This window comes from Lytechinus pictus, chromosome 9 (assembly GCF_037042905.1).
Source record: "Lytechinus pictus isolate F3 Inbred chromosome 9, Lp3.0, whole genome shotgun sequence".
Taxonomy (NCBI): Eukaryota; Metazoa; Echinodermata; class Echinoidea; order Temnopleuroida; family Toxopneustidae; genus Lytechinus; species Lytechinus pictus.
Genome location: NC_087253.1, coordinates 6,608,617 through 6,680,705, shown reverse-complemented (window position 1 = coordinate 6,680,705; position 72,089 = coordinate 6,608,617). Strand labels below are relative to the sequence as shown.

The following is a 72,089-nucleotide window of genomic DNA, read 5'->3' as shown; positions in this document are numbered from 1 at the left end:
CTCTTGATGGCGCTGAAAGAACGTTCTGCCTCAGCGCTGGTCACTGGAAAAATTGTCATAATATATGAAGTATTGTGCATACATAAGGGCAGGCAGTGCAGGGGTTCTCAAACTTTTTTCTTTGAAGGGCCAAATGAGACTCCAAGTAAACCTGAAAGGGCCAGGGTGTCTGTCAGCAACAAGTTGCTTGAACCTTGGCGCAAAAGCTGTAATTGACAGACGAAGGCATGGTGCAAATGTTCACTGGTCAAGCAGGGGCCGCGGAAGCTTTTCTCCCAAACCATGTACAAAAACGTAAAAATGACGATATGATTGTGATTTTTGCATGGCCGGCCCCTGTCAAGGTACTTCGGTATGAGTTAGTTCACAATATTCATTGTGGAAAATGCACTTTCACACCAGGTGGGTGTTTCATAAAGCTGTTCGTAAGTTAAGAGCAACTTTAAGAACGACTGGTGAACCTTTCTTTTGGTAAATGGTATTTTCATTGTCAATGCTTTAGTGCGTAAGAAAGGACCACCAGTCATTCCTAAAGTTGCTCTTAACTTACGAACAGCTTTATGAAACGGCCTCCTGTATGTAGATCCAAACATGGTGAGAACAGCGCTGGTCATCTAATAAGAAAATAGATCGAACAGACAGAAAAGACTCCACTAGACTTTGTTTAAAAGTCAAATTAATTTGACTGCCATACCTTTTATTACGGTTGTAGGTCTACATGGATACACAATGTAATCATGTTGTGCTATTTTTCTCGCGGGCCGGATAGAGAAGCTCCGCGGACCAGATCCGGCCCGCGTGCCGTAGTTTGAGAACCCCTGCATTAGGGAATCTCGCTTTATCGCATGCTCGCAGGGCATCGATAGCTGACATGGGTCATAGTCTTCTCTTCTTGGGACCAGTACATCTAAAATGAAAATTAAAAGTTAAATTATTTAGAATATAGAGTCATATATCGTTGATTAACTACAAAGCAAAGTTGTTCAGATGCAATGATTTTGCATTACACTTCATCAACAAAAAAAGAAAGATGGCAATTTGGTGGGCGAAATTTAGCAGTAATACTTTTTTATAAAAAAAAAAAAAATCGAATTTTCCTCTCATTCTCTGTAATTGTTGCATGGAAAGAAATATTTTCCATCACATGGGATTTACCAGAGTCCCGATGATATCATATTCATTCCTTGATTGAAAACGAAATATATATTTGGCTGCTGTTTCAGGGTATTTCACCGATGACACAAGGTTTGAAACGAGCTTTGCGGAAGTTGCTAATATTGCTCAATGACATGATTTTTGATAAACAGAACAGTGATTACATATATATATATGTATATTTCTGTCACGTCGCCGGTATTCTGGGTGAAACAGAGAAGATCGTCCAAGAGACAAGTCACGACTACGTTACTGTTTCTCAGATACTGGGCTAACAGTTTATGCCACTTCATGTTATACATACCTACCAAAGCTCGAGCTCTTGAGGAAGACTTGCGGGATATGGGATGTCGTCGTGGAAGAATTCAAATGCCTCTACAAAAGGGAGAGTTTTGGCAGCTACGGACGGCAATATCTGAAATCCATTGAGGGCCTTCTGCTTCAGCACACTGAATCTAAAATGAACAAATTAATTGCTGATGAATTGGACAGGCTGATGCATACCATCACAAGCCAGAAATGATACAATACATCATTATTGTTTTGGTAGTACATTGATTTAACTTAATTTACAGTGGATCCTATTATATTTTAATCTTCCGTTTCTCTATGTGGGATCCATATTCCTTTTGCTTAACCCTTGAAATAGTTGGTGGAATTTTTTAATCTTTTAAAATATATCAAATGAAATAGACGTGTTAATTTTTTTTAATCACGCATTTACACTATTTTCATAGGCCTACCTCGATGCAAACTCTGCGAGGAGATGGTCTAGGATTGGTACTGTGATCATGGTGATTGTAACTCGATAGTATGCACTGATGGTGTCTTCTCCCTCACTAATGTCAGGATTCGCGCGGAGAATCTGCTGGTTGCAGGTCCTTGGGCGAGATGGAGAAACATTCACCTGCTCTGCTACTTGGTAAGCACCATTGTACATGTCAAGATGCTTCTCGTCCAGTTCCTCTGATCTTATCAGCAACAGAAAATCATTGTAATTTAAGTACAAAATCATTTACCGGTCAGTCTTTTTTTCTTCCTCGGCCCCTGTTTTATCCATGGAATTACCAGACTATAGCTGACTGCAAACTGCATGATTTTGCAGTGTACAAAGAAAACGTCGAAACCAATATCGTTTGGAAAATGACCCCAAAAACCGTTACAGAAATAGATTACTTGAATCTGTGAAATCATTAAGTCCAAAATGTTTTTATGCAAGTTTTTTATTATGTATGTAATGGTAATGGTAATTATACATCAATAGAAATGTTTCGACCTTGTGGGCAAATAAAAGTGTGTGTTTTTTTTTTTTTTTTTTGGGGGGGGGGGGTTGATACTCGGTTGGCAAGCAAAATCCACAGAGTGACACATGAAATGTTGACGTGCGCACAAAATGTGCCAGTCTATCTTTTTGGTAAATGTCAAATATCATATAGTCTATGTCAACTATTGTATGAGAAGGCCCCAAAGCAGGGTAGGAAATACACTGGAACTCAGCTCTATATAAGGCCGATATTTTAGTTCCCCATATGAACTACATACATAGATCTAGACCCCAAAATAACAAAATAGGTTAATTATCCTCATAGCCTAAGGTTCAATGTATAACATACTGACATCACTAAGGTCGTAATACATTCATGACTATGGTGGTCAACTGGTCATGAGCTTTGAGCCATAATTCAAAGGAAACAAAATATTCTATTTGCCATAACTGAACATTCTTTGCCGTGAAATGTTTCTTTTCCAACGAAACATCGAATAGGTAGGGAATCAAGTATGTTTCATGTAACTTTTTGTCGACCGTGCGTCATTCATATTTTACGAAGAGGGTCTCATAATTATGAAAAAAAAAGAAATGGATGTTTCAGTCATGAACTTTGATTTCCGAATACATAGCAGTAAAAGCCAGAAAAATCGTGAAATTGCTCGTGCAAACGAAAATTTGGTAACACCATTTCCATTGTTCTCACTCAGTCATGCATGTTTTATGACCATTGATAGGGTATTTAAATGACAGAAAGAAATCATATATTTCGATATATACATCACATGAAGAAAGATTATGATTATGGCAGCCAAAAGTTTAACCGAATTACGATTTCGTTTTTTCTGGGGATTCACTATATTCTAACTTCTCAATGAGACATCAATTCATCAATCCATGAATGTTCATGTTTCACCATGTGTTCCTACCCCTCAAATTTGGGCGGAGTACTTGTCTATGGACTCGCCAGTGTGCTTTAGCGTCACCGCTTTTTCGATTTTCGCAACCTGAAGTTTTTTTGCTGCATGGCCACGGTACTTGAGAACTTTGAAGTTGGGCGTGGTCACCTGGGCGCCATGAGTTGCAGACTGGCGAGTTTGAATTCGCGACTTGCCCGCTTTCCAGACCATAATGCGCATGCTCGAAACTTCGAGAACTTAAAGAATTTCTCGGAAGTCTGTTGGGACGGAATGTATGAATGCGGAAATAATAACACGAATAATCTTAAGGCCTGAACAATTTCTTGTAATGTGATCGAGGCGGTCTGAATTTACGGTTATTATCAATTTCCACTTTCCAAATAACTATGGAGTGCAAGTTATCCCGACCTACGACTAGCTACACGGCGGGCCATTGCTTGCTTGTTATTTGTGGTGACCGGGACGATGTTAACATGTGCTTTGTAACCTATGCAATTCTGGTATGGCTTAAAAAGAATGCAACTTGTATTACTTATACTAGTGCATTCTTTTTAAGCCATGCACATACACAATTTCAGCGCCCCTAGTTCTAACACCAATTTGGCGCCCCCTCGTTAACATCAATTTTGCGCCCCAAGTTCGAAAAGAAATTCGGCGCCCCGAGTTCGAACATCAATTTGACGCCCCTAGTTCGAACAATCAATCGGCGCCCCCCCCCCGATGTCGAACATAAATTTTGCGCCCCTACGTCGAACATCAATTTGGCGCAACCCCCGCCCCCCCCTACGTCAAACATCTACTTGGCCTCCCTAGGTCGAACCTCAATTTGGCGCCCCCAGTTGAAACATGAAATTGGTGCCCCTAGTTCTAATATCAATTCGACGCCCCTAGTTCAAACATCAATGTGGTACCCCTAGTTCGAACATAAATTCGGCCCCCCCCTACTTCGAGTATCGATTCGGCGCCCCTACATGTAGGTCGATCATCAATTCTGCCCCCCCCCCCCCTCCCGTTCGAACATCAATTCGGCCCCAAGTTCGAACATCATTTTGGCATCCCTTCGAACTTAATTTGCCTTCCCTACTTCGAATATCGTTTCGCCTTCCCCCTAGCTTGAGTATCAATTCGGCGCCCGCCCCTAGTTCGAGTATCAATTCGGCGCCCCTACATGTAGGTCGATCATCAATTCTGCCCCCCCCCCCCGTTCGAACATCAATTTGGCCCCCAGTTCGATTTTATATAGTGAAATGAAAGATTCTTTTTCATTTTCCAAGTCTTTCCCCTCATTTAATTTTTGTTATTCAATCGTCTTCCTCCTCTTCATTTTTCTCCTCTTTTTTCCTTTTCTTTCTTTCTATCTTTTTTTTGCTCCGCCAATAAAGGGGGGAGGGTGGGGTATGCCGGGGCCGAGTCGTACACGCATGAAAGTTTAGCAATGATTGTAAACATGGGTGTCGATCACGGGGGGGATGGGGGGGATATATCCCCCCCAATATTTCAAGTGGGGGGGATGGCCTGTATTATCATCCCCCCAATAATTTAGGGTAGAAAATTTATAATAATGATGATGAAAAAATGAAAAGTTTGATCATGATGATTATAGTGATGATTATAGTATGCCATCAATCCTTTTGTTTCCCTCGCAATTTGTGTATATTGTTATTAAATAAAAACATTCTTTTCCAGGACTTTTAAACAGATGGGTGGAGGTTCAAGATGAAAATGAATGAAATGTTTATGTATATGATATTTTTTAACACATGACATAAAAGGACCCCGACGAAAAACAACTTTTGTTAATAGGGTGTTCCATCCCACCAGTGGTAATATGATCATATTTTAACAATTTTTTAATAATTGAAATCAATTAATGGTTTCAAAAAGAATAATCATTCATTTCTCTCTAAAGCGTATCTTCGGATATGAACATCGGATGTTTTTTTCATGTTATTCTTGTTGTTGTTATGGATTTGAATAACTAAACTTGATTGATTTTTTCTTATTTTGGCAAAAAGAAATCTCTTTTGAGTTTGGAAAGGGATAACAGTTTTGCATTCTATATGAGCACACTCATGCGGTACGTAAATTTCATTTTAACACATATATTAGCTGATATTACACACTGATGGTTCAAGAAAATGTTGGAGAAATATCATAACATGACAGTTGAGTTTTTATTGTTTTTGTTTCATGCACTTATAAAGCATTTAAAACATGTTAAATTCCAGGGTTAAAATCGTCCAAGGAATGACGGTAAGCCCGATGGCACATGAGAAGCCACACAGTTTGTAATTTGTGCTAGTCTTAATTTGTCCGAATCTGCATTTTATCATCATGCATTAAGAAGAAAAAAGATATTGCCAGTCGGGTTAGATTTAAGAGAGAAGTTGTATACATCATGCTCAATAAACAGATCACTTTGTACATGGTCCAGACAATTTTTGTCATTTTATCTTTCGTATGAGTTTAGAATAGGCTTACTTGTAACACAAATTGAATTTTCAAAAACATTATATAAGTACAGTACACTGCAACAATGAAGGAATTTCCAATAACACAGTGGCGTAACTACGGGGGGGGGGGGGCATGGGGGGCACGTGCCCCCCAATCAGCTGGCCAGAAAAAAAAAACTGGGAAGAGGAGAAAAAGAGGGAGAAAGGAAGAGAAACGTAGTGGGAATGAAGAAATTATTGTTCATTATAATGTTATATTATAATAATTAATAATGTTATGTTATAATACATAAGAAACATTTTTTCATAACTTTATTTTGCTCAGGCCTAGATGTCTTTATTGTTCCCGGTACTCGCATTGTCTGTTTAACGTTTTTAAGTCAATATACACCACATATATTTCCTCGCACTTCGACTTATTATTGTTTGATGTAGTGACATATGGTTCTTTTTCATGACTACTTAATGTGATTGCCCCATTTTAAGGTGTTAATATAAAACATTTCCTGTCCTTGCTCACGTTCGCACTAGTAGATTGGTGAGATATGTCTGCTCTTCATGAATTCCTAAAATTCAGTCCTTAAAATGTCCCTTTTTCTGATCTGAATATCAAAAATTTTCAGCTCGCGCTTCGCGCTCGCATCATTTGTTCAGTGAAATACGTATCGTATGGTCTTAGTGAATTCTTACAAATAGGCCTTAGAATGCCTCTCTTCAGGTCTGAATATCCTAAATTTTCAGCTCGCGCTCGCAATATTGATGAGTGAGATGCGTATTATCATGATTACAATGACTACAAAAAGTGCTTCATGTGTTTAGATGTAGCAAAATCAGCAAGCGCTTTGCACTCGCATTAGATGACTATGGTGAGATATGTATACTCTTAATGGATTCCTAAAATATAGTCCTTAACATGTCCTTGTTTGGGGTCAATATTTACAAAAATTTCAGCTCGCGCTTTGCGCTCGCATTGTTTGTTTAGCGAGACAGGTATGTATCATGATTACAAAAATTTGCTTATAATGTCCCTTTTGGTCTGCATATCAAGAATTTTCAGCTCGCGCTTCGCGCTTGCATTATTTGAGCAGTGAGATACATATCCGTTTAATGGCACTGTCCTTAAAATGTCCCTATTAGGTCAGTATACCTGGCAACTGAGCGCGCTCACTAAGTGACTCACAAATTTTGCTGGTGCCCCCCAATGCCGTGACTCACGGTACGCCACTGCAAGAACACCATGCATATCAATCACTCCCAAATGTCCTAACTTGTGATTTTAGTGGGGGTAATGTTGAAAGATCCCCATCCACAAGAACATTTGTGTCAATCATCCCCCCCAACCAAGAATACCGATCGACACCCATGATTGTAAAGCAGTTTTCTATTTTAGATTCTATGGACTATAATGTACAATCAATCTTAAAAATCGAGTCTATGATTAATCGCTCCCTACCATTTTGGAAGGGGGGGGGGGGGGACATAATATCAAATGTCCCCCCTACCATTTGTGGTCTTTTATTATGGAAGAAATACATATTTCAAAATCGAAATTATACACATGTATCCTCGAATTTCGAAATTTGTATGAACAGTTTTTGTTCCGAACTTGGATAGGAAAAGAAAAGGCATGCCGACCTGACTATTCTCGAACTCGCATCTAGCCCTATATGCCAGCTAAAGAGTGATTACATTGATTACATCGATTGCCATTGTCAATTTCATAGCTAATAAAATTAAAAGAAAATCGCTTCTAGATACTTCTACGTACATATGGTAGACGAGAATGTTCCATACCCAGTAAAAACACACCTTTATTAAACCAATTCATTTTCCCTTTATTCCAAATTTACTTGGAATATAAGAATATTTTCATTGTTCGCGTACTCAGTAGAAAGATAGTTTTCATAAGTTGTGATAAATCCTTCACAGTGAATTTTAACTATGTTTGATCCCCCCAAATTTGTTTTTAAATACTCTATTAACGAGACTTTCATATTCCATTTTTACACAAAATTCCTGCCTTAGGAGGGGTCATCATAGGTAGATCAAGGGGGCGAAGCGGCGGCCCGCCCCCTATTGGCGGCGCAAAATAGGAAGGCGGGGAGAAAAATAAGACGAAAGATAGGACGAGGAAGAAAATTATGATGGAAGGGGAGGGGAATAATTGGGGAAAAACAAAACTTTCAGGACAGTATAAAAATGAAAAATTCGCTCGCGCTTAGCCTATCTGATATGCGCCGGGCTATAGTGGGCAAGTTACTGGTCACGCGAAGCAGTAGTAGTTTGCCCACTAGCCCGACGCGTATCGGATATTGGCTAGCTCGCGATTTGCATTAATACACAGCTATCTCCTTATTTCAAAACGTGCTTAATTTTTTTTTTACTTTTTTAGATCAAAATATATAAAATCAAATCATTTATTTAGGATGATATCCATCTTTTTCATAATTTGTATGTTTAAAATTTTAAAAAAAATTAGCCCGCGCTTTGCGCTAGCATTGCTTATCGAGATAAACTGCTTATCTTAATTTCGAAAGTGCTTAAAAGCTCAAGTTTTCTGAATATAAAAAAGTCATTTCGCGCTTCGCGCTCGCATCAGTAATATGATTGAGTCAGATACTATCCTGTTTAGGTGAAAAGAAGACGACCTTTTTGGTAGGAAAAAAGTCAAGATACGCTTCGCGCTCACATTAATTAAAATTTAGTTACATATCTACACTGTCCTTGATTTTAAAAATGCTTATAATACCAATTTTAATTAATTAATGTGTAAAGGATTTTAATTAAAATTTTTATTAATGTGAGCGCGAAGCGTTTCTTAAATTTTTTTCCTACCCATCAATATCTATCAGATAAATTGTTGCTTTTGCAAAAGAAAGCACTTCGTATTATTTATAGTTCATGTTTCCGTTTTCATACGGACCCACTTTTTCTAGAAAGTAAACTGTTGAAAGTCAAAGACCTGTATTTACTACAGTCAGGGCACTTCATGTACAGTTATAATAACAATGCACTTCCCCATATTTTTGATGCCATGTTCCCTAAAAATAAATTTTATCATAACTACCCCAAGAGACACTCTGACGAACTTCACATTTTACTTTACAGAACTTTACTGGCCAAAAATACATTCCTTTTCAACGGTCCTAAATTCTGTAACTCACTAGCTAATAATGTTAAAGACACTGTCTCCTTAAATTCATTCAAACGTAAACTCAAACTTATCCTGCTTAATTCCTATAATTCTTCGCAACGGAACTAATACTTCATTATCTTGATTATAATCCTTACATTTTTCACTTTTATTGTTTTATCTTTTTTTCATCTGATATTGTCCAGTTATATCATCTTTTGTTATTTCACCAGATCAAGCTGGATCGTGATCAGCCCTTTCCCATTCTTAGTTTTCCTCCTTTAAAAAAAATAGTTGTCTTGTACTGTCCTGTCTCTTGTTTTGTCTTGTCTTCTATGTCTTGTCATCCCCTCTCTCTTTTTTTTCTTCTGTCTTGCGCAACATATCCTTTACAACAAAGACCTCGTTGTGTGACAAGCTTTGCATTTGTTCAGTAATTATGTTTGCATCAATATGATTTCTTTTTTCTCTTTTTCTTTCCTGTAATACATACATGAACGCATATAAGAATAAGTCGACTATACTTTCTTCATTTCCAAGGGGATCGACACTTTTACAAGCTTTGCTTTTTAGTGGTAGTGGATCCCCCTCATTTCCATAAATGCTCTATATTATACTGTTTTTTATGTTTGTTTTACGAAGTAAGAATGCCCGTCTGTAAAATTGTACTTGATTTGTATTAATTTATATTACTTTGTATTATGTTTTGAATGGAAATGAAATAAAGAATTTAATTGAATTAAAAAAGTGTTACGAATGTCTAGTCTTTAGGTTGGAAAATCAAAAACTTTCAGCTCGCGCTCGCATTATTTATTGAGGCCTTTCATCTTTAGTCAGGAATACGGATACATTCAAGCATTTTGTAACCTTTTTGCAACCCAAATTGACATTTCAACACTTAGTGAGCACAACCTTTACCCTTTTTGTGCCAGCTGTATCTGATGACATAAATGAATCTGAACAAAAGTTTATATCAGACATCTGAGCATATTTTTCACTAAGATTTTAACATTTAAAGTAGGTTTACATTTCGTTTTATATTAAAACTTGGTTTTCAACACTTTTACCAAGCTTGAAAATGATTAACAAAATGAAAGTTGAGCTTAAGCCATTTCATGTAAATCACAGCTCAGTGTAAAGTAAATATCGTCACGATGGCCTCGGTGTGTGGGGGAGTGGGGTGGGGCGCAATGCACTCTTCGAAGTGTTTCGGGCAAGGAAACAAGTTAAAAAAGGTAAAAGATATCTTCAAATCAATTTTAGTAACTAAATTCAACGTGTTCTTTATGATTAAGGTTTACTTTCATTCGCATAACTATTTCAAAGTTCTGCGCAAATCATTTTTCACTAGTTTTTCAAAAGTAAGTGGTTTTCACTTAAGCGGAAATATTTTTCGACAGTTATATCGTCATTTGCTTAATTGGCTCGGTGTAAAAATGGCAGAGGTAATAATGGCAGAGGTAAAAATGGCAGAGGTAAAAATGGCAGAGGTAATAATGACAAAGGTAAAAATGGCAAAGGTAAAAATGGCAAAGGTAAAAATGGCAGATATAAAAATGGCAGAGGTAATAATGGCAGAGGTAATAATGGCAGAGGTAAAAATGGCAGAGGTAATAACGGCAGAGGTAAAAATGGCAGAGGTAATAATGGCAGAGGAAAAATGGCAGAGGTAATAATGGCAGAGTTAAAAATGGCAGAGGTAAAAATGGCAGAGGTCATAATGGAATAGTTTTTTAAAAAAATAAAAAAGCCCTCGCACGTAAGCCCTACATAGATTTACTAAGACAGGTTCTAAGAAAATAAAAATAATGGAAAGGGTGACATTTCCAAACTCATAGATAGATCGTCTGCACCAAATTGATATTCTTTTTGTTGGAATATCTTATTTATCTGGACTCTCATGGACGGCCTTCCCATGTCAAATCGCTGTATTAATATTCAAATTTGAAGCACACTCTTGATCGCAATTGTATTTAATTCATTAAAGGGTAAGTTCAACCTCAGTTAAAAGTCATTGTCGAATAGCAGAAAAAAAGATATTGGTGAGGCTTTTAGGAAATCAATCAAAGATAAAAAAATACACTTTTATATTTTAATGATGACGTCATTTGCGAGCAGTTTTCCCATATTTGGTGTATAGAAAATATTAATGAAAAGTATTTTTTTTCTAGAAAAAAAATCAAAATGTTTTTTTTGTATCTTCAGTATATATCAAGAGACAAATCATTTCACTTACGCTCCTGAAATATTTTTTTATACAATCATGAATCATTTTGTAGTGCATAAAATGTCATGGGTCAGCTTCCCATATATGACGTCAAACCCTTTGGGAACCTGACATCCACTTGGACTAGCTGCATTGAGGTATTGCTCTAAAGACTGAACAATAATTGTATCATTTACATTTAACGTATCACATTAATCAGGGGCAGATCCAGGATTTTCCAAAGGGGTGGTGCACATTTATCTGAAAAATAACACACAAATTTTTTTTCCACCTACTAACTCGTCCACAAAAATAATTAGCAAACAGAAAAGGGTCTCGCTTTAAAAAGGGGGCACACTTGAGTTAGAACCGCATTCATGTATTTGCTAAGATTTTAATTGTACCTCTCAAGGGGGGCACATGCCGGCTGTGCCCCATGGATCCGCCAGTGACATCAATATCTATTTATCATGATCCATCATGATGTGGAAATAAAAATTACTTTTATTACAGAATGTTCAGTTATTTGTTTTTATCCAGGTTAAATTTGAAAGTAGTTCGAAGTAGACCCGAACTTGTTCGTTTCAGAGGGTTAATGGCTGCACACATTGGTGTTTACATTTAAAAAATCGTTGGATTTGCAGTGAAGCGCTGTTCTGCTTACGAACTTTCATAATGCAGTCAATAATTGAAATCATTTTGTCAAGAAAATGCTTGAATTCAGTCATGTAAATGACAGAGTATAGATCTAAAATGACGAAAAAAACCATAATATTTAATAAGTTTTTATAGCCCATTTCATCGACAAGAGTCCGGTCAAGGATGATAATTACTATCATGTAGCCTATCTTTATCATCTTTACCTCTGCCATTTTTACCTCTGCCATTTTTATCTATGCCATTTTTACCTTTGCCATTTTTACCTCTGCCATTTTTACCTCTGCCATTTTTACCTTTGCCATTTTTACCTCTGCCATTTTTACCTTTGCCATTTTTACCTCTGACATTTTTACCTCTGCCATTTTTACCTTTGCCATTTTTACCTTTGCCATTTTTACCTCTGCCATTTTTACCTTTGCCATTTTTACCTCTGTCATTATTACCTCTGCCATTTTTACCTGGCACCGCTTAATTAGACCTCTACCAATGTTAAAATGTAAAAATATGTTCAGGATATTACAAATGTATAATTTTACAGGATTTTTTCTAAGTGTAATTTTTTTTGATACGCAGTGTATAATGAATTCATTTTGATTGAAATGTACAAATTTATTTTATAGTTTAATTCTTGGGTGGTCAAACAGCCTGATGAGACGAATAAGTCAAGTTCACATCAAACACAATGTGACAGGCAGGCTCAAAACCTGATCAGTCTGTTAATATTAGATGGATATCTAAATTCCATTTAGGAACATAAATGTTGCAAGATGGCTCACTCATTGCAATGTTATGAACGTATTGCGCAATCTAGTACATTATCAATCGCTCTGTATGTGCTTCAAAACAAGGGACCAAATAATTTTCACAAATTTTCAAATGGATAGGGTCTTTTTTGTTATTGCCACACTGGGGTTATTCCTCAATTTGGGGGCTCAGTAGTTTCATTTCAAGGGTGAATTTTTTTACTCCAACAAGGAATTATACTCTAAAAGCACGTCTCATTATTCTGCTCTATGCTGTCTGTGGCAGATCTAGGGGCAACATTAGAAAAGGCGGTCATCTAAAAGCTTTTAATTTTTCAAATTTTAGGGGCAATCTTGGCTGTCATGATTGCCCTCCCTCGAGTATTTTTCATGCTGCGTCATAGAGTGTCAAGGCATACCTTTTTTCTTTCACGGCTTCTCAATGGAGTCACATTAGCCGCAGTGACAATTTTTGTCACACTTTATAATTTCTGATATGAATACTCTGGTTCATTTTTGTTCATTTATCTCCTTTATATATAATATTCAACAATAAATGTACTGCCAACAAAGACAAATTACCCATTATAGACCAATAAATTAATCGGAATCTATCCCCTAATTTTCTTTTTATTTTCAAGCAAACTGGAATTCCCCACTAAATAGAGTTACAAAAAAAAATCATTACATGACAAGAAGGTCGTGATCACAACATACATCTTCGTCATAACAACGCAAAATATTGACAACAGCATAGAAGAGAGCTTTTGAATCAATTGTAAGGGATTCTCTTTTCAAGGGGAGCAGTCACGGCTAAATGTTTTTGAGGTCATGTGTGCAGATGCATGTGGTGTACGCGGTGTACGCCATCGGAAAAGCGGCGTCTATATATAAACCCCTCAAAAAAGTTTGCAAATCTGAGTTTGGCCGTTAATTTCTCCCAACTCCCAATTTTACACAATGCATATTTGACATCATTCAAAAGATAATTTAATTCTCTTTAAAATGGTAGCATACTTGTTATGATCATGTCATCACGAAAAGAGTAGGATTCAAAAGTGTTGGATGAAGTCAGAATTGAAAAGCTGCGAAACGAGCTAAAAAAAGTTTGGAAATATGATATTGGCCATTAATTTCTCCCAAGTCCCAATGTTACACAATGCATATTTTATATTATTCAAAATTTCATTTTATTTCCTTTAAAATGATACCATGCTTGTTAAGATCATGCCATCACGAAAAGAGCAGAATTGAAAAGTGTGGGATGAGGTCTGAACTGAAAAGCTGCAAAACGAGCAGAAATAGTCATGAAGGGTCAATACAGAACATGATTCTTTTGTCTGTGTCAATACAGATGAAAATCCATTCAAATCAAGCCCCTGCTTCTGTAGTGATGGTTCTGTGAGATAACGTGGTTTGAATTATGTGTTTGTTTGTTATGTGTTTGATTCCATGTTGATGTTGATGTTAAGGTGCATGAGAATAATAAAAAGAAACCGCTGAGAAACTCACTCATCATCACTGAAAAAAAGAACAGTGACATTCAATATTATGTTATTTTGCAACTTTTTAATGTTGACCTTGCCCCCACATTCCAAGGCACTGCACCTCCATGTGAACCATAATCATATCATATAGGGTATAATTTTAAAGAAAATTAAATGATCTGTTCATTGATATTGATTAAACATTGATATTTACTCAAACCGATATAAAAATAACCGATCAAAGTCAAAAGAAACCGCTGAGAAACTCACTCATCACCACGGAAATAAGAACAGTGATTTTCAATATTGTGTCATTTTGCAGCTTTTGAATTTTGACCTAGTCCCATATTTCAAGGCATTCCACATCCATGTAAACCATAATCATATCATGTAGGGTATCATTTTAAAGAAAATTAAATGATCCATTCATTAATATTGATTGCACATTGATATTTACTAAAACCGAGGAGGGATTATCAAATACAAAATCAAAAGAAATCGCTGAGAAACTCATTTATCACCACGGAAAAAGGAACAGTGACTTTCAATATTGTGTCATTTTGCAGCTTTTGAATTTGGACCTTGCCCCACATTGATATCAATTACGCATTGACTTTTACTAAATTCGAGGAGGGATTATCGATCAATGTCAGATTTCCAAACTTTTTTTGAGGAGTTTAGTGTCGCTCTGATATGCGAATTTATAAGAAAAGAAGTTGCTAAGAACTGCATTCAGTGACTCATAAGTAGAATACATTACTCACCAATCAAATAATGCGAGCGCAAAGTGAGAGCTAAAAAAATATGATATTACAACCTGAAAACTGGATATTCTAAACATTTTTGTAACCATGAACAGGATTAGTACCGTACTAAAGCAAAAATTGATCCGAGCACGATCCAAAATCTTGTTATTTTCGAACCGAAATGTAAATAAAAGATAGGTATTTCTTTTTGAAAAAGGGGATATTTCATTTGGAAGTAGGGCTTTTCTTTTGGAAGAAGGAGATTTTCGATTTTTGAAAAAAAAAATTCCTACAGGAATTTTTCGGGGAGGGGGGGGGGGGAGAGATCACAAAACACAAGTTCAAATTTTCAAATGCTAACCTGAAAATTAATCATTGTTAGGAATCTTGTCATAAAGTTATAATCAAAAGGATATCAAATAAGCAAGGTATATCTTGATTATTTCTTTGAACAGTAAAATAGAGTTCTCCATTAAACCATATTGACACAAAAACAAGTACATTGAAACTGTGATGAAATTAAATTCACTGTCGAACCATAAAATTAAACATAAGTAAACATTTGTTTACTTTGTTTTGCCAATCTGAGACACTAGACCCCCAAACAAATTTATATACAGTCTAGAAAAGATGTACTGCCTATCAACATATTCCCTGATTTTGCAGTATATTCGGCATAATCAGCCAAATGTGTCACTCACCCCCATCTTCTCACGCCCTCACATACCCCCCCTTCCCCCCTCTCTCTCTCTCTTCCCATTCCTCTTTCTCGCCTGTTTAAAAGATATCAGAACCCCCCCCCCAAAAAAAAAAAAAAAAAAAAAAAAGAGAGAGAGAGAGAGAAGTTCCACAACCAAGATTATAGTTAGCTTTTCTTGTAGTATTTTTTTTTTGCTCGCTCGCTTCAAATGCTTTCAAACTTTTTGGCAGAAATTTGGAATTATATGCCATGCTTGGCCCCTCAAAATTTTGGCTCATAATGCTATTGACATAGCCCATTATGTTAAAATTGAAGATTGTGTTCAAGTTTACCGATTCTTTTCAGAATATCATTCAGACTTAAACATTGTTGTTGGCCAAAGGAAAATCCAAATGGAAAAGAAATCAACCTCGCTATCATTCTTTAGAGTTAGCTATTTTTAAAGTATGAAAATTGTCAAAATTGCAGTCAGATCTGTCTGAATTATTCCTGTCATCAAATCAATATAATCTTTATCATACTCAATATTACTATCATTATTATTGATATCGTCATAATCATCATTCATCATGATTACAGCACATTACACCAATAAATAATGTTATTTTTCATCATTGCTGTTTTCGTTGTTTTATACGTGATAATAATTCTAGATAATGGTGATAATTACAATTGATGGCACTGCTGGTACACTTACATGTACTACTGCTGCTGCTGCTGCTGCTACTGCTACTAACCGGTAGTATTGATCCATTGGTGTGATTACCTGTAGATATACAGAACATTTGAAACATTTATAATTACTTAATATATAAAAACAAATGAAAGTACAAAATACAAAATGCCTTGAAAAAACCTTGAAATTCAAATCTCTAAATCCTCAAGGCCAAGGCTTTGAAAAAGAATGCCTTAAGGCCAAGGCCGAGCGTCAAGGCACTACAACACTGGGGGGATACCCTTGGGTGAGAATTTATCCTTCAGATAGTGACATTGAACTGTAAAACCCCATTTACATGCATGTATGCATGCATAGACCACCGCTACCACACATATATGGACAAAGGTCTGAACTTCCAGACTAGCTATACGAGGCCAGACAAGGTTTTTAAATAACAACAAAGAGATGCAGCCTATCCCACTCTACTGTCTGACATCGCTGGTAATACATCTCTCTCATCAGACTGGCAATACCTTTACTGTACTCCTATCCACAAATGCATATTACCAAGAAAAGTTTATTTCATTGTTTATAAACATGTTACAGAGCTCATCATCACATCTTGCAATAAATACTCTTGTCATTGTGAAAAAAGGGATTGCTTATGGAATTTTTATCTCAGGTATGTCATTTTTTCTTTTCAAATAATTTCCCTAAAGTTTTCAAGATCGCTTTGCTTCGTTTGAGCATACATGAGCATACATGTGGATCAATAACTTTCCCTATGCTGGATTACCAGTGCCTGTCACAATTAATGTTAATTTTGTTTCAGTCAAATAAATAAGATTGATGATAAAACAATTTTGTATTCACTCTCAGTTGCTGTCAAACAAGCCATCGTCAGGTCGTAATAGCTGAAGTTGCAGTTTCCTATGTAACACAAGTAGTCCAGGATAGGCCCCATAGAAACTTGACCAAACCCAGTTTTTTTTATATATACAATATTTTTTTATGGTTTCTTGTCAATTCGAGGGTGCTGATTACGAATCTGGATGATGCCACTCGTGTAACCTTGAGCGTTTTCCTCAAATTGGCAAAATCCAATATGGCCGCCAAAATATGCAAATTACCCATGAAAATCCTAAAATTGTCCGCACATTGGCTATGAAATGCATGAAATGGTGTGGCAGGAGTGAAATACTCTCTGGAAAAATAATTTTTGACAAAATATTTATTTTCCCGATATTCAAAATGGCCGCCATAGGTCATTGTATACTCTATTATGTACAATATGAATAGGGAAAACTAATTTTCACAAAAATAAGCACTAAACCGCAAAACATCGCGATGTATGAAAGAAGTAATATATTCAAATCATCATTACTAACGAGATATATCATTAATTATGTCATATATGGGGATATTGCTGTATTTTGATATCTAAAATAGCCGCCACTGGCCCAAAGAGTATGTACAATGGCAATGGCCGGGGCCAAAAAAAATGACAAGAGTGAGCACTAAAATGCATATTATTAAGATAAACGAGTGGAATGCTCACTAAAAACATCATTGCCATTAATATGCTATTTATGTGATAAATGCAGTATTTTGACATTCAAAATGGCCGCCAGCCATAGGCCCTATTTTTATCATGTACAATGCGAATGGACAAACTAATTTTCACAAGAGTGAGAATCATAAAATGCAAATAACTGTGATATACGAGTAAAAATATTTTCTTAAACATGATTTCCAACTGAATACATCACATATTGGTCGTGGAGGTAATAAATGCTGTACTTTGAAATCCAAAATGGCTGCCATAGGTCCTAAAAGTATTGTGTACATTGTAACATGGGACATATAACTTTGACAGAATTTGGCTTTGCTTGACTCTATATGTAAATATTGCATATCATTGTTAATTGTGAAAGGGTGAAATATTGTCTAAAACCATGGTTTCTACCGAGATATATCGTATCATGTGTAATTAATTTGATAAATGCTGCATTTTTAAATTGAAAATGGCCACCATAGGCCTTTATCGTAAAATATACAATTTGAGTGGAGATAAACAATGTTCACAAAATGGGCATATGGCAGCCATTTTGAATGTTGAAATACAGTTTTTATCACCTAAATTGCATAAGATGTGATATATTTTGTTATAAATCATGTTTTCAGACAATATTTTACTCATAAATCACCATTTGACCAAGCAAAGCCAAATTCTGTTGAAATAATTCAGTGTTCGCATTCACATTGTGCATAATACCATAAGGGCCTGTAGCGGCCATTTTGACTTTCCAATAACAGTATTTATCACCTTACTTGCAGAATAAATTATATATCTTGATAGAAATTATGCTTTCAGACAATATTTTACTCATTGATCACTATTACGTGCATTTATGGTGCTCACTCTTGTGAATATTGGTTTCCCACTTTGCATTGTACATAATACTATTAATGTCTATGGCGGAGATTTTGAAAGTCAAAATACAGTATTTAACACAAACTTGAAACCTGAATGATATATTTCGTTATAAAATATGTTTTTAGACAGTATCCCATCAATTTATCACATTTATATGCATTTTAGTGCTCTCTCTTGTGATTTCTTTGCTCCTCTTTCTCATTGTGCATAATACTTTTAGGGCCTTTGGCAGCCATTTTGATTATCAAAATAAAACATTCATCACATACATGGCATATTAATAATATATTTCGTTAACAATTAAGTTTTTAGTCAGTATTCCACTAGTTTAATCTTAATAATATGCATTTTACTGATCACTCTTGTGATTTTTTTTGGCCCCCATTGACATTGTACGCAATACTGTTTGGGCCAGTGGCGGCTATTTTAGATATCAAAATACAGAAATTTTCCCATATATGATATATCTCGTTAGTAATGATGATTTGCATATATTACTTCGTTCATACATCGCGATTTTTTGCACTTTAGTGCTAATTCTTTGTGAAAATTAGTTTTCCCTATTCATATTGTACACATTAGAGTATACAAGGGCCTTTGGCGGCCATTTTGAATATCAGGAAAATGAATATTTTATTTATTTATTTATTTATTTATTTATTTATTTATTTATTTATTTATTCATATTTCACCAGGGTAGCTCATTCAACAAAAGTTGATCTTCCATGAGGCCCTGGATAACAAACAATACAATTATATACAATTAAAAACAATCAATGGCGATAATACATAATTATACAATCATCAGTCCATATGATATTGTTAAAATACAGACGTATAAAGTGATAACAGTATTATATAAAGTAATATATCAAAAAAGAGATGATAGTTTATAGCATCAGTCCTGAAAGGGGAATGGTATTGCATCCCAGTTGATCGGCCTAGGCAAGATTGAGGAAATGTCTTTTAACAGAGAGTTTGAAATTATTGAGGGTCTTAACATTTTTAACACTTTGTGGGAGACTATTCCATAGAACGCAGCCATCATAATATAAAGCAGTTGTATAATAATCAGTACGGCATTTACCTATAACTAAATCATGATGAGCACTTTGTCGAGTATTTACATTATGAACTTTAGAAATTTCTTTAAAAACATTTTTAAAACAATCTGCTGATAAGTCATGAAGACATTTATGAATAAATATACACCTGAAGTATTCTACTCTTTTCTTAAAAGGCATCCATCTTAAACGAGTAAACATTTCATTAGAGCGGGTGTATAATTACATTTTAAAATAAGTCTTGCTGCCCTCTTTTGCAATTTAGTCAACTTATCAATTTGACCTAAATATCTATTCCCCCAAATTTCACAACAGTAATCCATTTGTGTTTGAATGAGGCATACATATAATAATTTCATTGAAGCTTCATCAACATATGGTTTGACTCTTCTGAGCATGGCAAGTCCTGCAAATACTTTTCTACATACATAGTCAACATGATTGCACCATAACAAATTATCATCAATAATAACACCAAGACATTTAAAACTATTACACTTTTCAATTACAATACTTTCATACTTAATAGAAATTGCACTATCTTTTAATACATTTAGTCTTTTTTTACTTCCAATGATCACATATTTGGTTTTATCAACATTTAAACATAGCTTATTTAACTTGATCCACTTAGTGATTGCATCAAAATCATTCTGAAGTTGTACTTGTATTTCATAAATAGACGTAGCACTTACATATAGGGTAGTATCGTCAGCGTACATTACTAACTTTCCATGATTCAAAACTTTTAACATATCATCAATGTAAATCAAAAAAAGTAAGGGACCTAATATAGATCCTTGTGGAACTCCAAGGGAAATACATCGATCAATTGATTTAGCATTTTTTATCGCAACATATTGCTTTCTGTTATTTAAATACGAATCAAACCATGCTAAAGACAAATCACTTAAACCAATATTCTTCAATTTATTCAACAAAATAGACGTATTCACAGTATCAAAAGCACGTCTTAAATCAATGAAAGTGCTCCTGTAATTTGACCTTTGTCTATAGCATTTAACCAATCATCAGTTAAAAAACCGAGGGCAGAAGCTGTGGAATGGCCCGGTCGAAAACCGAACTGTGCTATGCTAAGAATATTATTGGAAATCAAATAATCATATAACTGCTGATGGACAATTTTGTCAAAGATCTTGCTTATAGTCGGTAATATAGAAATTGGTCGAAAATTGCAAACATAATTAAAGTCACCCTTTTTTAAATAATGGAAAAACCTTAGCATACTTCCAGTCATCGGGAAAAACACCGGATGCAAAAGATAAATTAATCAGCCTCGTTATTGAAGAAACTATAAAAGATTTAGATTTTAATAAATATGTCGCATCAATATCATAAGATCCTGTTGCTTTATTAATATCCAACTTTGAAATCAATTTCTCAACGCATTCTTCTTTAACAGGCTCAAAGTTAAAAACACTTGTAAAAGTCGGATCCAAAAAAGGATTAATATAATTATTTTGATCATTTTCAACATGTGCATTCATCTCTTGTTGGGATTTAGCATTAATTCGAATGAAATAATCATTAAAAGCATCAGCAATATCATTATCTGAATAAAAAACCATTTCATTGTCATATATAATAGATGGAACGGACGATCGTTTAGTAGGCAATAAAGATTTAAGACATTTCCACATTTTCTGCATATCATTAACATTATTCTTTATTTCATTTTTAAAATATTCTTTTTTACTTTCAAAAAGAGAAATATTGACCTTGTTTCTGAGCCTTTTGTAAGTATTCCATAATTCCTTGCACAAAATATTTTTCGAAAAATCATTTTGTTATGTAATCTTATTTTTCATTTTCAAAAATTTACAATGAACATTGTCACGTTGCCTTATAATTTTTCTGATGTCAGCAGAAATCCATGGGAGTGACCGATTTTGAACTCTTACCGACTTCTTAGGAGCAATTTTGTCCAAAATATGAATAAAAATTGTTTTCCATGTTCTCCAAAATTCATTTACATCACAAATATCCTTTAATTTAGACCATTGCGCTGAATCAAGAAGATTAAATAATAGATCTTCGTCAAAATCTTTTGGACAGTAAGTTATCGTTTTAGGAACAGAGATACTGGTATTAGAATGTAATTTACGTATTAAATAAATCAAATAATGATCACTAACAGAAGTGAAAATGCAACCATGCTTGATTATTCTTGAAGAACGAGTTGTAAAAGCGAGATCAATGATTGTAGATGAATTACTTGTGACACGTGTAAAGGTGTCAATTAACTGAACGAAACTGTACGAGCTCATCAAATATTCTAATTTATGATACAGGTACAAATCCTTAAATTGACTGTAATCACAATTTAGATCTTCTAAAATGAGTACCTCGTCAATTGAAGTATTGTACGAGCAAATTGATTCCAAACTTTGTTCAAATCTTTCAAAAAAAGAAACATCGCTTGACGGGGGTCTATATATACTAATGACTAAGATACTTTTCTGAAAAGATAAAGTGATTTGAAGACATATCATTTCTAAATCTTGGTTTTCAAGGTCGTACCTTCTGGTACAAAAAATCTTATCAGATACATAAACGGCTACTCCTCCACCGTGACGTGTTCTATCCTTACGTTTAACCCTCAAACCATCAAGAGAAATCTCTTCATAAGATTTGTCAAAAGTTATTTTTTCAGAGACTAATTCACTCCTGCCACACAATTTCATGCATTTCATAGCCAATGTGCGGACAATTTTAGGATTTTCATGGGTAATTTGCATATTTTGGCGGCCATATTGGATTTTGCCAATTTGCGGAAAATGCTCAAGGTTACACGAGTGGCATCATTCAGATTCGGAATCAGCACCCTCGAATTGACAGATAAAAAAATATTGTATATATAAAAAAACAAGGTTATGCCTCTTCTATCCTGGACTAGAGGAGTCCGTGGAGAGACTGAACCGCGGGGGGGGGGGGGGGGTGGGGGTGGGGGGTGGGCACTCAGTATATAATGCGTGGTGGGTATGTGCCGCGGAGGGAACCCCCATTTTTACACTCAAAATTTCGTTCCAAGGCATAGCATTTTTATCTTATTGAGAAAAAGAACAAAGAAATCCGCTCCAAAGCTTCGCATATTTTTCGTTATCCCGTACCAGTCGCATTGATCCGCTACAATGAGCTGCAATTTTTGTGAAAAGCGGCCGCAGAGCGCTGTTCGACCATCGCCTGTGCCCAAGCGCACCCGGCACCCGTGCCGCCGGGCTAGCTGCATGCACGTATGCCCGTTCCATGGGGATGCTTACGGACTCACACGCAGGCGACCCATTCCAAGGACCCCCGTTTTCATAATCATTTATAGTTCCGAAGCCCGTTCCGAGGACCCTCCTTTTTACAATAAGCCCGCTCTGGAGCCCCTGTTTTTTTGTCTCGCCCGCGGCACATACCTACCACTTTTTTTTCGAGTACCCCCCCCCCCCCCGGGACTCAATGTTTGAGTCATGACTGGCATTTCAACAAATGTACAGCATGTACATATATGATGTAGAGGGATAATTACTGCAAAGAATGAAATGGCTGCTGATAGATCTCTTTTATGATGATTTGTTTATTAATTTATGAAGAAGTGAGGGCAAGAATGAAAAAAATACAGATCGGAGGGGGGGGGGGGGTTAATGAATAAAAAGGCAACTTGAATTGTGGTTTTATGATAATGTCCACAAAGCTTAGATGTACAAATGGTAAAGAGCTCAGCCTATGAAAGAGGGTAACAGGAAATTTCATCCTGACGACAGTTTTGATAAAAGCAGAAAAAAAGATATAGCTAAAGGTTCAATAAAAACCTGTCATAGGATAAGAGATTTTGGGAGGTCACAGACGAGTAACTCTTCCATATGCCGTGTGATGTTATTCCCTCAAAATGATGTGCTCAAAATATATTTTAAGGGCGCTCCACCTTTATGTTTGTGCGCATCATGATCTGATCATATTTTACACTCTGCGCGCTGACGTCACAATGGATGTGCAGGTGATTTAATGAGCTGTAGGTAATGTGAGCTGATTTTTCTCCTTATCTGCACAAATTGCAGTTCTGATGTATCATTTTATAAAGCTGATAAACTGGAATTATTCCATTGACCATATTTTTTATTCCTCTACAATTTCAAATTACTTTACTTTGTAGATGCTGCAAAGTATGACGAATTATGACCCCGCGTTTAAATAAATGGTAGAGTGGTTTGGAATTTTTCCTCACATAGATACAGATCTTTTGGCGCGTTTTGGGGGAACAGTGTTTTAAAAAGCACATTAGCTCTAATAAATGTGCTGGTAATTTGAAAACAAGCACATGATCCCATATTTTTTTATGTTTGAAACTGTAAGGTATACCTTCCTCTACAACTTTGCAAAGTTTGGTGAAAATGACATGGGCTTTGAATGAATTGCACCAGTTCTTGTACTTCTCACGTTTGTTAATGAAATGTCACATTTTTAGGTTGAGTTTTTGTAATCTTTCGCGCAATTTCTAACAACTGATAGTGCCGTTACACTTAATAGAACAAACAATATAAATAGATTATCAATCATAAGGATACAATTATTAATTATATTGCGAAATTTGATGAAATTTTCATGGATTTTGACTGAGTAATAGAGCTTTAAACTCATCAATTGTTGTGATCTCGTGAGGTCTAAACATGCCAAATTCTTTTGAATGCACAATTCTTAAGAACATCCATTTGGGTGAACTTTGAAGCTCTATAGCAAAACAATTACGCACATTGATCCATATCATTTTTTTCATATTTGGTTTATTCAAGTGCCTAAGTATCGATGTGCAAAGTATGATGAAAATGACATGGATTTCCAATGTTTGGGAGCAAGACCACGGGTCCATTCGCATTCTAGACGGTATTGGGCTGTTTCAATCAACTAGCAATATTTTGGACAGTGATAATTTGAAAACGAGAACATGGACCCCATATTTGGTAATGCTTTAATATCTTCAGAACTTATTCCTCTACAAATATAGAGAATATGATGAAAATGAAATGGATTTCAAATTTTTGTGAGCAGAACTTAAACCATTAGTATTTTAGACATTTTGGATAGAATTAGAATTTTGCCCTTTTCATCAGGCAGTTACGCGCATTTAAACTGTTCCAAGCCAACTCGCGACAATTTTGACACTATATAGTTTAAAAACGAGCACATGGAACTATTTGTAATGGTTTATCGTCTTCAGGATATATTCCTCTACAAATCTGTAGAGTATGAGGAAAATGACATGGACTTTGACTGTATGAGAGCAGAACTACGGAACCATTCGTATTATATAATTTTTTATAGACGGTATTAGACTTTTGCACGTATTCGGCGGATTTTAGGCTGTTCCAGGCCAAATTGCAGCACTTTAGACACTGATAGTTTAAACATGAGCAAATGGACCCCACATTTTCAATATTTCAACGTCTTCAGAATATATTCCTCTACAAATCTAGAGAGTATGATGAAAATGACATGGATTCTTAGTGTTTGGGAGCAGAACTACGGAACCATTTGCATTTAAGACGGTATTATTCGACTTTTGCATGTTTTTGGCGCATTTTCGGCGATTATCAAGCCTACTCGCAACACCACATTGGACACCGTTATTTTAAAAACGAGCACATGGAACCAATATTTTCTTAACTTACCTACACCTTTGCAATGCATGTCTCTACAATTCTGCCGAATTTGATGATAATGTCATGGATTTTGAATATAGTGCAGCTTAAACTATACCTTTTTAATTTTCGAGTAGATTCACGTCTTTTGAAGATTTGTTTTTTGGAAGTTTACGCACAATTCTTGTCAAATGAGGAAGATGCTGCCTCGAAATAGATATAGTTTTGCCAATTGAAAGATATTCTCCTATTTTGGTATCCAATTAGTTACATATCCTGAAAGTTTGATGAAGTTTGATGCGATGTCGACAGAGTAAAGATCATTTAAACTCATTTCGGGAATTTGTGAGGTCTGAGGGAGGCATAATTATCATGATTGCGCAACATTTCATATCATCCAGATACGGCGGCTTTGAAGTCACGTAGAAAAAAATAAGCACATGAACCTATATTATTTTTTTGCATTTTCATAATGCATAGATTCCAAAGTTACTCTCAACTGTGGAACGTCCTTAAAGTGATAAAATGAAGGAGCTTCTTGATAAAATATACAACAATTTACATTGTAGCTACTGTAGACGGCAGTAGTCGGGCCCAACCGGTCCTACGGAAACTTTCTGACCACCACTCATCAATGAAAAGGAATGCTTCTCTCCGCCACTAATTTCAAATAGAGTGTTAAAGCATACCTCCTTAATATTCAGCTCTATGAAGAATATTTTTCACACATATTCTCTATAAAGGGAGTCAAATTAGCCGCAGTGACAATTTGTTGAACTTTGATATTCATTTCTTACATGAACATTCTGGTTCTTTCCTGTTTATTCCTCTCCCCTAAACATGATTTTTATTATGCTCTCTACAGTTACATGTAATGCAAACAAAACAAATTACCCGTTATAGACCAATATACATGTATTCATCTGAATCTCCTATTATTCTTTTTATTTTCAAGCAAACTGGAATTCCCAACCAGATGGAGTTACAAAAAAATCATTACATGACAGGTTTGTCATGCATGATAACAATCTACACATCCTCGTCATAACAACGCAAAATATTGATAACAGAAATAGAGAAGAGAGCTTTTGAATTGAATGTACAAGGGGTAGTCACGGCTGAACGTTTTAGGCCACGTGTGCAGATGTACATGGTGTATGCAGATGTTTGTAACCATCATAGATTTTAAATCAAGAAATGCCTTCTGATAAAAACACACAAAAATTCTTCATGAGAAGGATCATAATTCTTATTATGTTGATAAATTTCAATTTTTTATATAACCAAAATGGAATGCTCATAGAAGAGGACCAGAGGATCATCTTTTGTGTTTAAGGGAAGAAGCGGGGGGGGGGGGGGGGATAGATGCCCCCCATGAACAAAGGATAATCCTCAGAAATAATTGGATTACTTGAAATTTTAACCCCAAAAAATGGGATTTAAGGATAAAAAATGGCTGGCAACACATCAGGCAAAATATATATATTTTTTTATTTGGGGGCTACTTTTCACAACTTATTGCCTATATCTGCAAACTAGGATAAGATTTAATATTGTGATAAACGGAGATTTCCAATCCTCGTTTAAGCATTTTGGGGGCTAAGAACCCCCAGCCCCTGTTTTTTTTCCTGCACAAGACATACAGTACAATGGAGTACCGGGGTAACAGCCGCTTTACTAAGAAAAAATTAATAGTAATAAATAAAATATCACGCGTCTTGAAGGTGACATGTTTTTCTTTCTCCTCATGATTTGGTTTCTTGATTTTGCTCATGATGCCTTTCCGTGTCTGATCTATGATTTGATTGAAATTCTGTTCATGCCACATTTTTACTTTATTAATTCACTCAATTTTCATTTTCATGATGAAAAATTTCGACAATTTCCTCATTTCCAATGTTTCTCCTAATAATAACTTCTTTGAAAATTGTAAGAATTATGATTTTTGAATTTTCTTCGAAATTTCAAAAGAAATATATCTAAATAGGATAAAAAGACATTCAAGATTGTTATTTATAGAAGGTTAGCAGCTCCGAGTTTGGTTTAAGAATGCCATGCCTCTATTTTAAATAGTTACGGCAATTCCCTTTAAATTTCTGATATGAAATCAAATGGGTCCCTGAAAGTTCTCTCTTCAAAAACTTCTTATGATTTTTTAAACAAACGACCCTCGCAGCTATGGTTGTGTGATGCTGTATCAACCTAAATACATCAATGATTCAACTCTACATAACTAAGAAATATATCTACATGTAGTTCTATGCAAACCTTCAATTCTCACCAACCCCATGAGGTTAAAACTAAAAAAAAGAAAGTACCTAAATTGGACAATGTGCATGTACACAAAACAATTTCTCATGCAAATGATAGAAAGTATAAATTCAAAACCCCAAATTCAGGTGTGATATTCACTCTTGGGAAAAAAAAATATAGAAGCGAGGGAGCGAAGCAACTGAGAGGGGAGGTGTCCCCCTCCCAAGGTAGGGACTTTACATTGTCATGATTGTGCAATTTTGTGAATGCATGGAGGGAAAATTTGGGCTTAAAACTGTTCTTCAATTTCAATGTCGGTCCTAGGCCTAAATGGTAACACTATTACAAAAAAATCACTACAGAGGTCCTACAGAGATTCACAGTATCCAATTTCGCGAAATATTAATCCAAAAGGAATAGTGGTGAGAAAACAATCCGGAACAAAAGTCCATTTACACAAGTGGAGCGCCTCTGGCAGTCTCACCTGTAGTACGCGAATCAATAAAGTAGCAGTGCTGACTTTGAAAAAAAGTTCTACTTTAAAATAATTATTCGAAAAAACACCATTCATATAATGTTACAATACTACATTCATTGACCTTGATCATGTGACCTGAAACTTGCAAACCATGTTCAGTGATACTTGCTTACTCTATGTCCAAGTTTTATAATTCAGATCCATAAACTGTCAAAGTTATGATGGTAATTCAAGAAATACCCCCCCCCCCACACTTGACCAAATTTCATTCACCTTAAATGACCTTTGACCTTGGTCACGTGACTTGAAAGGATGTTCAGTAATATTTGATTATCCTTATCAGGGGCCGCGGAACGGTTTTCAAAGTGTGGGGGGGGGGGGGCTGAAGCCCCCCAGCTCCCCGCTTCCGCGGCCCCTGCTTATGGCCAAGTTTCATGAACTAGGCACGTATACTTTACGCATACATTCGTAATTCCTAAGGTTCGTTATTCCGAAGGTTCGGATATTCCGAAGGTTCTTTAGTCCGAAAACAAAATGAGGTTCGTAATTCCGAAGGTTCGTTAATCCGAAAAAGAAATGAGGTTCGTAATTCCAAAGGTTCTTTAGTCCGAAAACTAAATGATTCACTAAACTTATTTTGTTTTCGGATTAACGAACCTTCGAAACAACGAACCTTATTTCGTTTTCGGATTAACGAACCTTCGGAACAACGAACCTTATTTCCTTTTCGGATTAACGAACCTTCGGAACATCGAACCTTATTTCGTTTTCGGATTATCGAACCTTCGGAATAACGCCACAAATGTTCGGATTAACGAACCCTTTTACGTTTTCGGATTAACGAACATCGAGGTATAGGCAATTTGCGTGTTTCGAAATTACGAACCTTCGGAATTACGAGCCTTCGGAATTACGAAGTGTAACCATCATACTTTATGACATTTAAAAAAACTAACCTTAGGTTAAAATTTCGATATTGACTCCCCAACATGGTCTAAGTTCATTGACCCTAAATGACATTTGACCTTAGTCATGTGACCTGAAACTTAGGCAGGATATTTAGTAATCCTTGATTAAGTTTATGTACAGGTTTCATGAACTAGTTTAATGAACTTTCTAAGTTATGCTGTTATTTCAAAAACTTAACCTTCGGTTAAGATTTAGAAAAGCGGTGCCTATAGTCTCACTCTGCTATGCAAATGAGACAAACAAAAATCGCAAATGTCGGAGCTCAGTCGTTGTAAACATGAGAGCAATTTATTTACATGTCCATATCCAAGACCAAGATCACAATAAATAATGATAATTTTGCAAATTAGGCAAAAGTGATCCACAAAAACTTAGATGCCTGCAACAAATTCACCTTGAACAAAATTTGACAAGGCAACACTAGACGATTCGTATCACGACCCGCGAACGAACATTCGCACACAGTACCGGACCCATGATCCGTCGGCCAGCTCGATCATGCTATATACAGGACCGGAAGCTTTGCTGTGCTGAAATGCTCACAATTAGAGACAAGCGGTGCAATGTCTATGCTAGCGCTAAAAATACCTAATCAGAAAAAAAGTTTGAATATCCAAAATTGGGTAAATATGAAGGAAAAATCGTATGCCCTAGCTAAGAAAATGAAAAATAAAATATGAATTTCGATTTTAATTGGAGGAATATCATCCCCGCAAATTACATGTAGCTCTTTTGGAACAAAAACCTGAAATTATTTTCATGAGAACTTATGGACTAGTGAGGTGTACCCATAGTGAAGGGAAAATGAAAATTTCATTATCACTAATGTAAAGATACACGAAGGAATTGTATGCCTGCAACAATAGCAACTGGGTTTATTGGCCATTTACCATTCTAGTTCTACCATTACCAGTTCATTGAAGATAAAACTGCTAATAATTCACTAAATACAAAATATTATAAGGAACAATATATGAATGGAGCAGGAGATTTTTACCCCCCCCCCACACACAAGCGAACAACCCACTCATTCAATGAATCAATACAAAAGCCCAACAGGGAGATGGAATGCGATAACCAATCTAATGTTCAATAGTGGGTGCCATGGTAACAAATCATAAAAACAGGAGGGGTGTAACGATCGATGATATTCTTTTTTCTCCTCGATATCTCTCCTAAATACCCAATTCCCAGGGGGGTTGTTTCTATTAAAAGCTGTTTGTAAGTCAAAAGTGTTTTTAAGAGCGACTCGTGATCCTTTCTTGTAAATATTTTCACCATTAAATGTCCATTGGTGATTGTCTAGCATGGGCATATAAAGTAAAAGGTTCACCATTCGTTTAAAGTCGCTCTTTACATATTTTGTTTTCTTTCTCTCTTTCCTGCAGAAGCAAAGTCCTTGTCAAAGCTTTGTCAGCTCACTGAACCAGTCACCAGACATGCCAGAGTTCCAACAGGAAGTACTCATCCAATGTAGACATCTGGAATATACTAACTTGAATGACAAGAAGGCAGCAGACTGTTGAATTGCTATTCCATAGATATGTGTACATTTGTATGTGTATGTGTGTATATTTTTTTCTTTGTTTCACATTGTTAAGTAAGAGAATTTGGGCTGTTATATCTAATTTGTAATAATTGTGAAATTTGTTTGTAATCTCATTGATATTTGTATATTTAATTGTCTCGTATACAAGTACCAGACTTTGATTGATATGAATTGTGATTGTAAAATTATTGATTTAAAATAGGAAGAAAAAAAATGGATCACAGAGAGACGATACATCAGTGTGATGAGAGAAACATATAGCCGACATACCAAAATAACCAGGGGCATTCCAGATCCCATCTTCACCAATATACAAAACAATTATTTCCGAGTGTGCATCGTTCATGTTCTACTCCCTAGAAAGTAATGTTCCATCAAGCATATTGACGCTTTACCTTTCCAGCGTAAGGTTGATTGGTATTTACTCAGCTGATTTAGTGTCATTGAATTGACACCCCTGAATCTCTATATTTGTGACAAAAATCTGCCTGGTACAATTAACATTGAAAACTTGAGGGTTACGAAGATAGACGATTCTTCGCTTGGATCGATTTTAACCACACCAGTGAAAATCATCATGGATGAATCGCACCGAGAAACGACTTCACCCAGCAAGGCAGACGGCTTCTACAACTTCTTCCGCAGCGGGAACAACAAGAAGATCCAAGACAATCTGGGCCTCTTAGCCTCCAATCCGGACCTGGACAAGCAGGACCTGGCCCTGCTCGTGCTGATGCTGAATAATATTTCTCAACCGTACGTATGGCGGTTGATCCGCGAGAAGACGTGCTCCCAGATGCTTCAGCAGATACTGGACACGGTTACGAAAAACGAGAGCATGCGGGGGATGGAACCGTACGCCAACGACGTTGTGGAGATTAAAAAGATCATCTTTGGACCTCCTCTCAGCCCAGATGCTTCATAAAACTCCATCAGATACATTTATGAACATTGCATGCGCTGCGTATCTTGCTAACTCTGAACATGTACTTGGACCTTTAAAGACTAGGCAAAATTATCATGTATACCTGTGCCTTCTACAGCCTAGCTCTGTGCTTTAAATTGTTTTCTTTCATTCCAAAAATAATGTTATTTGGACAAATATAGTAAAATGAAACAAACGGATAACAGAAGATTTTATAAAAAATAGGATGAAAATAATATGGTTGTGGCAGTTTTGATTTTTGCATTATCTTGTTGAATCGGTTCTAGGCATATCTGTATAAGCCACCTGATGAGGTCAATGAGGATGGATGACAGTATTGGTTTTGCTGTAAAGGTTTATGATCATTGGTGCAACTAATTGTCTCATTCTTTCTCAAGAAACTGGATATGGTATTCGATGTATAGCGTTTACAAGGTTCAATGACAATTTACGAAATTTCGAGTCTAAATATGTGTCTATACACGTGTTGATTTAAAGTAGTATTCACAGGCATCAGTTTTTGGGTCCTTCACGATGTGAAGATAATGGATATTCTAAATGATAAAAGTACCGATATTCAAAATGGCATTTAAATGCATGATATTATTCAGTAGCCTTATCCGCATATATTTGCTGATTATTTTTCTTTCATCAATCATCCTTACAATGCCAGAAACAAAGACGAAAACAAAATCGTTATTGTCATCAATATCTTTGGACGAAGGTCGATTTCATATTTAAGAAACCTGTCACAAAATAATTAGCAGTTTGCTTAAGAAGATACTGTACTGAACATAATTAACAAACAAAAAATAAATAATTGCCCATACCAAGCTGCAGTAATTACAGGTGAACATTATTCGGCGGTCATCCGAACCGTCGTATCAGTCAATTTTGGTCCAAAATAAAAATCGATTTTGGGATTTTTGCAGAAAATGAAAGTACAAGTCCTACTCTATTCCTAACTAAATTTTTAGGCTGCAATTTATTTTGAGGATTTTAACGGCGATGCCATGCAATTTATAACAAAATGCGCAAATCCCATTGGAAACGTATCCTGTAACAGAGCGATACGACGTTTTGACTGACCGCGATTTCAATGCCCGCGGTCAACCACACCGTCGTATCGGCACTGGACACTGCATTGACTTGGCACGTGAAAAGGGATACGACGTTTTGACTGATCGCGCGCATTGAAATTTGCGGTCAGTCAAAACGTCGTATCGCGTTTTTTTTTTGTATACAAGGAAAATCTAAGTCGCTCAAACCGAAATTACAAGCATGTAGCTCTTTTGCCATATTTTCTCGGATCCTTACTTTTGTGTAACAATAAAGATACCAATGTCAAGCAATTTTTTTGGTCTTTCCAACCAATTGTTTTTCTATAGCAATGAATATGTTGTAAGGCTGGGGAAATAAGTGTGAAAATTATGGTAAACTTTGAAGTCGATTTTCTCTGAAATGGGTTTGCACTGTCGCATGTGTGATACGACGGTTCGGATGACCGCCGACGGCCATGTTAATGCTTTTTGTATACATTGGTATGCATGTACATAATCATAGATGTATGCCAGGAAGCTAACATGTAGGCCAGTTGGCTGCCTCTCTTATGATCATATAATATAATTATTGCAGCAGATGTGATTGGTTTGCATTAATGGGTACATGAATTATATGAAAGATGGCATATTTTTTTACATATATATCCCAAAGCAACCGTTTCGAATGATATCATAAAATATTCATAAGTAAATCCATTTGTTAAATCATAGATTCATTGATTATAGATCAGAGTTTAGTTATTTATGTATCATTTCAATATCTTATATTTTTATCAACTATTGTTTGTGTTTTGTATGTATCAATCAGATTGTTCGCAATTCAGCCGTAAGGCTGCTATGTGCAATGTTTTTATAACAAAATAAATAAATAAATAAATAAATGTACTACAAATGTCTTGTTCACAGAAATACTGAACTTTGATTCATGCTATATTTAACATTGTTCATAATTATAAGGATTATAAGTCAAATTTAGTGTAGAACTCCTGTGAATGAAATAATAACCATTTACTAAATCTCCTGCTGAGATAATGAAACGCTTGTTAGATTATGGGATGAAATTAAGATGGCGTTTCCGGTCAATTTATATGTCACTTTTTCGAAGCACCAAATAATTATTTTCGGGCGCATTTTTTTCCCCTGCAGCTCAGATTTCTTTTTAAAAATTCAAACCAATGATATTTAACAATTTGATCAAACTTTCCAAATTGCTGCAGCATAGACATTAATATCTAAAACCACATATATTTTGGGGAATATATTATATTGTTAGTTGATGTTGCATTTTATGACTCTTCTATTTTCTGATTTTATTATAAGATATTACTCAGTGACGATTACATAAAACCACATATATTTAGCATTTATTTTATTGTAAGTAATGTTGTACTTTCAGCTTTTATGATCATAAAATATTACGCGGTGATTATTGGTCCACTTAATTTAAATTTTGTTATTTGTATATGTGGTTTCGATTAGACATTTCACTAAAACGTTATATAACAGTCTTAGTAACATTTATTTACATACCGTGCAGGAATTTGTAAATCCAGCATGATTTTGTATTTTGGCTATGATACTTTTCATGAAGAAGCATTATTACACTCCATTTGACATGTTTGAATTCAATATTGATTTGTTAAATACTTATTTTCCTGAAATGCTAGTTAGTTGTATTGGAGTCATGTCACTTGTAGAAACTTACGCAGTAACTTGATAATTAGTCTTTATTCATTAGTTCTCTTTCAATGCAACTGCCTGTTATTGGTATATCATAAGCATGGGTTAACCACCTTTAACTCGATAACTATGATGTTATTATTAATAACAGGAAGACGAGGCGTGGTTAAGATTACTTTACTTTTTATTGGTCCGATATTAGTTATAAACTTGATGTAAATATTGATTTCTTTGAAAGTATACTCATTTGAATTTGTAATCTTAACTTTTATTATTGCTTGGTCTTATCTATAAGCATCCTGGATATAAAAGTCTTCCTTTTAACATAATCCTTTGAAATTCGCCGTTACAGAAGAGTTATTTCATATATCATTGGTAACGAAAATTTGCTAAAGTTTGTATTAAAGGTACTGTGAGCAACTGATTTTTGTATAAGTACTAATGCTTCATTCTATATTTCGTCTTATAAAACATCCAACTTGGATCACGCAGCTTTCTCTTTCTTGTGTAGGCACCGGTGTACAGATTATGAGGCGGGGGGGGGGGAGGAGCTTGGGGCCATGGACCCCCCCCCCCCAAAAAAAAAAAAAAAAAAAAAAAAAAAAAAGAGCAGGGAAGGAATATGGATAAAATATGTAATTTTTTTCAATATCATGTCAAAATCTATCACAACATTTGAATAAAAAGAGATCAAAATTGTTGCCCAAAACGACATAATTTGCTTTGCCTCATTATGCTACTGTGTGTTAGACAATAATACGATCAGGTATTCTTATTACAAAAATTTTCGACCATTTCCAGTTCAATGCATTTCTGACTTTAATCATCTATAATGTTTTAATCATCTATAATGTACAAATTCTGATATTAGATATTTTAATCAATGATAAATGGAAAGTAAATTTTTTGAATTCTTTAATCTCATCATTTAAAATTAATAGTCAGATCTATGATTATGATTATATATTTCGAAGTGAATTCGCCAATGCCTATATTGTATGTACCTATTTTAATGCACTTGTTATGATCTGAATTGTATTATAAGAACACAGCTCCTGCTGACATGGCCTGATTAGTAAATCTGTTCTATACACATTCATAAAAAGACGTTGAATTCTATACTTAAGAAGCTTATACGACTGCCTTTCCGGATGCAAACACACAACCACCAGGCGCATATCCAGTTATCGCCATTTCGTCCACGTAAGATTTGAAATGCAACCCCACCCCCCCCCCAAAAAAAAGGGGGCTTCAATTGTGTACGAACAACATTTTCCCATTAAAAATGTATGTTGTGACTTTCAAGGGGGGGGGGGCACTTGTGTAAGAACGGCATATTTATAAATTTTGATTATGGCTCTCAGGGATTGGGGTGAAGGGAGGGGCCACGGGCCAGATGCACCCCCCCCCCCCCTAAATTGGATCCGCCACTGATCAAGCACGGAATTACATGTCATGGTACATTGCACACACAAAGTACTGTTTTGGCGCCTCATTTCCTAAAAGTCAGCTTCTATTAGTGCAGATACTCAAGTTAAATCTCCTTTCTTTTGAATGTATAAATGATGTAAATGTAAATACATGGCATTTTTATGCTCTGCATACCACTGTATTGCACATTATGCACATAATACTTATAAATTGTCGTTTGCAAATAATTAGTTCTAAACGTATTTTCATACTATTTCAACACCAAATTATATCTTATTTCAATTTGTAGATTTCTTTAAGTAATTATTCTTGACTACTTTCATCCAGAGATAAGATATTTTCATTTTCATTTGGCCGTTTTCTTCAACTTAGAATTTTTCCGCTTTTCGACTTTCTATTAAAAGTAACATTATATAACAGCATGGTTAATTTAGTCTTTGTTTTGTCATTTTTATGTTGTACGTGTCCAGATGCATGTTTGGCTACACTATGCATACTATTATTTTCATTCATTGTAAATCTGAATCAGATGGATAACAAAATCCAGACGGGTCGTGAAAAGTTACCAGCATAGCACTGGATATTAAACTTAGATTTAGTTTGGGAGCATGAAGATTTAAATTTCAAACTTTCAAGATATCAATTTAGGATTCAAACTTGATGCAGATTTTTACTGGTTCTTATTCACGCCAAATTTAGATAAATGTTCACTTGCTTAAACAGTTTTCACGTACATTTTTCGGTGCTTCATTTTTAGGACATATAACAAGATACCACTGATCGAATTTCTAAAAGCAAATACAGCTTACTAATTCATTTAAACACGCTAAATACCTCTTGTTGCAGTGGTGTAAACTTGCAAAGAGAACGCAGAAATGAAGATTGTTTGTCTCTCTTTCACTGCTATTGAAGGTTGGGGTAAAATTCTGCATTTTATGTATACGTAATTTTACACGATAAGTAGTTATAATATAAACGAAGAAAAGAGCTGCCAAACTGATTTTCTAAAACATGCAATACTGGGTATATCCATCCATAGATAATGCTGTAGCTTGAGTTATGTGTACAAATCGAGGGGAAAAGGTTTTCTGCAGATGCCTCAGGACTAGGAAGTACAGACCTCGACTACTTTGATTTGATAGCCTTCAGAGCGTCGTTTCTTCTGGGGCCCGTCTTGCAAAGAGTTGCGATTGATCAGATCAATCGCAATTATGGAAAGCCAGCAAAGTCAACATATGAAATGCATATTTTTTCAAAAAATATTGAATGTGTGAATGTTTGAATATGAATGCATATATTTCCATGAATTCATCGATTTCTTGACATTTGGGTGAGTGTTTTTCTTTTGTTTAGACATTTTGCAAATTTCCTGTAGAAAAAATTATGACACTGATGGATTTCCATAGAGTTGCGATTGGTTAGATGAATCGTAGCTCTTTGTAAGACGGGGCTCTGGCGTGCTCAACCCTGGTGATCCTTGCCAGACTGCAGGTAGACTTTTCCGGCTATCACTGTTCCCTCGAAGGAATTATCATCCCAAACGTAAACACAATGAATCTCATTGGCCTTCGTCTTAATGGTCAAAGGCAGGATGCCATCAAAGTTTCCAGATCCAATGAAAAGAATGGTCTGCGAATCTGGATCGTCGGCAATGTAGAAATGATTTTTTTCAGTTTCATCATGTTTGGCAAAGACGATATCGTGATCCAAGGCGAAGTCGTACACCGTGAAATCGTTATAATTCCACTTTCTGAAGTCGTAAACGAGATCTCCATTGTGCACGACGAACAATCCATAGTTCCATTCCACGTTGAGGCCGTATAGGGTAATGTACGAAGTCGTGCCAGCAGGAGCCTGAAAAAGCCAGAAGCAGTTACTGGAGTACCGTTTCTGACAACCACCGTTTCCGGGAGCGATGAACTCTTGAAGGAGGAACATAGGGTAGACCATTGAGGGTTGGAGTTTGACGGAGTGGTTGCAATAACTGGGGACGAATAGCATTTCGTCGCTGGAGGATTCTTGCTCAAAAGCTCCTTCCTGCTGCATCTCTGTAATGGAGGAAAACAGACTTGCTAAAATCATTTTATTTTATTTTATTTTCATTTTATTACCTATGTTATTAACTCACAATTCAAGAAACCTTCCCGAGGTGCAGAAGATCAATCTCCGGTAGTTTGCCGCATTTTTGTTTCTTGCAGTAGAAAGTAGAGAGCATTTTTAAAAACATGCGTTTAATAATCCGGGATGAGGGGGGGGGGGGGCACTGGGATTCCGGAGGAAAGGGTGCATGATCAACCCCAAGAACGTTAACAACACCCTTAAGAATTGAGGTTGCTATGATATGACCATGATGATCGGTTTAAGAATTCAATTCAATTCAATTCCATTTCCATTCAAAACATATTACAAAGTAATATTACGTAATACAAACCAAATACAGTTTTGCAGACGAGTATTCTGACTTCGTAAAACAAAAACAAAACAACACAGTATAATATTGAGCATAAATGGAAATGAGGGGTGTCCACTAAAAAGCAAAGCTTGTAAAGTGTGGCTCCCCCTTGGAAATGAAGAAAATGTAATCGACTAATTCGTCTATGCGTTTATATACAGAAAAAAAGAGAAGGAACAAAAAGGTCGAAATCATCGCATATATTCGTAAATTCGACGCTTCGTTATTCCGAAGGTTCGGATATTCCGAAGGTTCGTTATTCCGAAGGTTCGTATATCCGAAGGTTCGTAATTCCGAAGGTTCGCAAGTCCGAAAACGAAATGAGGTTCGTATTTCCGAAGGTTCGTTAATCCGAAAACGGAATGAGGTTCGTAATTCCGAAGGTTCGTTAGTCCAAAAACGAAATGATTAAACGAACCTAATTTCGTTTTCGGACTAACGAACCTTCGGAACCACGAACTTTATTTCGTTTTTGGATAAACGAACATTCGGAACATCGAACCTTATTTCGTTTACGGATTATCGAACCTTCGGAATAATGCCACACTAAATGTTCGGATTAACGAACTTGAACCCTTTTACGTTTTCGGATTAACAAACATCGAGGTATAGGCAATTTACGTGTTTCGGAATTACAAACCTTCGGAATTACGAAGTGCAACCGAAATCATATCGATGTAAACATAATTACGGAACAAGTGCAAGGCTATTCACACAAAGAGGTCTTCGCTGTGAAGGATATGTTGCGCAATAGACAGAGGAAAAAGCAGAAAGATAGAGGGAATGACAAGACATAGAAGACAATACAAAACAAGAGACAGGACAGTACATAACAAGATAACATAAAAAGTAAAAAAGAAAAAATTAAAGGAGACAAGTCAGAATGGGGAAGGGCTGACCACAAAACCAGCTTGATCTGGTGAAGTAACAAAAGATGATATAACTGGACAATATAAGATGAAAAAAGATAAAACAATAAAATGAAAAATATAAGGATGATAATGAAGTCTTATCCGTTGCGAAGAATAGGAATGAAGCAGGATAAGTTTGAGTTTACGTTTGAATGAATTTAAAGAGACACTGTCTTTAACATTTTTAAACAGGGAGTTCCAGAATTTAGGACCGTTGAACAGGAATGTATTTTTGGCCAGAATCAGATGACCCTCTGCACATCGAGGTGCTTGTGAGATCATATTAACCTAAAAAGGGGGTCTTGGAATAATACGGGAGAGAACGGTTTGGTATATGGAAAAAGGTAAAAATGATATGCTTGTGAACTGCAGCTCGGGAGACGTGAAAAGGCTCTTTAAAGCCGCACATAACCACACTGTCATTATACGTGAGCCCATGCCCCGGTCACAATTTTCTCTGAAAGGAATGGAATAACCGTTATGAAAAAGGGCTCATCAGAATACATTTGTCCCTTAAGCTCACCACGCTCACAAAACTCTCCATAGAAACACCCTGTGCACAAGCAGTAGAATCCAAGGTTAGGATCATCGTAGCAAGTCCCTCCATTTCTGCAAGTCTCCTCTTGACACGACACCGGTCCTAAATATACACAGGGGTTAGAGTTGCATACATGTATTTATTTTATATAACTTAGCTAATAGCGCATTAAAATGAAATCAAGATTATCTTCCTCTTCGATCAGTTGGTGCACATTAATCACAGGAAACTCCCCCTTTTTGAGGGAGACATTTAGACACTGACAATGAGATATAATTTCGACTAATTGCATAATAAACCTAAGCTGATTAAATTCTGAAAGATATGTAGCCGTGCCGTTAAGTAGATAGCTTTCAGCGGAGGAAAATGAAATAAATACTCTATGGATCCTTTCCGAATATTTAAATTATTATGTTTACGATTATTATATTGTTATGTCTTACGAACAGAAGAGCATGATTAATCAAGAAGCAAATAAATAGATTTGCTATCAGAAAATCTGTGTAAGCTTACATTGATATGAAAATCGACCTCCATTTCAGACTAGTATCATAATATATCTAGTATATCGTAGGTGCTAGGAAAGGAATAGGACAAGAAATTAATGAGCTATTATCATTTATAATTATCATTACTACGACAAAATAATGATACCAAAAGTATATACCATGTTACGGAACAAAATTAAAGGAGAATCCAACCGAAATAAAAACTTGTTTTTAAAGGGAAAAGAAAAATCAGACAAGTTGATATGTGAAAGTTTGAACAATATTGGACAAACAACAAGAAAGTTATGAATTTTTAAAGTTGTAAATATTGGTAATCACTATACCCATGGAGACTTCAAATTGGCCGCATATGGGATGTCATAGTGATGTAAGGCAAGGACTACTCTTCCATGTACTCCAATACATATTTTGGCTAAAATGTCATTTTTCCCAAAAGTTTTATTTCAAATTATATTTTTCTTTCATGAGGACATAAAACAATATACTACCTGGGTTATATTTAGATTACTGCCCCAGGGGAATGGGTACTTAGGAGAAAACCACAAATCCCTGATAATAAAGTACATGGCCTATGGGAAAGTTGTCCTTGCCCCTTGTCATAATTTACTCACTCAGTTGCCAATTTGAAATCTACATACATGTAGTATTAGTGATCTCAATTTTAAAGCAGTTATAACTTTCTTATTGCTTGTCCGATTTCTTTCAAACTTTCACCATTCTGTTTAATTTATTTTTCTCCTTCCCAACACAACATTTTATGGCCAAGGCTGGATTCCCCTTTAAGCAAAATATAAAAATATAAAAGATTAACCACAATTTAATAAAAAAAAGATTAGTTGGTACCTATACACTTTTCTTAAGTATAATAATTGGTTTCGTGTGATATAAGATCAAGATTAAGTCAGTGCATGTAGAATTTGTAATGAGTGGATTATTGAGGGAAAACTAATTTACTTTCAATCTGACATCGTTCTCCGCCCCATTTTCCAGGACAATCACACCTAAAGCCCCCTTCACTTCCGGAGCACACTCTTCCATTAAGACAGTGGCACGCGTTCAGAACTGGAAAAAAAATGAGAAAAGAAATAATTACACATTTTGACTACAAGTATTAAAATATTGACTGCTCATGAGGACTTGTAAAAACTATTGCCCGAAAGCGATCTTGATGCTATAGGTCATGTAGTCCGAAGAACATTGAGGAAGTAATAGTTTTTAATATTGTTCAAATAAAAGACAAATCATTATTTGATATATATCGATCATTTTCTTTGAAGGGCAATATTTATATTATTACCCTACCCAGATCATGTCAATCCCTTTTATCGATTTATACATATCCAACTTTTTAAGTAAGTTCTAACATCATTGACACCATTAATGCCATCCTCATTATCACCATCATTTTCAGCAGCATATCAATAGCACAACCAGCAACAAGAGTTCCACTATCATCATCATCGTCGTCGATATCGTCATCATCACTATACTAAATCTTATCCCACCTGTCTCACAGCGGGGTCTCAGGGTTAGCTCCGAGCAATGGCAGATATAACCATCAACTGTTTCATGACAGACGCCATTATTCATACATGGAGATGAAAGGCAATCTATAAAAGAGGAGAGAGGATGTGAAAGTCATTCGAGGGCCATTGTATATTCATGTTGAAATGCTCCACAGGGAGTGGAGAAAATGCTTGCTGGGAACTGATGAACGGGGTAATAATAATTGCAATGTAAATGTAGAAGCAAAGTGTATAAAGAGGTATATCACATTGAGGCAAATATAATCAGTAGTATTACTATAATTATTATGAGTAGTATATATTAGTAGTCACGGTAGTAGTACTAGTAGTATAGTAGTAGTAGTAGTAGTAGTAGTAGTAGTAGAATTACAACTTGTAGTAGTAATGATAGTAATGATAGTAATGATAATAGTACTACTACTACTACTACTACTACTACTACTACTACTACTACTACTACTACTACTACTACTACTATTTCTACTACTACTACTACTACTACTACTACTACTACTACTACTACTACTATTACTACTACTACTACTACTAATACTACTACTAACTACTACTACTACTACTACTATTAGTGAGGGGCTTTTTTGGGGGTACTCTTGTTATTATTTTTGTTGTTGTTGTTTTTTATCACCTCTTAACATACACCTAGGAAAGTCAGTCCCCGAAGGTAGAATGGAATTCGGGGCCCCCTCACCGCCTTCTTGTAAGAGTTTCAAAATCTCACTGGAATCGCCACTTCCCTTGATCGACATGATAGCAGTTGTTCCATCCGGCAGTGCGGCTCTTCCGCATATTATGGACATAGGGCAGCTCCTAAATTCTTCAGCTCCAGCAAAATCTATAAACAAGATACATTATCAATTATTTCCATATTTACATGCCAACTCGTCCACTCATCACATGGTCTACCTTCATTTAGTCTTATGTCATTCTGCCCATCAGCATTTCGTCTAAAAACCATCCAGTAATCACCAAGTTTGTATAGGCCTAATCGCCAGTTCGTCTATGACCACTTCGTCTCATAACCAGTTGGTTTAATGCCCATTTTCTGTTCTTTTCTTTCACTTCGCACAATTACCACTAAGTCCAAGTAGACCAAATGCTATATGGACTAATTGGCTATTGGACCAACTGGTTATTAGACGAAATGGTGACTGGACGGAATGACAATTACACCATGTGGATAGTGGACGAACTGATGGATAGACCGAATGTTAATAGACGAGCCGGTAATTGGACAAATTGGCTTTAAACCAATAGGAAATAAATTAACCAATTCGATGAGGTTCGGAACCCATCTTAAAACATTCGTATAAACTTCCAGTTCCGACCAGTAATATCTTCAAAGGCCACCGCACACATTCCGACTGGTCTACGATCCAATTTTGGAAGAAATTACATTTGCCCTATTTTAATAAAAATTTGAATGAAATGTCTGTCTTGATTTGAAAGAATTCAAATTATCTGCAAGAATAAAACCAGTGTGGAAGATTTGAAACCTCTATTTTAAAGAAAAGGCGAAAAATTGTTTCAAATCGTTGCCACCGGTACGATCGCACTACGACTAAACATTCAATTCGCTTTTATTCTAATAAAGATGGTAGCATAGTCAGAGATTTTAGTATAATTACTTGTACGACGGTTAATAACTTTAAACAGTAAGCCTCAAATTTTAACACGTTTTATTAAAAAATCATGTCGTAGAACAATCGTAAGGCGTTCGGGGGCCTTGCATGCAATCTGTCTTATTTCAAAACAATACCATGAAAACAATATATTTACCTTTCATAGAATCTTGTCGTCTTTGATACTTAGTCAACGGTACGGGCCAACACAAACGAACTACATATCTTAAACCCTCAAAAATGTTTAGAAATCTGACTTTGATCGATAATTAATCCTCGGTTTTAGTGAATATTAATTAATGATTGATAACAATGAATAGACCATTCAATTTTCTTCAAAATGATACCCTACATGATATGATTATTGATCATAAGAGGTGCAGTGCTTTTGAAATGTGGGGCAGGGTCGAAATTCAAAAGTTGCAAAATCACTGTTCTTTTTTCCGTGGTGATAAGTCAGTTTCCCAGCGGTTTCTTTTTGTTTTCATGCACCTTAACATCAACATGAATTATCATGTAGGTATCGTTTTAAAGAGAATTAAATTGTGTTTTAAATAATATCAAATATGAATTGTGTTAAATTTGGAGGTGGGAGAAATTAACCGCCAAACTCAGATTTCCAAACTTTTTTGAGTTTATAATTCGTAAGCAGGGTGACCAGATTTCGCAAAATGAAAATACGGGACAAAGCACGATGCACGAGCGGATCGACCAAGCACGATCGACCGAGCCAGGTCTTAATAAAAAGAAAATCACCGCAGAATTTGCAAAAGTTACAGAAGCCAATCGATTTCATTGTTGTCTTTGCTTCGTCCTCTGTTGGTTATTTGATGAAAATTCTTCATTTTTCTCTGTATTAATTATATTTGTTCAATATTCTGAGATACGGGACAAATAGGCGTCCCTGGAAAGGTTTGTCGGGACGCCTGGACAAAATGAGCAAAAAAAATTATGGGACGTCTGGTCACCCTGTTCCTAAGGTCTAAGTCGCCTACCAGGTCTTAATAAAAAGAAAATCAACAAAGAAGGTTACACAATTTAAGACTTGTAAGATAAAAATCTGTAATTATTCGTTTCCAATATTGGGTAGCAAGAAAATCACCGCAGAACTTACAAAAGTTACAGAAGCCAATCGATTTTTTTGTTGTCTCTGCTTCGTCCTCTGTTGGTTATTTGATAAAAATTCTTCATTTTTCTATGTATTAATAATATTTGGTTCACTATTCTGAGATATGGGACAAATAGGCGTTCCTGAAAAGGTTTGTCGGGACGCCTGGACAAAATGAGCAAAATAAATTATGGGACGTCTGGTCACCCTTTTCCTAAGGTCTAAGTCGCCTACTTCTCTCCTTCTTCATCACGCCCAATCATATGAAGACTAATGAGTCATGCGAATATAATATTCAACTGAAATTCAAAATGAACTCAAGCTTTGCGAATCACTGCGGGTAGGATGAAAGAGCCAGTATCAGGAATATTGTCATAATTGTTGATAAGTAAAATTGTATGTTCATGCTTGCTTTGTAACAATGCAGGCAGTTTTTACAAAAGAATGAAGTGGCATCATTATGCAAAAATGTATCACTATATCTATGAATAAAAAGGGAGAAAAAAGGTTTTACCCAATACGAAGCAAAACTGGGACATGCATGTTTGTTGGGTAAAATCATACCTAATGCATGTAAATGCCTACTGTGTAAATCTTCACCCAATGTTGATTAATTTTTACTCATTATTTCAAGAGTATTATGGATAAAGAGTGAAACAGAAGAAAATACTGATAAGAAACATACCTTCCAGTAGCAGGAGCATTGATCCTACAGTCAACATACATGACTTGGCCAAAAAGACAGAACCGAGACACCTAAAATCAGTATGTTTGTAGGAGTTTCTAAACATTTTTCGTTACTTTTTCCCCTACACATGTAATTGATGAGTGGAGCCAACGTCGTTCAGCGGAACAATCAATGTACAAAGACTGGTACTTCTGGTCTAGATAGGATTTAGTCGAAGAAACATGAAAAACTTTACCACTAAAGAAGGTTCGTAAACTGATTTAAAAAATGAATATTCACGATATTTATACAATTTTTTTCTTTGCCAAGTGCCCCCTGAGTGTGCCGTGATTTTATGGTTCGTAATATCTCAAAGAAATATGTTAGAAACATGAGAAATCTCAACTTACGAGCGAAAGAAGTATATTATAACATTTAAAGATGCATGAACACGTCTGTTACCATGGAAACACTGACAAAAATTGTGATACGTTCATGATCATGGCAATGATCCTTTATTGTTTATCATGTCTGACGTGAACTGCTCTGTGGATAGTTTCGGATTCCTTTTCTCAAAGATCAAGGTGTTCATGTCACCTAGAACTGTAAGCCTACATAATCCGAGGCCTTGCTCACGCATAACAGATGTATAAATTATATCAGATATTGATCAGAGCTGTGTGCACCTGAATAGGTAGCCTAGCTTAGCCGGGGTAATAATAATAGCAGGGCCCGCATGGGAGAACAGTTTGCGGAACTGAAGTGGCTACCCTGGGTAAATGTACCGTTATTATTATCATTAATATTATTAATATCAGAAAGATTATGGTACCCGCCCGCTACCCTTAGGAAGAATGTAAAAATGCTCAGGAAAAAAGAGGGAATGAAAAGAAATGAATGTAATGCTATCGCACGTAAGGTATTGGTTGTCAATAGCAGAATGAAACCAATCCAAGTACTATACTACCAGGTACTGCTACCGGCAACAGCCCCAGGCAACATCATCACCACGACCACCACCATGGTCCTCCAGCATCACCACCACTGCCACTATTTCGAGTGTTATGAGACTATTTTCTCTTTCAACTCAGGGGTCAAGAACAAAATGTGAAATGTTCACTTCACTTTTTTATCATCTTTTTATCATTACAATTTAAATAATATCAAAATTCATAATGGCAACAATTATTCCACCTTCGTCAAGAACAAAGAGACCGTCAGAAAGTGTTAGGAGCTTTATGCTTCCCTGAAAACATTTTTTTTAGATGGATATTCAACATATTCTCATAATTCCTATCAGGTTTGAACACAATGGAAAGTATTGCACGAAGACTCGTGTCTAGCCTCCACTAGACCTCCATCCTTAGACATGACATGACGGATGTAAAGGCGTCTGTAAGCAGATAAGGATAGAACACAAAACCTATTCATTTATATTTCAATTCAGATGGCATTACTAGTGCTAGTGAGTGTGTAATGGTCACGATCTCACGGAAAGGCATGCAATAATAACCTTACTAAATATGAAGAAAAACAAAACACATCAATATCGTGAATTGACATGACCAACTTACAATCTGGGTACTGTTGGACAAATAGTAGCAATCAAACTTAACTCCTATCATTGACTGAACCTTTTTTTTATTATTTTAACAAGCAAACACGACCTTTGAGCATATCCTGAGAACTGTGACTTTGTCCAACCACCAACCTTACAATAACCTGATAGATAATGAAGATATTTTGAAAATGAAACATACGCTTATCGACGAAAGTGCCACATAAACTAGTTTCCACCCCAGAAAAAAATGAGTGATTTAAATCAATCTCTGCATGAACTAATCATTTGTCAATGTTTTCGTAGTATTTCCATACACGTTTAACCAACTTATTACATCTGCACATTAATCATGCTACTCTAGGAAAACCTTTCCGGCAAGCTGTAAGCCATCGATAGATTGGCTATCAGGAAAAAAGACACACGAAATATTTGTGGACGTGGTCTTGATAGCCAAGGGCATGATTGCCGCCAGATCACCCGAGCCTACGAAGAGAAAGATGTCGGAATCCTCCGCAGGAGTGTCCGCCAGGTAAAAAGCCATCCCATCCGTTTGGTTGAGGGCGATGTCGTACTTCGAGGCAAAGTCATACACAGTAGGGTCCGCAATGTCCTTGTCGAAGTCATAAACGATTTTACCTTCGTGCACTGCAAATATCTCATGCGCAAACACTAGATTGAAGGCATAAAGCATGATGGTTATGACCTTTCCATCAGGAGCGTTGATGTTCCAGAAGCAGCTAGTTGAATATCGGTATGGACAGCCATCGGGATTTGGATACGTGGCGTACACTTGGCGAAGGAATATAGGATGAACCATATTGGACTCCATTATTACGATGTGGTTGCAATGGACGGGGTACGTCTCTGGTTCACTTGACCATCTTCCGGTCAGGAGTTCTTCGTCGGGTGACATCTCTGTCTCAATAAAGAGAAAGATGAGAGAAGGAGAAAGAGGGATGAAGAACGAGATGGGGAGCGGAAGATGGCACTCAGCTATTATTAAGGACAATAGCGGTGCCTTTAGTTCAAGTCCAAACTTTGATTTCATTTACATCAATAAAATTACAAATAAGTACAAATCAGATATGCATCATAATATATATAAACAAATACAAATAAAATTTGGTTACAATTATTACAAATCAACTACAAATTCCAAAACATTTGCAAAATAGCTTTAAAAAAAATCTTGTATGGAAATGAGGGGACCCACTAAAAATCGTTGCTTGTAGAGCGTGGATCCCCTAAGATAACATATCAAACAATACAAAATTGGGGAGTCATTCAAATGCGTAGGCGTAAGAAAATACAATAAGTCGAAATAGAATAATGGGAATAATAATAATATGATGAGCAGACTGCCCCCTCTGCCCCCCCCCCCCCCGTAGGTACGCTAGTGATGGTCATATGTGAGTGATTCCATGTTATGAGTTCAGAATAGAAAAATATGTGTTAATTAAATGACCTTTTGAAGTTACATAACTTGTCTGACATATAATGTCCATAACGCTGGAACTGCCCTTATACCATTTCTGGAGTCCTTGAAACTAACTTGAAACCAACCAACACTTCAAACCAACATAAGCTATTACAATATCTCTTTTTTAATGAAAAAAAAAAACCCGCACGCACACAGTTATCTGATAGAAATGATGATGATGATGATGATAAACATGTGATTCCAATGCACAACTTATTTAGGACTGCTGACAAAGCCTACAAAACCCGTGTGCTTCCAATGACTCACCTCGCTCACAAAACTCTCCATAGAAACACCCAGTGCACAAGCAGTAGAATCCAATATCAGGATCCTCATAGCAAGTCCCTCCATTTCGGCAAGTCTCAGCCTGACACGACGCTGGCCCTAAAATGTACACAAAGTTTTAGTAAATGTATTGAAATTTCTTGTCATATGATAATGAACAGCCGGGAGAGCTTTATCGAAAAATTGGAACAGCAATTTCATCCTAAGTTTCGGAGCTGACGAAAAAAAAAATATTTCGCTTGCCCAGACTCCAGGACGAAACTGCTGTTTTGATTCACCAATTTTGGAGAAGAAATTGTTGGTTGCTTATTATCATGAAGGGCATTCATGAAGGACAATACATTTCCTATGTTCTTGGAAGCGTTTTGTGGTGTGGGAAAATTCTAAAGTAGTTGTACCCTATGCCAATTAGGCCTTTACGATATAAAGTGGGTACAAGATCATTTGCTTATTTGAAAAACTCTCAAAATTACATCTTAACGAGGATTTTCTAATATTGATAGGGATCACATCGGATGCCCACGTATGGCACCGTCACTGTAATGAAAGTTGGGAAGCTAATAAAAGATGGTTTATTACTTTTGATTTGACATCGTTCTCCTCCCCAGCTTCCTAGGCAATCACAGCGGAATCCTCCTTGCATCCCAGAGCATTCTCCATCATTGAGACATCCACATGCATCCGCAACTGGTAAGGAGACAGAGTTTCAAGTAGGAATAAAACAATCCATTCATAAAGTAGCAACCAGACTTCGATTTCCCACGCGAAGGTAAAAGGTAAAGGAATACCAATTCAGATTTTCACAGAAACGCCTTTGAAATAAAACAAACCACATATCTATTTGAAATCTTAATGTAGCAAATTAGAACAAATAATAAATACACAAAACACTAATTTTTGAAAACCACACACACAAAAAAAAGAAGTACAACAAGGAGAACAATAAGAAAAAGAGCATTAAAGTCGAAGGGGGAAATATTGACTAGATATAATTGGTGGTATTTGATATTAGTGGGAAGGTTTCGTGGACGGTGTGCGTGCAAGATTGCCAGTGAGAATGTGAGTGTGGTGTGCGCGCGATTGTCAATCAGCGTGTGTGTGAGGGTGGGTGTGCGAGACTGCGTGTGAGAATGGGCGTGATGGTGTGTGTGCAAAATGTAATTGAGCATGTGAGTTACGGTATATGTGTGTGCGAGCCGATTAGTGAGCATGAGAGTGACATCGTGTGTGAGACTCTGTGTGTATTCGAAAATATCGGTGAGTATGTGGTTGAGGGTGTGTGTATAACATTTTCACGAACATGTGTATGATGGTGTGTGTGTGTTAAAGTATTATGTCCTCATTGTAGGGATGATCCATACTCGTTTAGAGCTCGAAGACATAGTAAACAGTCAGAGTACAATCAGTCTTAGGAGCTAGTGGCCATTATGTTTATTGCTCTAATAGTATTCCTTCACGCCGCATCACATCTTGCGTGTAGTAACAATATAGATCTTGGATATATCACAACATGTATGTGTGTATGTGCAAACTATACTTCAACATGTGGATGAGGGTATGTTTGTGAGAGAATATCAGTGAAAATTGGCGTGAGAGTGTATGTGAGCATGAGGGTGAGGGTGAGACTATAACTGAACACGTGGGTGCATGCAGGCCTATCAGTGACTATGTGGGTGAAGATGTGTGAGAGAGACAGTCAGTGTGTGTGTGTGTGTGTGCAGATTACCAGTGAGCACGCGGATGTCGGTGTGTATGCTAGGTTATGAGAGAATATATATGAGTGAGGGTCTGTGTTGGAAACTCAGTGAGCATCATGTAGATGAGGTGTGTGTGGGCAACACTAACAGTGAGTCTAAACAGTCTATACATGTAGATGAAGTTGTGTGTTAATTAAGCTAACATTGAACATGTGCCAGGTGTACGGGCGAGACAATCAGTGAGCGTGTAGAGGAGGGCGTGTATTAGACTATAGTTGAACCTGTGGGTGGGGGTGTGTGTTAGACTTTCAGTGATCATGTGGGTGAGGGTGGTTGTGCAAGACTGTCAGTGATCATGTGGGTGAGGGTGGTTGTGGAAGACTTTCAGTGATCATGTGGGTGACGGTGGTTGTGTAAGATTTTCAGTGATCATGTGGGTGAGGGTGTGGGTTAGACTTTCAGTGATCATGTCTGTGATGGTGTGTGTTATACTTTCAGTGATCATGTGGGTGAGGGTGGTTGTGCAAGACTTTCTGTGATCATGTGGGGGAGGGTGTGTGTTAGACTGTCCGTGATCATGTGGGTGTGGCTGTGTGTTAGACTTTCAGTGATCATGTGTGTGAGGGTGTGCGTTAGACTTTCAGTGATCATGTGGATAAGGGTGTGTGTTACACTTTCAGTGATCATGTGGGTGAGGGTGGTTGTGCAAGACTGTCAGTGATCATGTGGGTGAGGGTGGTTGTGGAAGGTTTTCAGTGATCGTGTGGGTGAGGGTGTGTGTTAGACTTTGAGTGATCATGTGGGTGAGGATGTGGGTTAGACTGTCAGTGATCATGTGTGAGATGGTGTGTGTTAGACTGTCAGTGATCATGTGGGTGAGGGTGATTGTTAGGCTGTCAGTGATCATGTGGGTGTGTGTTAGACTTTCAGTCATCATGTAGGTGAGCGTGTGTGTTAGACTTTCTGTGATCATGTGGGTGAGGGTGTGTGTTAGACTGTCAGTGATCATGTGGATGAGGGTGTGTGTTAGACTTTCAGTGATCATGTGGGTGAGGGTGTGTGTTAGACTTTCAGTGATCATGTGGATGAGGGTGTGTGTTAGACTTTCAGTGATCATGTGGATGAGGGTGTGTGTTATAATGTCAGTGATCATGTAGGTGAGGGTGTGTGTTAGACTGTCAGTGATCATGTAGGTGAGGGTGTGTGTTAGACTTTCAGTGATCATGTGGATGAGGGTGTGTGTTAGACTGTCAGTGATCATGTAGGTGAGGGTGTGTGTTAGACTGTCAGTGATCATGTGGATGAGGGTGTGTGTTAGACTTTCAGTGATCATGTGGGTGAGGGTGTGTGTTAGACTTTCAGTGATCATGTGGATAAGGGTGTGTGTTAGACTTTCAGTGATCATGAGGGTGAGGGTGTGTGTTATAATGTCAGTGATCATGTGGGTGAGGGTGTGTGTTATAATGTCAGTGATCATGTGGGTGAGGGTGTGTGTTAGACTTTCAGTGATCATGTGGGTGAGGGTGTGTGTGTTAGACTTTCAGTGATCATGTGGGTGAGGGTGTGTGTTAGACTTTCAGTGATCATGTGGATGAGGGTGTGTGTTAGACTTTCAGTGATCATGTGGGTGAGGGTGTGTGTTAGACTGTCAGTGATCATGTGGATGAGGGTGTGTGTTAGACTTTCAGTGATCATGTAGGTGAGGGTGTGTGTTAGACTTTCAGTGATCATGTGGGTGAGGGTGTGTGTGTTAGACTTTCAGTGATCATGTGGGTGAGGGTGTGTGTTAGACTTTCAGTGATCATGTGGATGAGGGTGTGTGTTAGACTTTCAGTGATCATGTGGATGAGGGTGTGTGTTAGACTTTCAGTGATCATGTAGGTGAGGGTGTGTGTTATACTTTCAGTGATCATGTGGGTGAGGGTGTGTGTTAGACTTTCAGTGATCATGAGGGTGAGGGTGTGTGTTATAATGTCAGTGATCATGTGGGTGAGGGTGTGTGTTATAATGTCAGTGATCATGTGGGTGAGGGTGTGTGTTAGACTTTCAGTGATCATGTGGGTGAGGGTGTGTGTTAGACTTTCAGTGATCATGTGGATGAGGGTGTGTGTTAGACTTTCAGTGATCATGTGGATGAGGGTGTGTGTTAGACTGTCAGTGATCATGTGGGTGAGGGTGTGTGTTATAATGTCAGTGATCATGTGGATGAGGGTGTGTGTTAGACTTTCAGTGATCATGTGGATGAGGGTGTGTGTTAGACTTTCAGTGATCATGAGGGTGAGGGTGTGTGTTATAATGTCAGTGATCATGTGGGTGAGGGTGTGTGTTATAATGTCAGTGATCATGTGGGTGAGGGTGTGTGTTAGACTTTCAGTGATCATGTGGGTGAGGGTGTGTGTGTTAGACTTTCAGTGATCATGTGGGTGAGGGTGTGTGTTAGACTTTCAGTGATCATGTGGGTGAGGGTGTGTGTTAGACTGTCCGTGATCATGTGGGTGAGGGTGTGTGTTAGACTGTCAGTGATCATGTGGGTGAGGGTGTGTTAGACTGTCAGTGATCATGTAGGTGAGGGTGTGTGTTAGACTGTCAGTGATCATGTAGGTGAGGGTGTGTGTTAGACTTTCAGTGATCATGTGGGTGAGGGTGTGTGTTAGACTGTCAGTGATCATGTGGGTGAGGGTGTGTTAGACTGTCAGTGATCATGTGGGTGAGGGTGTGTGTTAGACTGTCAGTGATCATGTGGGTGAGGGTGTGTGTTAGACTGTCAGTGATCATGTGGGTGAGGGTGTGTGTTAGACTGTCAGTGATCATGTAGGTGAGGGTGTGTGTTAGACTGTCAGTGATCATGTGGGTGAGGGTGCGTGTTAGACTTTCAGTGATCATGTGGGTGAGGGTGCGCGTTACATTTTCAGTGATGATGTGGGTGGGGGTGTGTTAAACTTTCAGTGATCATGTGGGTGAGGGTGGTTGTGCAAGACTGTCAGTGATAATGTGGGTGAGGGTGTGTGTTAGACTGTCAGTGATCATGTGGGTGAGGGTGTGTGTTAGACTGTCAGTGATCATGTGGGTGAGGGTGTGTTAGACTGTCAGTGATCATGTGGGTGAGGGTGTGTGTTAGACTGTCAGTGATCATGTGGGTGAGGGTGTGTGTTAGATTGTCAGTGATCATGTGGGTGAGGGTGTGTGTTAGACTTTCAGTGATCATGTGGGTGAGGGTGCGCGTTACATTTTCAGTGATGATGTGGGTGGGGGTGTGTTAAACTTTCAGTGATCATGTGGGTGAGGGTGGTTGTGCAAGACTGTCAGTGATAATGTGGGTGAGGGTGTGTGTTAGACTGTCAGTGATCATGTGGGTGAGGGTGTGTGTTAGACTGTCAGTGATCATGTGGGTGAGGGTGTGTTAGACTGTCAGTGATCATGTGGTTGAGGGTGTGTGTTAGACTGTCAGTGATCATGTGGGTGAGGGTGTGTGTTAGACTGTCCGTGATGATGTGTGTGAGGGTGTGTGTTAGACTGTCAGTGATCATGTGGGTGGGGGTGTGTCAGTCATCATGTGGGTGAGGGTGTGTGTTAGATTGTACAACGCCTACTTAGCTTGTTGTACGCGAGCAAATGGGAGGCTGAATGTCAAACATTCGTACCGTTGCACAAAAGACGTACCATCCAAAATGTACCGTTGCACGGCTTAGGAGGTGACGTCACAATACGATTCAATTCTTTGCGCTCAGTAAAAATGCAGGTGCAATACGCGTATAGCCTGCTGGCTAAATGCGCAATGCTGCCCGAGCTAGTGTTTGCTTGTGGGATTTTGCTTTTCGCTTTCCATATTTTTGCTCCCTTTTCATAGATTACTGCAGGAAAAACTCTTTGTTTTTACATATTTTCGCTAACTTCCGAGGCGTTGTACAACACAAATAGCGAATATTCTTATTCGTGCAATGGTGCGAGATTTCGCATTCGGTGAAAGAAAGAAACACTCTATTCAACTCGGCTAACGCCTCGTTGAATAGAGCATCTTTCTTTCACCTCATGCGAGATCTCGCACCATCGCACTCATGCCTATTCGCTATTTGTATACTGTCCGTGATCATGTGGGTGAGGGTGTGTGTTAGACTTTCAGTGATCATGTGGGTGAGGGTGTGTGTTAGACTGTCAGTGATCATGTGGATGAGGGTGTGTGTTAGACTTTCAGTGATCATGTGGATGAGGGTGTGTGTTAGACTTTCAGTGATCATGTGGGTGAGGGTGTGTGTTAGACTTTCAGTGATCATGTGGGTGAGGGTGTGTGTTAGACTGTCAGTGATCATGTAGGTGAGGGTGTGTGTTAGACTTTCAGTGATCATGTGGATGAGGGTGTGTGTTAGACTGTCAGTGATCATGTGGGTGAGGGTGTGTGTTAGACTGTCAGTGATCATGTAGGTGAGGGTGTGTGTTAGACTTTCAGTGATCATGTGGATGAGGGTGTGTGTTAGACTGTCAGTGATCATGTGGATGAGGGTGTGTGTTAGACTTTCAGTGATCATGTGGGTGAGGGTGTGTGTTAGACTGTCAGTGATCATGTAGGTGAGGGTGTGTGTTAGACTTTCAGTGATCATGTGGATGAGGGTGTGTGTTAGACTGTCAGTGATCATGTGGATGAGGGTGTGTGTTAGACTTTCAGTGATCATGTGGGTGAGGGTGTGTGTTAGACTTTCAGTGATCATGTGGATGAGGGTGTGTGTTATAATGTCAGTGATCATGTGGGTGAGGGTGTGTGTTAGACTGTCAGTGATCATGTGGGTGAGGGTGTGCGTTAGACTTTCAGTGATCATGTGGATGAGGGTGTGTGTTAGACTGTCAGTGATCATGTGGATGAGGGTGTGTGTTAGACTTTCAGTGATCATGTGGGTGAGGGTGTGTGTTAGACTGTCAGTGATCATGTAGGTGAGGGTGTGTGTTAGACTGTCAGTGATCATGTAGGTGAGGGTGTGTGTTAGACTTTCAGTGATCATGTGGATGAGGGTGTGTGTTATAATGTCAGTGATCATGTGGGTGAGGGTGTGTGTTATAATGTCAGTGATCATGTGGGTGAGGGTGTGTGTTAGACTGTCAGTGATCATGTGGATGAGGGTGTGTGTTAGACTTTCAGTGATCATGTAGGTGAGGGTGTGTGTTAGACTTTCAGTGATCATGTGGATGAGGGTGTGTGTTATAATGTCAGTGATCATGTGGGTGAGGGTGTGTGTTAGACTGTCAGTGATCATGTGGGTGAGGGTGTGCGTTAGACTTTCAGTGATCATGTGGATGAGGGTGTGTGTTAGACTGTCAGTGATCATGTGGATGAGGGTGTGTGTTAGACTTTCAGTGATCATGTGGGTGAGGGTGTGTGTTAGACTGTCAGTGATCATGTAGGTGAGGGTGTGTGTTAGACTTTCAGTGATCATGTGGATGAGGGTGTGTGTTAGACTTTCAGTGATCATGTGGATGAGGGTGTGTGTTAGACTTTCAGTGATCATGTAGGTGAGGGTGTGTGTTAGACTTTCAGTGATCATGTGGATGAGGGTGTGTGTTATAATGTCAGTGATCATGTGGGTGAGGGTGTGTGTTAGACTGTCAGTGATCATGTGGGTGAGGGTGTGCGTTAGACTTTCAGTGATCATGTGGATGAGGGTGCGCGTTCCATTTTCAGTGATGATGTGGGTGAGGGTGGTTGTGCAATACATTCAGTGATCATGTGGGTGAGGGTGTGTGTTAGACTGTCAGTGATCATGTGGGTGAGGGTGATTGTTAGACTGTCAGTGGTCATGTGGGTGTGTGTTAGACTTTCAGTGATCATGTGGGTGACGGTGGTTGTGCAATATTTTCAGTGATCATTTGGTCAGGGCGTTTGTGTGAGACAGTCACTGTACTATCATGTACAATGAAAGATGTTGGTGAGCGTGTCAATTATTCATCTTATCATTAATCTTACCATCAATGTTGAATATAGTCATTATCATTTCATACATTACCATTATTATCGTTGTATTTTAAAGAACCCGATTCTCAGTAAACACTGAGAATTGAAGCTTACCTAGGTCCCATATTTACTTTCTTTCTTTTGTGGCCATTTAATAGGTATAATAAAAATACACAATATAGGATTTGTTTAGCACACGTATCCACCTTGCTAGGTGCTCAAAGCGATCCTATATTACCCCGTCTAAGCTATAGTCTACCGATTTTTTTTTCTAAAGGAAAACACGCCATGACTAGGATTCGAACTCACGACCCTCTGTTTTAAAAGGCGAGAGTCGGAACCACTAGACCACGACGCGCCCACATGTATCACTATGGCTCTGACATGGCTGTTTATTACGCAATGCGTTGATCATGTATGATGAACATAACTATTGATAATAATTATGCAATCAATAAACCTTATACATCGGCGTCATCTGGCCGCCATCTTCGAGGCTGAAGCCATTGCCTTGCAAGCGTTGCTGATATGCAGCTGTTGCATCTCCGACGTCTTCGTTTTACGTGCATTTCTATATCCTCTGAAGGAGGGCGCTATGGGATTATGAAATTATAGCCCACCTGTCTCACAGCGAGGTCCCTGGGTTAATCCTGCGCAACGGCAGATATAACCATCAAACGTCTCCTGGCAAACACCGTTGTTCATACACGGAGATGAAAGACAATCTGTTTGAAAGGTGGAAAATAAAACATAGGTAGGACGGGAAACATTACCGGGTTGGTGTTTCATAAAGCTGTTTGTAAGTTAAGAACGACTTTAAGAACGACTGGTGATCCTTACTTGTGGTTAATGATATGCACAATTTGCGATGGTTAACGCATGAGAAAGGTTCACCAGTCTTTCTTAAAGTCGCTCTTAACTTATGAACAACTTTATAAAACGGCCCCAGACATACCTTCTATAAATGCAAAAGAGCTAACGCAGGGACCGTTTTATGAAAGTTGTCAGGATTGATACTCTTTCTCCGAAAGTCACCACAGTAACAGTCAGAGGCAAGTGTCTCTTAGTCAATCAAAACCAAAGATTTCACTGAGCTTGTCAGTGCCGACAATTTAGTATAGTGCTGACAACTTTCATAACCTCCCGGTCCCTTAAACACTTCTCTTGGTGTGAGGCAAAGGAACAGTCCTTTGGAGAGAGATTGGGATATATTGATTTATTATTTTTTGTTTAGAGTTTATAATTGTATGCATGAAATGGCACCCAAATACCTCTATAGTTTACTTAAATCACCACACCGGCCTCATTACAGACTTTGTTCTAGTGAAGACACTTCAATCTTACACATTCCTAGAGTCGTTAGAAGGGAGGGGGTGCTAACTTTGATTTTTGCGGTACAAAATTATGGAACAGTTTACCAATTCATCTCCGATCTTTTACATCCGTCGAATCATATTTTAAAGGACATCTGAAAACATACTTATTTTTTTTTGTAGTGTAATTGTAATATTGGAGAGTAATTTGTATATGTAAAGCGCATAGAGCAGTTTAAATTGATTATGCGCTATATAAGCTCCAATCGTCATTATCATTAGAATGTAAATGTCTACAAAAAATGAACAGTTCAATCCAGAAGAAGCTTTAATGTACTCTATAAGAACGAAAATTTCACTCCAAAAGGATTGGAACCTTGCTATTACTCCGAGAGGAGTGCGATTAGATAGTTAATATGATCTTTTGTATTTAGAGAGTATAGTTCCACGAAATGAATATTTTACCTGATTTTTCTTTTCTTATACCGTAAATATACAGTACCAACTTGTCTCTAGCATATATAAGAAAAGCGCCGGTGTTATAATATGATACAAATTATCAAGCGCAGTATACTATATTTTCATTAATTTATTTCATTGTTTATTATTTTTATATATTTTTTTCATAACGGTTACCATTAATGAGTAATAATGTTATAGCCATAATTATTATTATTATTATTATTATTAGTCAAAACAAAATATTCTCTTCATTTAATACCTCGTAACATGCAGCGATTTGATTCAGGTCTGAGAGCGTGAATCCATTCCACCTTGTCCCCACTGCCTGATTGTAACAGGTTCACCAGTTGCTTTGCATTGACATGGCTCTTGATCGATAGGATAGCGACTGAATCGTCTGGCAGTGTGGACGTTCCGCAGACGAGAGACACAGGGCAGCTTCTGTACTCCCGAATTCTAGAACAATCTTCACCAAACATATTTCACAAAGAACAATGAACTTGCAAAAAAAAAATAATGAAATAAAATAAACGCCAACCCATTCGATATCACATGATGAATGTTATAAAAAAAATGATAACGTTATTTGTTTTCTCTGAACAGTTTTATGCTAAAAAGATATGTACAATAAAAAAGTATTATGATGAGTAATAATAATAATAATAGCTGGATTTATAAAGCGCTTTTTGCCTGAGGATACAAAGCGCTGCTACTATTACCCCGGCTTTAGCTCGAGCTACCATCACCGGCGCTCAGTGCATGAAAGGAATTACTCCTGCCGGGTACCCATTCACCTCACCTGGGTCGAGTGCAGCACAGTGTGGATAAATTTCTTGCTAAAGGAAAACACGCCATGGCTGGGATTCGAACCCACGACCCTCTGTTTCAAAGGCGAGAGTCCGAACCACTAGACCACGATGCACCCACACCGTATATAGTCATTAAAACATGTATACTACCACCCATATTTAGTACAGTGTAAAAAGGATAAAACAAGACATATACAAATAAATGTAATGTAAAACATACGTGTGACTTGAATATACAGATGGCTGAAAAGAAATAAGACAGATTTCAAATCTCCAATAAACATGATGAACCTGCTTTTGCGTAAAACAGTGTTAATGGATGAAATTTCTTGAAAATGAAGTTCAGGTTTATATACCCTATATTAAATAATTTTATCTTTTGAATCGGGGAGAATATTGGCAACTTATTTGAAAGATGAAGATAAAACTAATGTAATATATATTAGATGGTCAACGTTCGCGTTTTTTCCATATCAGTTACTGATAAAAGATTAATAACTTCTCTTTTCTATCAGCCAATTAAAGGCGAGAATTCCGATATCATTCAATAGTGACCATGGTTACGCTCTAATAGGCCTACTCTAACCTTTCCTGTCTCACGTTTCTCTTTAATGAAAGTGGACCGATGGCACCAGGACAAGGGTTAAACAAAAAATTAGATTCGTGACGTTTCAAAGCAATTTGGAGGTGAAAAGGCATGCATGACACAAAGCCCTCTCTAGAAACATGGAAAAAATGGGGCAAATTTGCAAGGGAACTGCGGGAGAGATACATTATAAATAGGACACCAAAGAAAGTTATTGTTTGCAAACAGGAATAAGGAGAAGTCTTGTCAGGGGCATACATAAGAGTGCTTAGAAACTTTCCTTTTTAGGTTTGAAGGTATAATTAAAAAGAAATTGCGAGCGCTTCGCGTGCTCGCATTTAGTAATTTGATATGGAAGGTCTTCATGATTTTAAATGTTTTAATTTTTAGGCCTCAATATCAGATTTTTTAAGCCTTTATTATAACTATTTGACTAGTGAGATACTATGTTCTTCATGAATTCCTACATACATTCCTTAAACATGTTAAAATGTGTCCCTTTTCAGTTCCGAATACTGTTTCAGGTCTGAATATATATATATATAAGAATCTGCTGGCTAATTTTAATGGTGAATTATTATTAACTTTATATAATTGGGGGGGGGGGGGAGGGGCTTTCAAAATAAAGCCAATAAACTTTTTAGGGATTACGTGAAATATAATAGAAAGAAAACAGCGTTCTGTGGGTGTAAGAAGAAATAAATAATTAATAAAACGAGTGAATTTGTTTGCTGTCACCATGAAACAGTCACAATCTCACGTATTTGGAGTGGTCAAACTGTCTATTTACGTGAAGGGATCAAGCGTTGGATGGCAGCTAGGTAATGAACTTGAATTTAGTGACCACCAACCGTATTATGCCGATGATCTTGTTTTTTCACGGTTGTAACTCAACAAACTTGTCCATGGTGTTAGCGCCTATTAATAAAGAATACTCTAGGTAGTCCACATTCACGACAATGGAACCAAATTTTGAAACTTCATACATGCTTATTCTGATGTACATCTGGGCATTTATTGGTAAGTTGAAATAATTAAAGCTGGAGTTAACTCTGAAAAAAAAATCGTAAAAAACAGACAAGATTAAAAATATCGGTGAAGGTTTGAGGATAATCTATCAAAGATTAAACAAGTTATTAGAATTTTAACTTTTTGACCTCTGGCGTCATATACTGTGCGAGCAGCTGGACCATATGTTGTGTAACAGAAAAATACATACATTTCAATTGCTGAATGGTCCATGAAGACTATTTTTTTCAAGAGTGTACTGAAGGTACGCTAAGAAACATTTTCATTTTTTAAAGCCATTTTGTTGGTTTTTTACTAAGCGATATAAAGGGAAACTGCTCGCACCAGACGTCACAATGAAAAAAAATCTAAAAAACTTTTAAAAATCTTTGATGGATTATCCTAAAATAATCAAAACTTGTTATTATTGTTTCTGCTACTTTAACAATAAACTTTTTTTAATGGGTGAACTTCAAATTCCAGTTACATTCTTTATAATCTGATGTCACATTGGTAATATTGGTAATAACCGAATACTTAAATTCTGACATTCGAAATCAATACTTGAGTCATTGCCTTTAGCTAACGAAAGTTTGGTTGGTTTGTGTGTTCACTTGTAGGAATAATCCATGCCCAGAGAGAAATGGAAATCGTACCTTGCCTAAACCAAAACCTAACGTGCCCATTTCTTCATACCACCCGTGGCGAGTCGATCCACTTGGTGCTAAAATACTTGGCAGAACTCGGCGGGCGCATGTCAGGGTCCTCACTTGTAAGGAAAGGGAGTACCATTAATCTACATTGCACACTTCCAGGTAAACATAATTTTTAATTTCTCGGGGGAAGGGGGTAGGAGTGGAATTTATCGGTTATAATTCCTTTATTAGAAAAGAAAAACACTGCACCCACCTCCTGAAATATAGAAATAAATAATTAACAAATATGAAACAAACTAAATAGTAAGTACATAAATAATAACAATAATGATAATAATAATAAATATAAAATAAGAAGAAAGTAATAACATTAAAAAAAATTTAATCTACAACATACAGATGACCTGTTGGGAATTGGAAAAAGAAAACTGTAAAGTGTGCCCTCCCTACGTCATGACTATCTTCTCCTCTTCTGCCTAAGCAGACCCCCCGGGCACTCCCCCCCCCCCAAAAAAAAAAAAAAATCCTCACTTCGATTTCAGTATTAATGAGTGCCAATCATATTTTCTAAATCGCTTTTACTATTTCCCTGAATTTCAGCATGCCTTTCTTCTCCTTGTTTAAACGGAGGAAGCTGCAGCGAGAGTCCGGACGGATTTTCGTGCGACTGTGAGGAGAACTACGAAGGAAAGATTTGTCAAATAACAAGTAAGTGTTTATGTTGCAAAATATTTGGGAAGGGGTTGACCTTCTCCGAAATTGTTTTAGAATGGGTTGACATTTGCCTATCGAGAGTTTCGAAAAGCAAAAAAAAAAAAAGGAGACAAAATCAAAACAATTATCGACTTCAAAAGATTTGCCGCCTAAGAAATTTGACGGATCAGCCCTGCCAACAGGTTACAAACAATACAAGAGCTGACAAAATACTGCAACAGACTTTGAGAACCAAAAGCAGCACACCAGGATACCTTGAATTCTTGACCTGACACGTGATGAAGTTGTTATGAAGAAGTCTGAACTCAAGGGATGTGCAGATACCATCTGTAATATGGAAGCTCGGTAGGGGAAAACGTCTGTCCTCAGAATGAACTGAATGAACAAGAGCAGCTAACACAAGAGCGCAAGAATACACAGCTGATAAGTGAGAAGAGGAGAGAAAAATGAGCATCGAAAAAAAGAAGAGAAACGGAAGGTATCGTACCAAGTGGCAAAGAAGCTGACGAGAAGATTAAATAAATAAACAGGCCATTGCAGGACATGGATAACCAATTGGCAACAGGATATATAGGACCAACTGACATAACATTTCAAGAAGATGATAAACTAACCTCTTCATGAAGCACTACCTGACATCACAGAAGCAGTAGCCAACGCGCCAGAGAGTTCCTATAGTGAGATCTTGGAGAGGAAGGATATCCCAGCTCAGAAGAATAAAATTATCGTCATCGAGCTACTGTAGGGTCCTAAGGGAATGCAAGAGCTGTAGGAGATTTACAATCTTCCAAGCCAAGGGCAAGGTTCTTAACCGCGTTGTAAGGGAAGGATGCAGTTAACCGCCAAGCTCCGGGACAAACTGGCAAGTTCTCACAGGAACAGATCATGTGCATTGTAAATTGGCGGACTACGCACAATTTTGGAGCAGTCCCTTGGATGGGATTCTTTACTCCTTACATCCACTGGTTTATGAGAAGGCATTTGACAGTAAATCGCTTTTGAAGTTAATGAGGCACTTTGGTGTCCCAAAAAGTAATCATTTACCAGCCGCGCCAGAAAATGAGTTGCTGGAATGCCCACGCAGGCCTGCTGTAAGAAAACCTAGAAGTGAAGCGTTTGCTGTCAACTTTTGATTTCTCCTGGTAACCAGGCACGAACGAATGCAGACAGTGGATTGTCTGGGGAAATCTGAGCAACGCCGACTTGTCGACTTCACCAATGTGGCGCTCTTGTCACACATGCAGCATCAACCAGATTCAAGACAAGATCACACGCCAAGATACTGCGTCTGCTCATATACGGATGGGAAACAACAAGAAGAAAACCAAAATGATGAAGATCAACATCACCTTCACTGCATATTCGGTCGAAGTCGCTACAGACAATATCAGTGACATGAAATCCTTTGGTGTACCTGTATGGTAGGTTGAAATTGTCTGTTGATCCACGTGAAGGAACCAACAGAAACACTGAAGCCAGGACAGGCAAGGAAATAGCAAGTTTCATCATAACAAGTCTGTGCTGTTTTAAAGATGTGAAACTTGGAAGACAACAACGATGACTCTTTCTTGCATGCTGTAATCATATTCCATTGCTTTTATTTCCATCAAAGTAGTTCAAAATCTGGTCTTTGTATACTATAGTTCAAGTTTGACCAGGAACATAGGAAAGACACTCCAACTTATATGCTAAGCACATCATTGTATGAAGAAACGTGGTCATGGTGATCCAACCATAAGATTCTGTCTTTTTTCGACCCTTGCTTTTACAGAATTCTCCAAATAACACTTATATTTATTTTACATTCTCCAATACAGGATCAATGTGCTATTTGAATCCTTGTGCCTACGGAGGAACGTGCCATGATGACCTAACAATAGGGTTCTACTGTATCTGCGATCCCTGCTTCTTTGGAGAATTTTGCGAACAAGGTAAATGGACACCGAAATGTTACCCTTTCATGATAGTGATAGGAATCTACCATCAAATAGCTCATTAGTAGAGCACTTGTCCCAAAAAATGCGAAGGGCTCATAACTGGACAAGATGTACAAAAACTCTGAAAAGAAAAGAATTTGCCTTGCAAATTGATGCTCAGGGTACAAATTTGGAGGAGAATAAAAACACAAGTCTCACAAGAGGGTTTTTCATATCGGGACCGTTTCATGACAGATGTCGACATTGACTAAATTGTCAGCTCAGGCAGTCCCAATAATTCATGGTTTTGATTCGCCGAGAATCACCCATCTCTTTTACTATGGCAACAATCAGGGAATGATTGTTTGTAAATATATTTTGATGAAACACCCTCATGAAGTGACGAACCATAGTAACAGAACATTATATTCACGACACAAGTCTTGTTTAGATGAGGTTCGAAGGTTCGCATGGTGGTACGGACAGACGCAGAAGTGGTTTACGGTACACCATGGTCCGTATTCTCAAGTCGGGTTGAACTTACACCATGGTGTAACTTTGTGCTAAAATTATGGAAAGCCATAAACATCATCAAGATGTTGTTTACATCGTTATGTTTCTACTCTTCACAGTGCTCTTTCAATATGATACAGATGCAAAGAAAACTGATTGAGTTAATATTTCCAGGCAGTAATGACAGACCTAAGTCAGAGTGGAGCTTGAAAATTGAGCTTGTACTGCTTTGAAGACTTTTCTTACAATTGGCTTTCCATAGTTAAACCACAAATTTAGACCAGAGTTTAAGTTAGACCTGAGTTCAGAATACGGCCACATGCGGTGTATCCCAGTAGGAATAAGACAGTGGATAGGGGAAGAAGACGAAGAGCAGTCAACCTCCCCACAATATTCAGTCTACTCTCCTGCCCTGCAACTCCACTGATCACCGACTCAAGCCAACCTTCTGTGATCTTTCCAACTACTCAAGTCTCTCGACTTTTTCTGGGTAACAGCCCTAAACGAAAACACTGATTTCCGATAAGAATACCCAACCCTCCAACCTTCCATTTTCTCGGCTATTTCACCTCTATCTTTATCCATTTTTCTTAGTCCTTCCAGGACTTACACTGCAAAAACTTAAGTGTTGATTTAACACCATCCCGGAATCTATATATGTCTACATCAGAGAAGTGTTACACAACACCAGTTTCGTTTTGGTCTAACACCAGATAGGTGTTTGTACAACACCAATTAGTATTAAAACAGCGTCATTTTGATTCCAAACTGGTGTTGTTTCAATACTTCTCTGGTGTGGACATAGATTCTGGGCTAGTGTTAAATCAACAGCGGAGTTTTTGCAGTGTACAACATGGAGTACCGTAAACCACTTTCCTGATTAAATTATATTTACTGGCAAAAATCATTCTGGTGGAAACGCCATTTCAGCTTAAGCTGTAACAACGATGCAATATTTCCAATTGGCCACATACATCTCCCGAGAGTTAATACCATATCTTGTCTGACAACATAAAGTTGCGTCGTTGAAAGAGAGTATTGTTTTGGTGAACACCGATTTTTAAGCTTGACCAAATTATGGTGTTACACTGTACTAAAAAATATATCTGCTTCCCCACCAATGCCAAATGATATGGATGAAAAAAGTATGTAGCAATTTCATGCTAGAACACTTGTGCTAACTTAGCTGTACTAAAACAGAGTGGAAATGAAGCGAGTGTTCTCACAAAAGAAGAAATAACCTTCCTTTGTTTTAATTGCCAGATTTTGATGTTTACTACGATAATTCGTTTCAACAACCTACACTGGATAATATTCAGTATAACATAACGGTCCTTGACCGGTTCTATCTTGGGATACCTCAACTTGTCCTCTCGACCGACTGTGAACTTCGGCAAAGTGAATTCATCATCACCATGTGGAACATCACCACGCCCAAAGGAAGCACCCTATCGATGACCATCTACCAGTTTGACACGTTAGGCAAGCTTGGTGATCAGGATGGAATCGAAATTCTCACTGTGGCCACATCTCCCTTACTCGACGAAAGCCATTCAAATGTGAATGACATTCGTGTTTTCCATAATCTTTCCAAACCGTACCAGGAAGTCGATCTCTGGATCCCAGGACCTAGGACTGACCCTACGCAGAATAAAGTGCTGCTGTATGCCCAAGGGAACCTCAGCAGCGTTCTCCCCTTCACTGTGAGGACGCTTTCTGGCGAGATGCATTGCCTCTTTTATAGCACATTACGAGTGTACGACATTGAGCGGTACACAACTTTGATGGCCAAGGTCTTGGCTGTCTAATGTAGACCCAGTTCACAGATTGTACACTGCAAAAACTCCGGTGTTGATTTAACACCAGCCCGGAATCTATATATGTCCACACCAGAGAAGTGTTAAACAACACCAGTTTCGTTTTGGTCTAACACCAGAAAGGTGTTTATACAACACCAATTAGTACTAACACAGCATCGGTTTGATTCCAAACTGGTGTTGTTTCAATACTTCTCTGGTGTGGACATACATAGATTCCGGGCTGGTGTTAAATCAACACCGGAGTTTTTGCAGTGTATGGTTAATGTGTTTGAGAAGTAGGCCTAATAACCCCTAAATAACAAATGCAACCCCAACATGACATGCCCATAAGTAACTAATTCTTGGTCTTTTAAAATTCAAGAGAATGCACACAGAAATGACACATGGGTTGATAAGGCTCAGAAATATTATGGCATCCAACTTCAACAACAAAGTATTGCACTTTTTCTTATTTTGTCATTTCATCAATCTAAATGCAGCACATGCCCTTCACATCTCAAAGCTTTTAAAAAGGAAATGAAAATCCATATTGTTCAAAATAGAAATCTGAAATGGATATACTCTGAAAATTTATTTGTCCATTTGGTCCTGGGACCAGCAGCCATAGTGCTGCACCAGATCCATGTTGCTCCATCCCTTGAATCATTGAATGCCAAACAGGGTAGCAGCAAGTCCCCTCTTACATCTTTTAATATATTTTTGGTCCAACTCTGCAGCAGCTTGAAGTCTCAACCTCCCAGTTGTGAGACAGAGGCTCGACCAACTAAGCCATACACGCTGGTAGACACACCAACCCCTCTATTCTATTTTTTTTCTGGTCATGTACTATAGCAATATTCCAAAGGTGCTTCCTTCCCTGGGAATTGTGAGAACATCATGTCTCCAAAGTTATCATTTTTCACAAGAAGAAAAAAAAACTAAAACATAAGACACAAAATATATGCTGCAAAAGGTTGCTTGTCTAAAAAGTTTTTATTTCCTTTGCTCAAAAATACATTAATTTTTTGTGACTATATCTCATTTCTCAAAAACGTTCTGAAATTTCGTTTACAAAATAACGATGTATCCTCTTGGCACAATGTTTTAGATGTATGGCCACAATCAATACACCTTCATCAATAAATAATCTTCAACTTTCTAATATTCACAGAAAAAGTCTGGTTAAGGATAAAATACATCTAGGATATATATACAACCTGTACAAATTAAAGGTAATAGAAAAGATTCAATAGAACTGAAATATTCACAAATATGGCAAGAATGTGTTCATTTGGCAAATCAAAATACCAAATAAAAAACTTTCCCCCTCGAAACAAATATTAGTAAAACAATCAATTAACAGCAAGCCTATCTTTAATCATAATAGTAACATGACCTTCTCACAGATATATGAAGTAAATAAATAATGAAGTAATGGACTAATCCAATAAGGTAAATAGTTTAGCATACTTATGTTTACATTGTGTCATTTTAAATGTGTACCAGCTTATGTAGTGAGCCTTGTGAGTCGTGACAGTCTTTTATTTATTATCGTAGGTGATCCTCTGGCATTTGCTGGTGCTCAAATTCATTCTAAATATTTTCATTCCAACCATGGAGTGTTATTGTGCTCTGCCATCTTGCTTGGAATAAAAATAAATAGATGAAGGAAGACAAATAGTTCCGATGGTTCCAAAACTTTTGCTCCGGCGACAAATGCTCTGCTGTAAATTCCACACAGTTATCGAATGGCCAACTTTGACCCTGGGTTTAACACAGTGACTATACCCTACCCTAAATCCAGCATAAAACCCTATAGCAGCCCTAACCCTACATCATAGACAAAATTAAGCCCAAAGCAATTGTCGCAGGAACAAGTGTTGTGTCACCAGTTCTGATAGTTCGATCAAGATTCTCACCCAATGGGAATGCGACATTTGTTCCTGCCACAATCGCTCCTCTGATCATTTCTCTAAAGAGAAGAGGTAAAGGTTAGGACGTGATTGCCATTGGGTTTTTAATTCAAATGAAAAACAAATGGGATTAAGGTCAGGGTTAGGTTCGAAGTTCAGATTTTGGCTTAATGCGTGGATTTTAAGTAGGGGCAATCATCACAGGAGCAAATGTCATGGAACCCAAACTATTGCCAATTAAACATAGAAAATGTAATTGTCTTTACACAATAAAATCAATAAATTAATCACTTCAATAGACTTTTGCCAAGCACATTGTTGTCTGCTGCACTACAGGGTGATAAAAAAAAAAGTTGACACCTCACCAATCCCCAATTTAAGGGGGAAAAATGTCATGAACACATAATTATCATATATGGCCTGAAAGAGTACGTTCTCCCAAATAATTTGGTACTGTATTTATGTGGTATGTGTTAATGCTTGGATGTCATGGAGGTATTCTTTGCAGTGATATAAATTTTGATGTGTGCCAAAGTAAGGCATGACTGCAAATGAATGAATCCAGATGTCAATTATGTCATAATCCTACAAGGGTTGCAATAAAATCCATTTCAAAACACCTTTTCTGTAATTTATATTATAACTGTTTAATTAACACTTTTTGGTATAAATTCTCAAGTTAATTTTATTGAAAAGGGATTAGCAAATTTGTTTACCAACTCATGTAGGACTATGGCATCAGTGGCATTTGGATTCATTCATTGCAGTCATGCCTTACTTTGGCGCAAATCAAAATTCACATCACTGTAAAGAATACCTACTGATTATCCAATCATGGAGACATACAACATAAATATGGTAGCAAATCATTTGGGAGAAGATACTCTTTTCAACCATATATAACGATTATGCATTCATTACTTATTTTTTTCTTAAATTGGGGATTTGTGAGGTGTTAAATTTTCTTTGACTCACATGGTAATAAATTTACTAGCACTGAAAGGGGAAGTTCACCCTGACAATCAATTGGTTTTAATAAAGGCAGATACAATAAAGAAAAAAAATATTTGTGAAAGTATGATGAAAATCCATCAAATAATGGAAAAGAGTTATGAATTTAAAAAATTTTTAATTTGTGATGTCATTAATTATGTGAGCAGCTACCAAATAAACTGCGTAATATTAATTTACATAAATTCCATGCTTTTAATGGCACATCATAAATATAAAAAATTCTCATAAAAGGTATGAAATGATGTGTCTGGTGATATATCCACCCCACAAATACAAAAACTTTTTTTTTCTTGGAAAATTACATTTTAATTTTTTTTTTAATCACATGACATGTGTAGGAGCTGCTCCTCTGTGATGTCACAGAATAAAAACTTTAGACTTCATAACTCCTTTCTTAAACAGATTTTCATCAAACTTTCATCAACATTTTTCTACAAAATTTTCAGATTTATTAAAACCATCTTATCATCATGGTGAACATCCCACATGGTAAAATCATCCACATCTTTTTTTTCCCTAAAAGCACAATATTTCATAGTAATATAAATACTTCATATATTTTAATAGATGATTTCTGCTTTGGTGCAATACAATATATGCAATTTCAGTAAAGTTTGGTGAAAAAGGCAAGAAAGAAAAATGGATGGATTCTGGGACGCTAAAATAAGTTTCTCAGCATTCTTTCTTACAAAGATGAAATATATTACTTGCATTTTCTTTTCAGTACATGCATATCAATGTACGTTCGATAATTAACACGGCCATACGCATAATTTTTTTTTGCTAGGGGGGACATCAAGCATAAACATTTTCCCCAAAAAAATTCTAAATCGAGGGTGCGATGCAACCAAGCCTGTCGTTGGGGCGCTTTTGCATTTTGTAAAATTGAAATTGAAAGATTCCATGCCTACTATTATTGTTAAATTTATTGAAAATTCTCAGTAAAAAAATGGAAACTTTCACAATTTCTGGAAGGGCAACTGCCTCCCACCCCCCCTCCCCCTGCTGTGTACGGCCATGTTCCATAAATACATAATTTCTTCATTTTGTTGGATTACGAAATATCAGAAAACAGCGAAGGAATAGTGACAAGGTTAATGGTGTATTTGCATTAACAATATTTCAAAGCATTGCACCTAAATTTCATCTTATTGCAATGGAATGTTCAATGTCTTTCTCTCTACAGAGAAACATAGGATATAAATAATGGTAAATGGTTCATTTGAAGTCATCTTGCTTTCAAACAAACATTGCAACTTCTTCAACTTGGAGGCTTTGCTGTACCCCATGTCTTCTTTTGAGGCATATGTGGGCATATGTTTGCTCCTGAAAAAGACCACCCTAACTCAACGTTCCGACAGCTTCCCATTTTCACAGGAATTAGCAAATGTTGGAAAGGCAAGCTATATTCAATCAGGGTGTTGTCTGCATGGTGGCCAACAAAATACATGTACATGTCTCTTGCAATGTCACAGTAGTGTGTGACAACGTACAGTCCACTGACAATGTACTATTCAGTGAATATTGTTGCCAGAGTAATTTTTTTCTTGATGATTTTTACTTTCATTCAAAGAATATTTGTATCAAATTCTGCCTAAGCTTAAATAAGATTTAAATTTTCATCAGAATATCATTTTTTTAAAGCATTATTTCAAAGTAACTCAATCGTGGCATAACTCAAGTAATTTATAAGGCTATGTCACACAGGAACTTGCAATTCAAAAATCAAATTTCTCCCACATCAGTATTTCCAAAGTTCTGGAAAGCTAGACCATATTCCAGAGACTTTTTGGGAAATGTAAAAAATTCCAGGAAATTTAGTGATGGTTGTTTATTTTCATTCACAGTCCACGTGCAGCAAAATCTGCCTATCAGCCTATGCCTAAGGAACATTTAGTAATCATTTAAATATTTTGGTCTGACTTGCGTTATTTCAACTTAACTCAAATAATGCCCTAACATTCACGATCAAATTTCTCAAAAAATAGTTCTTCTGAACAGACCACAGGATCTACATATAAATAAGAGCTTGTTCACAAAATGTTATCATTTGGTAACAGCACCAGATATGCAATGAAAATGCTGTGTCGCTAGTTTTCCATACCTAGGCCCCGTTGCGGAAAAGTTACCATTATGGTACCTTTGCCATGCAATGGTAACTTGCATGGAATCTTTGATTTTGATTGGCTGTTGATCAGCGTTACCATGGTAGCTACCATTGGATGGCACAATTAGTATAGCAGTGATTTTAAGGCAACCGGGCCCTGGGATGGACCGTAGCAATCACGCTCCTTTGTGAGATAGTGTCGTACAATATCATAATACAAACGGTAAATTGCCAATTCGTCCACTCAACACATGGTCTACTTCCATTTAGTCTAAATGCCATTCCGTCCATCAACATTTCATCTAACAACCATTTGGTCCAATCATCACTTTGTCTAATCACCATTTCGTCTAAGACCATTCCGTCTCATAACCAGTTAGTCTAATATCTATTTCATTTTTCATTCATTTTGTACCATTTAACACTTAGTCCAATTAGACAAAATGGTTTATGGACTAAATGGCTATTGGAGCAACTGGTTATTAGACAGAATGGCATTAGACTAAATGAAAGTAGACCATGTGGTGAGTGGACGAACTGATGGTAGACCAAATGATAGAAGACGAGTTGGCAATTGGACAAATTGGCATTTGACAAATTGAAAATAAACCATACAAACATTAAAACTCTGGAAGAGAATGAAATTCAAACCAATCCACTCTCCTCTCCATCGCCCATCCTTCTTGTCAATCTGATCAGTTCTTCCCTCACCGCATTTGCAACCTGAGGCGAACACTGTCCCGTCGGGTATTTCAGATTCGTAGACACGTCCAGCTCGTCGTAAAACTTATCCACCGCCTTCCCAACCCCCTTCTCTTTCTTGCTTAGTGAGGGCAACTTCTCATCAACGGACGTGGACGCCGAGCCCTTTTCGGTTTCGTTTGATTTTGTTCTGTTGGGGAGCGGTGACCGCGTTTTTGACCCCGACCTCTGCGAGCCGTTGATGCTGCGGTCGAAGGACCAGTCGTAGTCCGGTTCCCCTTCGAGGAGCGTAACGCCACGCTTGTGGGAGCTCTTGGAAGGAATGCCGTCCCCTTCTTCCGGGGGAAGCGGGAGCTGGCTTGTCAGCATCTCTTGGAGCATGTCTGCATAGCGTTCGACAACGCCCTGTTTGGTTCCCCGGAGACTGTCTCCGTCGGGTCTCCGCTCCCTGGAGGACATATGACTCTGCTGGTGAGTGGATGATACACCTCTGGGGCTAGGGATTGGGGATGAGTTCAGACCACCAGGAAGAGATGCCTATCAAAAAAAGAAGAAAAATTGTCCAAATGTACAGCATAAAGAGTCAAAAAAAAAAAAAACATAACAAAAATTATATCTACCTATACCTGAATCTCTACATATATCTGT

The 72,089-nt window shown here is 37.3% G+C and overlaps 2 protein-coding genes across 2 annotated transcripts in view; one reads left to right on the top strand and one right to left on the bottom strand.

Annotated features, from left to right (window-relative positions):
* The first annotated feature begins 59,838 nt into the window (after positions 1-59,838).
* On the top strand, positions 59,839-65,714 carry LOC129267833 (protein delta homolog 1-like). Its single transcript, XM_054905456.2, has 4 exons — positions 59,839-59,920; positions 61,364-61,471; positions 63,295-63,408; positions 65,170-65,714. Exons 1-4 carry the CDS (start codon positions 59,839-59,841, stop codon positions 65,712-65,714), a joined length of 849 nt encoding a protein of 282 aa, XP_054761431.2.
* A 3,210-nt stretch (positions 65,715-68,924) lies between these two features.
* LOC129268385 (uncharacterized) overlaps positions 68,925-72,089 on the bottom strand; it is an 11,684-nt gene continuing 8,519 nt past the window's right edge. Inside the window, exon 6 of the mRNA XM_064104573.1 lies at positions 68,925-71,978. Within this exon, the coding sequence (XP_063960643.1) occupies positions 71,385-71,978 (594 nt within the window). The 3' untranslated portion in view covers positions 68,925-71,384. The remainder of the gene's footprint in view (positions 71,979-72,089) is intronic.

Bases quoted from the DNA above. Each gene is read 5' to 3' on its own strand.
- LOC129267833 (XM_054905456.2), top strand. From the start codon at position 59,839: ATGAAACAGTCACAATCTCACGTATTTGGAGTGGTCAAACTGTCTATT. The intron at 61,472-63,294 runs GTAAGTGTTTAT...TCTCCAATACAG, and splicing joins AAAGATTTGTCAAATAACAA to GATCAATGTGCTATTTGAAT. The intron at 63,409-65,169 runs GTAAATGGACAC...TTTAATTGCCAG, and splicing joins TGGAGAATTTTGCGAACAAG to ATTTTGATGTTTACTACGAT.